Genomic DNA, 72,089 nt, shown 5'->3' on the forward strand with positions numbered 1-72,089 from the left:
TTTATCAGATGAGTCTGAAAGCGAAACTGTTCTTGTTGCCCATGGCAACCAATCGGAGCACGGCTTTCATTTTCCCAAAGCTGTTTATAAAATTAAAGCTAAGCTCTGATTGGTTTTCATGGGTAAATGGAACAGTTTTGCCTCAAACTTTTGCTAAATTTCCCCCTTTGTCTCTGCGATCATATGCTCCACAGCAGCCACATGGATATGTCTAAATGCAGTGCAATAGAAGTTTGAAGCAAGATGGCCGACCCATTATATGATGTACATGAAGAAAGATCTACAGTCTTCAATAGAAACAAAACTAGAATATTTGTGGCACTAATTAATTTTGAGGTGGGGAAGATGATTGGCATAAATTTGATACATGATCAGCCTTTTTTTCAGCTCTGATTGGTTTCCATGGGAAACTAGAACAGTTTTACCTCACACTTCTGATAAATCTCCCCCAATAAGTCTAAGCAAGGTGGAGTCAGGAGCAAAGTTACCTGTTCAATATTTTTGGATCATTTTAGGGAAAAATGGAAATACAGCAAAGTCGTATTGCAAACCCAAGGCTCTTAAAAAATAAAATGATTGCATTAATTAAAATGTAAGTCTGTTTTGACAGTCTTTAGTTTGCATCTCCATCTGCATATCTCCTATCTTAAAGGAGTTGACCACTTATCATGATAAAGTTTTGTATAAGTACGAGAGTCACCCTTATCATACTTACCCTGGTAAAGTTTGTTGGGCACTGCTGATCACATGACCCACTGGCAGCAGGACTCAGGTCCTGCTATGGTTTCCTGCTGGCAGATGGAGGATGCCGTACTGTCTGTCCATCGTCTCTGTGATGACCTCTTCCAAACCATTGGTTGGAGGGTGTGCCAAAGAACTCTTCAAACTGACAAACTTTACCTTGTCACCATGGATGGCCTTGCTAGGATTGTATACTTACCTCGGGAAAGAATTGTACAGGCGGTCCCCTACTTAGCACTCGACTTACAGACGACCCCTAGTTACAAACAGGCCTCTGGATGTTGGTAACTTATTGTACTTGAACCCTAGGATTCAATGAACAGCTATAGCAGTTATAAGAACCAGTATTAACCATAAATCTTAATTACAGAAGCCACTTATAACAACCCAACATTTTTAAAATCCAATAGTCAGAGACCAAATAAATTCTGACTCGGCTTACAATTATAAAGTATACAGTTCCAACTTGCATACAAATTCAATTTAAGAACAAACCTACAGAACCTATCTTGTATGTAACCCTGGGACTGCCTGTATTGGTCTACAACCTCTTTTTGAAAAATAAATAATTTTGGTGCATTTAACTAATCATACTGTATCTTTGTATATCCAACCATAGATTGGCCAACAGGACTCCGATATTGATCTCTTACTGAGCTTGACGCATCCTGTATGGCTAACTGTGTAAATATTATTTATGTTTTTTAAGATTTGAATAGCCGTTTTACTCCATTTCCTATAAGAAAAATTTGACATCTTGATGAAGGATTGTAAACCAACCACACTTACATGCAGGGGTGTGCCCCCTCTGGCAGGATCTGTTCTTCTTTTAGCTTCCCTTTCCCTGGTTAAAAAAAATATATGGAAACGAGCCTCAGGTTAATTTGCTTAATTTTTAAAGCCTTTTATTCTTAAAAAACAAAAGACATAAGAAGCATAAAGAAAAGTGGATCCTGCTAGAGAGGGCGCACACCAGCATGTAGGTGTGCTTCGTTTACGATCCTTCATTGTGTTGGTAGATGTCCTTCAAGAGTAACTAAGGAGATGCATGACCAAAAATAGTTTGACAACAATTCCAACGATGCCAACCAATATCCTGCTGCTGGCTTCTTCCTAGCCTAGAATTCATCCTGGTAGATCTATCAGCCCTACATGTAAAATCCTCTCCACTTTCTCCTGGTTGGGACATCCGCTAATGTCCCTTTTACAATGGCGGCGTGGGGTTGTAAATGTGGTCGCATATATATCCCCATAGACTCTTATGGTGCCCGGGCAGAGTACAGTGACCACACATGCCATCGTACTGTGCATGGGGAAAAAGATGCTCATGCTCTATCTCTCCGTGTTTACTCTATGGAGAGCCGCCCTCCTCTCAGCACGGCTAAGGGAACTGATGCCAGATTAGTTTCCCCCACTTCCCATAATGCTGGGCGCTAGCATGATAGAAACAATCCATGGTCACGTGATGTCACACAGGGGCCTGTCTTAACAAACAGCTATGATTACTCTGACTGAACGGTGTTTGTATTGAAAGCTTTGCTGTTTACTTCCAATAGATAATGAGAGCAAGCAGAGATGTAGGGAATGGATACCGAAAACTTATATTGGAAAATTGTGTAACTTGTATAACAATTTATAAATTATGTGCTGAAAGTAAGTTTCCTAATATAAGGATACCTTCTGTATGCAACAAAATCGACCAATACAAAGAAAAAAAAATGAATAAATTGCCCCCATTGTGTGCACACTTCCACGTATACATAGAGGGCAGAAGAGGAGAAGGAACATCAGAATAATGTGAAATATAAAAAAACATTCAGCCAAATCACAATTAACCCTATGAGGTAAACACGCAAGTGTGTGAATTGTTTGCTGGGCCTATGTTTCCTCCACAGGAAAGTGGACTCTTTGTAATAGACAATGGTGTTCTGGCACCAAGGTCAGGGAATACAGATGAAGGAAACACTTTTGTCTTGTGATCTATACTTTCTTTCCTGTTAGTTTATACAATAGGGTTTTTTGTTTTTTTTAAGCGTTATTGCATTCTAAATCTTTTTGTCTTTGTCCATGTAAATTGTCAGAATATTGTTATTTCGGTAAGAACTGTTTATGTAACTGCTCCTTTCTACAGGTGAAACTAGAAGTTTATACACACACTACAAAAAACACGTTTTCTCGCTATTTGACATGAAATAATAATAAACCCTTCTCATTTCAGGTCAGTTTTGATTACCAAAATTATGCCTACATACATAAAGATTCAATAATTATTCATTTTTATTCTACAGGCCGTTATGGACGTGGTGATTATGTGTGGGGATTGTGTAATGATTTTGACCTTTTTCACATATGTCACTTTATGTGCATTTGACACTGTCCCACATAGATGCCTGATGGGTAAAATAAGGTCTATTGGTTTGGCAGAAATCATTTGCAATTGGATTGAGACCTGGCTGAAGGATCGTATCCAGAGAGTTGTGGTCAATGATTCCTACTCAGAATGGTCACCAGTTATCAGTGGTGGATCCCAGGGTTCTGTGCTTGGTCCACTTTATTTTTTTGAGTAGCGTATATGAATGTCTGTAGAGAGTAAGGACAGGGCCAGCGCCAACCCTGGGCAAGTGCCACTGCCCAGAGCTGCTGGCCCAAATAAGGCTGTACATAAGAAATCTATGGGGGTGAAGTGGTCTGTATCTAATGAATCCATAGGGGGTGAGGGGGCTTTATATAAAATAACCATAATACGGCTGTTTAGGATGATAAATTACGGAATATTTTAGGGAACAAGAGACTGTTTTAGTTTCTGAATATTTTTTGAGTTCACTGCATAGGGGCCCAATGAAACCTGGAGCTGACCCTGGGTAAGGACATAACAATGCTACCTCAATGTTCCCTGAAAACTAAAATAGTGGGGACAACCATGTACAATGATTTACATGATCATTATAAAGTGTGACATGTTTCTCCTCACAGCTGCTCCATCTAATATGTACATACAAACGGGGCACCGAAAAGTGAAGAGTGTCCTGGGGACAAGAAGCTACAATTTCTAAAAATTGGCAAGTCTTGATTAGAATATATACATTTGACAGCAATGTATAGCCTGAAAGAATGGTTCATAACAAAGGCCGTGTCAATGACACCATGAGCTACAGGAACAGGCAGAACCTCGTCCCCTCCCATTATTCATTATGCCTCTTCATATTTCCTAGAAACATTAAGGGAGGGGGTCAGACAAGAACAATGATGATTGAACCTGCTCCGGAGCCAACCCTAGATGAACACGTAAAGTAACCAAGCAGATAGTCATCACAGCTACATACACTACATGGAAAAATATACATTAAATGTAATCCTGGAGGTGCCGGCCACACTCAACTGAAACAGGTTCCTAAAATTATACAATCACCCCATCTCCATAAACAAGTATTGGTAGTGCGGTAGGTAAAGTTGTTGTAATACACCCCGGCTTCAGTGCACAGGGTCGGCTTCAGGTTTCAGTAGGCCCCTGGGTGACACAGCCTCAGTTGGCCCCTTTGCAGTGAACTCACATGGTGGCATTAAAGATCATAAATTAAAACAGTCTCCTGTTCCCTAAAATATTCCCGAACTTATACCAAACTGCCTCCTCACCCTCATAGATTCCTTGTGTACAGCCTTATGTGCCCCCCCCTAATAGCTCTGGGCCCCAGCACTTGCCCAGGTATACCCAGTGCTGGCGCCGGCCCTGGGCACAGTGACACTAATGCGATTTATATTTTAGAGTCCAATAAAGAAATCCAGCCGTGAAAACAAAAATATGTTTACTGAGATAAACATTTAGTATGTTACACAATTTCTTGGAAAGATAATGAGCATTTACAGCATTAAATACAATGAACAAACAGGTGACCAGTAAGACATTGGCACCTCCTTGCATGTGCCCCATCAGTGAGGGCACAATGACATCATCCTGTCACACACTGGCCGTATAAAACTAGAGAAAACATCACACAAGATAAACATGTCGAACAGGCAGAACTTTCTCAGACCCCACAATCTTCCCACATCCATAATATAGCTTGTGCTCGCTCCATCAGAGATCGGGATTTAGGGTTAGCAGGAATATAATTTGGCCTCCTATCACTTTGCCTCTCATTAGTTGCTGGTGTGCTTGGCTTATTACAAATGGAGACATGTTGTGTTGCTTGGAGAAACCAGTCACATTTATTTAGGTGGAAGTCATATTGTAAAGGCAAAGACCCAGAGTTTGATATTACATTTTATGTGATCATTTCTACTTCAGCAAGTGGCAATGAAATCTCAATTGGATGGTTATACTGAACTGTCCCCGGTTTTGCATTGGAGTCTAAAATAAATACATTTTGGCTCAAAATTAGGTTGTTTAAAGCTTTGAAAAGATTACAGGGATTGTCTTATGGTGGTTGTTATGATGGGGGGCTAGCAAATGTTGCAGAAGGGTATTCTACACTTAGTATTTCTATGAATCTGAGCAGAACATTTAAAAGGGATCGGCCCAATTTCTATGACCCACACTGGATATTCTGAGCTATATTTATTCGGTGGTGGATTAGATGTCGCAGCTAAGAATGTGATCATGTTCCTTTCATGGTCTGATGGTCTGGTGTGGTGGCATCATTCAGAAAATCAACTTTGAAGTGAGATGTTACTTGGCTTTATGAAATCAAGGAGGCGGAGAGTTTAACACTAAAGTTAGGCTCTCCCTGCCTTAGGATACCCCCTTCACTGGCGCATAATGTCAATCACATAGAGGGATTTGATCAGAGTCAGGGAGAGCTTGACTTCAGTATTAAACTCTCCTCCTCTCCGAATTTATACAACCAGTTAACATTTCACTTCAGAGTTGATTTTCTGGATGATGCCACCAAACTGGGCCATAAAACAAAGATGATCTAGAAGCTGCTCAACTGCTTGATAACATAATGGTAGTGGTTTATTAGGCCTATTTCTGATGACTGATTCCCTTTAAAAGCATCTTTTATAATACTTATAATGGGACTTTTGTTATATGGGGAAAAACATTGAAGATTTTTGAAAACGGACCAAAAAATAAAAGACTCAAAATCATGACATGATCTTATATGTGCAAGGCTAAAAGCTGCCATCAAGTCTTCAAATTATGTGCAATGTATAGTAAATCTGTGGGTTTCCACTCACTAACAGGATAGGTAGGTGGTCAAGTCCTTATATGGATTTCTTTTCTATAATCATATCTTTTTACCTATGTGTGAGAACGGCAGCTTCATGAATGCCCTTCCTCATCTGTCTCAATGTAAGGTGATGGATGACATCACAGTGACTTGATGACATCATAGAGGCATGAGCCAAGCGATTGATGGTAGTAACCCTTTAGATTACAGCTATGGTTTTATTTGACAAATTAAGGAGTAATACCTTCAGAAATATCCCTCATTCTATCTAAGACGACAAACAAACAGGTGGCTATGGGGGATTTACACACCTATACGTTTGCATTAACATTGGCTGTATAAGAAAGTATAAGAAAATGTCATAGAAAGGACATGGAAAATAAAAAGGAGAGTGGAGCCGGGTTCGCATGAGCGTTTTCCTTTACGTTCCTTTTTTTGCATTTGTACAAATGATCCATAAATTGTCCATTTATATTACAGACATGACGTGATGCGATCTTTGGATCCTATGAAGATGATGTGTCCTGGATAAATGCATGAATTTTGGCAGTCCCTACAGAAATGAATGGGATCCGTCACCATTTCTTATAGGATATGTATCAAAATAACAAACAGCACAAGTGTGAACCCAGCATTAATAGCAGCATTACATTTCCTTTACAAAGAAATTTCATTGTGACATCACAGAGAATAGCACTGGTGGTGGGTCGGAGCTAGGGTCAAGGACCCACCGTGATTTGTAGTGCACCCATACGTGTTCAGCACGAGTCATAGACACTAGTAACGTCCGTCTTTGGGAGGGATACAATCTGGTCAAGCATTTGTCATAAGACCCCAATGCAATAAATAATGCTTTCAAGGAGCGGTGTCACAGAGACATGACAGAAGGTTATCACATCTACAAATCCCACATCCACTGGGCGGCCATATTGGAAATCCTTTTCGTTATTGAATACAATAACATTACAATAAGAAAACACATGCCCACAGCCACTCCTGGAGACCCTGTCATGTCCTCGACATCACTACCTGTAGTGCATGATCCTGGAAGGGCTGTACTAAAGTTCCCCGCAGGAGGCAGGGACCCTAAGGGTACATGCACCCTATGGTATGGAAAAAAAATCAGGAAAAATTCCTTGCCCATAGTTTGATTGTTATCCCCTATCTTATAGTTGGGGTCTGACTTCTGGGAAGCCCACCTATCATGAGAAGGGACCTCCACTGACCACATCAACAGGGGTTTCATTCTCACTAATTGAATAAAGCTGCAGGTCAAGCATATGCCCTGCCTCTCAATTTAATATTACAGCAGCATTTCTTCCCAATTTCTGATGCTCTAATAGTATTGAATGGAGCAGCTGGGTATGTGTTCAACCATAAATTAGTGAGAAAGTTACCACTGTTCTTAGGATCGATGGGAGTTCACTCACGTGATGGATTGTAGATAGGAATCAAACTTGGGACAAGTATTGTGGCGTGGGGGTGGGGGGGGGGTGTGTGTATGGGGGTGTTAGGACATTTATTTCTCATAGTCTCCTCCGTCTTGGGAATGCCTTGTTTCAGTGCTAAAATGAATTACATTAATCTGATGGCACTGGGATGAATAGGTAAGATAAGCAGCAAACTGAACTAGAACCCAGTGCCTTCTTCAGAATACTTTCTCCAAAAATATACACCAGACAGGAACAGCTTTATAACTTGTATATTTTCCACTTTGAAAAGGTCATTAAACCACTCCTGATTTTTAAAAATAGAACAATTCCAGTGCATCTGTTATCATAACTCTCTACATTGTACTGTTTCTGTTCCTTTTTGTTCATCAATAAATTAGGGCATTACCATTCAACTCGTCAAAGCAGTGTGTCCCCCACACGACGACACCATCAGCACTTGTAGGCTCAGTTCACATCTCTGTTAGGTCTTCTGTTATTGTGAGCCAGAACAAGGAGCGCTGGAAGACAGAATGCAAGTCTTTGCATTATACCTTTTTTCTGTATAGTCACTGGAAAGACTTGCACCAATTCTGTGTGTTCGACCACTCCTGGTTCTGGCTCACAATAAGGCCTCATTCACACTGCCATCATGGGGACGGCACAACAGGTTATTTTTGTGGCTGTGAGGTTGCCACACAATCTGCACGGATACCATTAATTTCCATTATTCATGGTCATGGTGTAGCAAAGCACACTGTGTCTCACCACCCCATGACAAAGCCATACGCAGAAATTTATAGAACAGGTCCTATTCCTGCGCAGATTACCAGCGCCATTGCAGCGCTCACCCTTCCCATCTTCGATGAGCTGCAAACTTTCTCCGATTTGTGACATATTTTAAGCACACATTCATGTGCACTTAGCCTAACTGAAGGAAAGGCCTGACAGAGATGTGCACTGGGCCTTGTTCTATATGTACACACCCCTAGTGACCAGATGGTAATAAGGAGGATTGGTACAATGCAAAGTTGTAAGAAAATGTTCCAAAATTGTTGTTTGATGAAGAATACAAAAAGTTACTCAATAGAATCAGGCTAGGTTCACATCTTTGCCTCTATGGGTTAGAACCCTCTATTGCAAAGACGAAAAGCTCCCACGGGGCAGAATGACAGCACCCAGGACAGCATCATGACAGACCCCATTATAGTCAAGAAGATCATTTGGTACCCATCATTTTCATGACCAGGCCCTCCACTATTTTCATTGATCTGCTCCTATAACGGAGTAGAAAAATGGAAATAAGAGCTTTGCCGTGGGGCGTTACTAGTGATGACTGAGGGATGCAGCTTAGCATTTGTGGGTGCGGGTGGTGGTATATTACGCAGTACCACCCAGGACACAGCATAAGACCCTATGCTGCATTTGTTACTAAATAGATGGGAAACAATGTCAATTGTAACAAAAAAAAAAGTCAGGACATAAAGTGGTCAGGACATAAATTGCAAACATTTTCTTTGACGACATTCTCCATCACATGGTTCCCTTTTTTCTCTATGGATGGCGCTATAAATCCTTTTGAGTCAGTTACAGAAAGAAATATCAATATCCTCTGATCATCACATAGCAGCATCTTTCCACAGATCGTTGGCAGGCATGGCATCTAGCTTAGCTGGCTGTTCTGTGTTATGGACGTGCCTTCAAGCTTAAGATAGGAATTTACAAAAGATGCATTAATATCCAAAGGCAGTGAAGTGATCGCTCCGACAGTCTGCAGGTAAAGGAGCGCTCACTCTCGCAGCTCGTACAGGTCCTCCGTCATACCCTGTGCATATTCCTGACAACAATCAAAACTGTGTTTTTGGGGCAAATGTAGTCAACTCTCAGCTGGCAAGACGCCATCTTGAAATATGACAATATCCACCGCGTGTCCTCATTTTGAAAAAAAAAACAAAACAAAACTTTGTTGATCCCGATGTGATCTCCCATCGAAACTGCGTTGGAAGACTAAACTATCAGTATGCACTTTCACACACGTTCTAACATATCCACGTCACACCATTCTATTCCAGGGAGGAAGAGTCGTCTTCATCATCATCGTCGTCATCGAATGAACAAGGGGTTTCCCCTCGAGATTCTGTGTAGTGGGATGTTCCAGAGCTGGAGTGGTGGCTGCTGTTGGTCAATGACATGTCGGTGTCAAAAAATAATCCTGGGTTCACACTGTGGGGGACAGCCATAAGAATAAAGTTACTAAACTGGAGTATTCTCTGCAACATAAAGAGTTTATATGGAACAACACAAAAATGTCTGCTTTCTTCTATAACACCTGAACCTAAATGGTGTCTAGAAGTGCAGTATTGGCAGCAAACCACAATACAACACAAGGTGTGGGACAGTGTTTCTGAAATTGTACAACTCCTTTAACAAAGGATCACAAAATTTAGATTATATCGTAAATTTACAAAGGAACTTGAACAACCATACCTGGACTGTGAATAAGTCGTAGTGCCAGCAGAATGTGCTGCAGAAGCCATCTGAGATGTGTTGAAAGGGAGTCCATGATCTGCCCAAGATGTCCCGGACGCCATGTCTAGCACACAATAAACATCAATAAGTTAGTCTTAAGTGTGCAATACCTATACAGTTTAGATTCACATAATGCTACCCCTAACCCAACATAATGGCAACTCTTAGCTAGACCCAGTCCATAAGAACCCCTGCAGCCAGAAAACAAGTCCAAATCAAAGCGGTCATCAACACCGAGAGCAGAAGAAGCTCTCTTCTAGTCTTGGTATGAATGTGGAAGTAGAGAAGACAAGACTTGGAACTGGTTGGATATTGGTGGAACTTTAATAATGCACTTATCAAGACTTCTCTGCTTGTCAGTCATATAGAGCATATATCTTGGCTTGCAGTTGGGTTCCCGATATTACATTACGTCTGACATTTCTGGCCAGGCCATTATCACCTCATTGCACAATTCTTCTCACTGTTCTCATTCATCTCATTGATGCAGTTGTTAGCATGGATGAGGACAGATTCATTCATGCCCTCATAACACTTGTGATTGAAGATCTGATTAGCAAGTCCTTGAGAATGAGGGAGTGAAGAACACTATGTCATGACCCTCAGGAATGAGGTGCGTACAATGGCAGCTACATATTTCGGTAGGTGCCAACTGGTAATTCTCATGTAGTTAGCATAGTGTAGTGAGAAACGTCTGGCCTTGGCCTTGTCTGTGCCATGTGCGGGCTGAACATCTGCTGATAACAACCACTTGGCTCCGCTTGGCTTCAATGCTGTTAGCGCATCATACAACTTCATAGGAACATAATACTTTCCACCTCCTCCCTACGCCTGGACCCATCATCATGACATGATTTTCCTACTGTGCCCCTCACTAAGCTTTCTGTTGCTGGAAAGTAAGTTCGTAAAACCAGCATCGGCACTAGCTTGATATCACCTTGCAGTCATTGCCAGCGCTTTGTGAGGTCATAAGTTTCGCTCATTGTCTGGTATCAACTCTAACAGGACATCAATTATTATGATAACTTTATGAACACATGAAGCTGCTCCCCCACCCAATGACTAGTTAAGGTAAAATTTGCATATTCCAATCTAAAATTTTAGAGCTTATAACATTTGGTTTCTATAACCCTTTCTTTCTCTAGATCTGCCTGCAGGGACAGGCTTTCTATTCTAGAGTCTGTGGGAATCCATTTGTTATCCACCAAATGCATAAGATTGTCCTAATGGATTGTACAAGATAAGTCTACAGCAGCTAATAATAATTATACTTTTAGAATACAGAATGTAGATGGATAGGATAATAACAGTGAAATCGCTGCTATCAGAGATGGTTTGTCCCGACTTGTAACGTAATGATGTATGGACACATCATGGGATGTTATACCTTATCCACATGATTTCTATTCTGAAGTGTATAGGAATCTCTGACATCAGAGGTGGTTGACCCCCTGGCTGGTCATGTGATGATATGTGGAGACATCATAGGATTGATAGCAAACCAGAAGAAATTAAAACGTCAAAATGGAGCCTTTAAGCAGGGGTGTGTGTAAGGGTATGGGTAAATAGATGTACAAAAACTAGAGCATGTGGACTAATATTTAAAGGACATCTTCCACCAGGATGAAGGATTGTATACCAAGCACCCTGACGTATTGGTAAGTGCCCCATCTGACAGGATATGCTTTTCTTTTAGCTTTCTATGCCCTTGTTTTTAAGAGAAAAAGGCTTTCAAAATTATGCAAATGAGCCAGAGGGGCCCCATGCTCCATTAATTCCTATGGACCCTGGAGCCCCTAGACCTAAGTTGCATAATTCTAAAACCAGGGCATAAGAAGCTAAAAGAAGAGCAGATGCCAGAGGGGGCACCCACCAGTATGTCAGCGTGCTTGGTTTACAATCCTTCATCCTGGTGCCAGATATCCTTTGAGTTCATGTGTAAAAGGCTTTATTCTTAAGCATTTTTTAGTTAGCCGTACCAAACATTTTTCCCATGACCTAACCATAAGAACATGTAGCGCCCGATAAGTAGACATCATAATCAAACCATTACAACACGGATGAATTTCTCTTCTATGGAGCGGGTTTTACTATAAAGGAGAGCTAACATTGAGTTACTATGTGTAGTAAGCATGCAAAGAGTGTATGGTTATATAGAGTTTATATAAATTGTGCATATTAAACTAATCCCAGTATTTGGCAATGTGTGACAACGCTCTACATTTAGTAGTACTCTGTCCAGTAAGTGTGAATGGGATTTCCCTTCAGTGGACAGACTGTTCCGAGGAATCAACAGGAAAAGCCCTTTCATTGAGCAGAGATGGCACCAAAGAGGAAATGAATAGGCCAGACCCTGTTAATATGCACGGCAAGTCTACAGCCAGCTCTGCCCATTCTACAGACAATGCCCTAGACTGAGGAACCCCCACCTCTAAGAGGCTTTGTATTCTGCAACCATACATCCAAGCCCTGTCCGAGGCCAATTAACTCTTTAACTCTTTTAGAACAGATTAGTTCTTTTATGGAGGCTGCTTTACACAGGATGCAAGTATTAAGGATTCAAATGATCACTAATAAGGACCAGAAGTGTCCAAATGTGCACAAAGATGACATTTTTTTTACAATTAAAGGGGTTGTCCACTAATCCCAAACATTAACAGGGTAAGTATAAGATCCTAACAAGCCAAGTGCTGGAGGTAGGATCCTGTGGTGTCCTGCTGACTTTCCGGTGGAGGGGGCCATGCCATCATAACCACCCCCATAACAGTAGTTGTAGGGATGTATGTATGTATCTGCATGCAGTAGTGACTGCACAATCCCCCACATCCGCCATGTGGCAGCAGGATACTGGAAGTCAAAAAAAGTTCTGAGTCCTTCTGACCAATGGCTCCCGGTAGTGAACCCAGAACTTTAACAGGGTAAGCATTATATGGGTGAGCCTATTAGGATCTTATATATACCCCATTAAAGTTTGGGATTATTAGATAAGCCATTTAAGAGGATATTCCAAGTAAAAAAATCATGTATAGCTCAGCTGTCGGAAAGGTACAGGGATTTTCACAAAGTCACACAGAAAAACATTTTGGGTAACAGGACCCACAGGATAGGGGAGAACATTAAGATCTGTGGGGGATACGACTGCTGGAACTCTCACAAATTAAAAGAAGTGACCCTTACAGTTCCCGAGAATGGCGTCTCTTTCTCACTAACTGAATGGAGTTTCAGGGAGTTTATCTGAGCACTGTAGTCTCTTGAGATTTCGATAACCCCTTTAACTGAGATGGTTATTATCCTGCCATTTAATATTTATGCAGGTGTCTAAGAAGACATGGATCACATATGCAGATTCCAACATACCCAATGCTTTGCTTTTGGGGGAGAAAACTTGCCCCTTACAAAAACAGTAGTATGTGAACGTGAGCATTGGGGTGACAGCTTTGTAATGTGTATAACATGCTTAACAACCACTAATATCATTATATTAGTGGTGGATAACAGCAAACAATGGACTACAATGAAACAAAGAAAGACTTTGAGGATTCATGTAACGCCCTGTGTGTTATAAAACAAGAATATGGAGCTTTGTTTCCGAAAGATTTCCTGTTTGGACCTAAGACTGGTTTTATGGAGTTTAGAGACATGTCACTTTAACTATTTCCTACAGTGTGAACAGTAGGGGTCTACTGGATACGGCAGTGCCTGCGATGAAGAGGCAGTATACAGGACAAGTAGTCGGTAGAGATGCAAACACTTTTTCTGGTTATCAGTTGCCATTTTTACAAACTTTTGCAATTACATAAAACTCTGAAAATAGGCGAGTAAATATTTAAAACAATTCTGACTGTACTCTGCCCCCTACCATCAGCAAATGTGTAGAAGTACAGTATATACAAAGTACACAAATTAGATACTTATATATATATATATAAGTTATATGCTTAACATTGTATCAATAATATGACTTACCTGTCACATATCCTTCCAGAGCTCTGGGTACAAAGGATTTGGCAAGTTTTAGGTTTTCTGATGTGCATTTCCCAGATTCCAGCCCAAATGACATCCCCATCCTCTTCAGAACCTCAATGTCGTCATGTATTTCAAAAGCGTTGTCAAAATTAAAAAGATACTCAAACCTGCAGAGAGCACACAACCCGGGATGAATAGTAAAATCACATAAACTGGAGAAGAGATAGGAGTTACATTGTTATTGGATAAATTGTGGCCAAGTATACAGATATACCGTTAGCTCCCCCTAGTGGTGGCTGTCAGCAGCACAAAAATAGATTAGGCTACATTCACATTAATGTCATGCCCTTCTGTTATTTATTGCTGAAGCTCAAGTTAACATGTTCACTTTCCATAATAGAAGCTACACTTCAATAAATGTAATGCTATGGTTTTCACTATACTCTTCCTTACAGAAGAGCATTAAGAAAACCTATGAATCTGAAGTGAATTGGCCCCTATAACAGCATAAGTTTTCCTTAACACCATAATAACTGCCCTATCATCTTGTTACAGCGACAACACATCAGAAGAACTTTTCAGGAGATCAAGTCTTACAGAGCATCCAGGATCAGAACTGGTCAGATATGGCCAAACCTGTGTTTAAAGGGGTTCACCAGCCACATACAAGTTAGCCCTTATCCACTAAGATGCTGATCTTTAAGTGGCTTCAAAAGGGAGGAGGTTCCTTCTGATACCTATCAGCACCATAGAGAAGGGACCACGGAGTGCTGATGATGTTACAAGGCAGCCTGGGATCCTCTGATAACCCCAGGGCTGCCTGTAGTAGAAGTCCTTTATATTAGTCTTTATACAAGTCAATTCTAGAGATATGGACAAAATTAATTGCCTGACAATAAGTGACATTATAATACACAAAACTACAACAGTAAATGTACTACACTACATGCAAGCCCTTCAACAAAGCGTAAAATAAAAGCGTGCACATTTTGTACTTGCACACCCCTAGTAACGAGGCTATAAAATTATAGTATTTATCCCCAAAAAAATAGAAAAAAGGGAAAGATGCCTGAATTTACATTAAAAAATATATTTTAAAACACATCAAGTAGCTTTACGTTGTGCAAATTAAACTACAGGACTTTACATTAAAAATAATTGCACAATTGATAAAAATGGCAAAAGTTATAGCTCCTATGAAAATAAAAACAACCCCTATGAAATGGGTGTAGTTTTATTTTTATTAAGGTTTTATGTTATATATTAGAAATACCAACGTCTAGGTTCTATGTACCCTAGATCAGTGGTGGCGAACCTATGGCACGGGTGCCAGAGGTGGCACTCCGAGCCCTTTCTGTGGGCACCTAGGCCATCACCAGAGATGACTCCAGGTATCTTCCTGCAGTCCCAGACAGCCCAGGGCTTGCTGTGCACAGAGCTATTTTAAAGTGACAGTGCTACCTGGGATTACTGGAGGAGTCGAAAGGTGTGGACAGATCTGGATTATCATTGTAGCTGTGACAGAGCAGGGAGTGTAAATCACTAATTACTTTTCTGTGCTGGCACTTTGCGATAAATAAGTGGGTCTTGGTTGTAGTTTGGGCACTCGGTCTCTAAAAGGTTTGCCATCACTGCCCTAGATGAAGGCTTAATAAAAGTTCACAAACAAGACCTCATATTGCTGTAGTGACAGAAAAATTGAAATATAAAATTTGTAACTTGTAGAAGGCATTTATGACAAAAATTAAGAAACAGCTTGATTATTAAGATGAAAAATAGGTGCGGGAGTTAAGTTCCCAGTGGGGTCTAATAGGAGTTCTGCTATAGGACGTTGTGACTTCCGTACTCACTTGTCACTAGAAATGCTGCAGTCTATGACAGTCTTCTTGCTTGTGTTGACTATGATAAATGGCAGCTTGATGGTGGAGTTTACAGCTGGAGGCGTTTGACTCATTTGTTCATTTTGTCGGTTTCTCTGAACAAGGTGCTTGAAGGCAATTTGCTGTGGGGAAAGGATAAATAGGGTAAGACATCAGATATCTAGAAGGACATGAGTACACTCTTATGTAATGCAAAGGTAAGTCCATATTGAAAAAAAAAATTGGATTTGGGATGGATATAGAAACTGGTATTAGTCTATATGGATAATGGCGGATAAACTATTCACAAGGGAATCTGGTATCTGATAAGACTCAACAAATACTTCCATTGTCATAGACCTCATTCTCTTTCTGTACGGTGGCCCTATGACCAGCGGCTCACATGATGCACGCGTACATTAACAAACATACACAGGACCTCCAGTGTTACAATATGGCAGCTAGGAAGAGGAATCTTTTTGTATTTAATGCTAAATAGGAAGCCAAAGAGCAGATGAGGAGCATACGATAGACGCATACTTCAGGAAAGTGAGTGTGCAAAGAGGAAGAAAAAACAAAGTCATTCTCTGTAGCTCAAGGGCTCTGTGCCCAGGGTAGAAGGAGGGCTGCTCCTCTAGGGGTAACAAACAAACTATTATGACATAAATGAATGTGTGCCTAGCTGCAGTCCAACATGAAACGTGACATGGGTATAGTGATCTCATTAAAAAATACTACAAATACATATTCGGGTAACACGTCGGGAAAAAGCAAAATCGGGCCCTTAGTAAAATGACCCCCATTGTGTGAAAATGAACCAAAAAGAGTCATATTTTGCCTGAGATGATACAAGTGTAGAGGCTGCAGGGGGAGCGTCACTTAAAATTGCGATTATTTCTGGGCTTGTATGTCACAAAAAGCCTTGATAAATACCCCCCAAAATTTACACATTTAATATGACACCATATGCATGTTTCTAAGCATTATAGAAATGAAGATACAACAGGGGCATCTAAAATGACATCCCCCCTGCAGCCTCCAAAATATGACCCTTCTTTGCCAATTTTCAAGACATTGGATTTTTTTTTTTTTTTTATAAGTAGAAGAATGAGATTTTACATAAAAGAAGGAATTTTAGAAAGGACATTTCATCCTCGACCTGAGGGGACTGGTAGTTTAATGAGATAAAATTAGGCCACTGGAGTCCCTTTAAAGGACATCTGCCACCAGGATGAAGGACTGTATGCAAATGAGCCTGAGGGGCTACAGGCTTCATTAACACCTATGGAGCCTGGGGCCCCTCAGGCTCACTTGCATACAGCCATTCATCCTGGTGTTAGATGCCCTTTAAGAGTATATGTCAGAATAAAGCAGATGGGGCAAGATAAAACCTTCCTATTAGCTGCAGTAGCCTCTGTCGTTTCCATCTTTTTTCTCTCTCTCTCTCTCTCTCTCTCATCCTTCTTTTTTATGTAGTGTGATACCCGTGTCAGTTACTCTTGAGGAAGAATATCACAGCGGGCAAGGTATATCATAAATTTTCTTGATTAATATTATAGACCTATATGCTCCCTCTGCGATTTATTCAACCACACAAAATGTTGGCATTTATTTCTGAGTCTGTGCATGAGATTTAGAGATCTGACCCTTATAATAATACAATACGACATTGTTAATATACCCTTCAAGACACAAAAATGTTAAAATATCATATCGTAAGATGTCCATATTATTTTATGCTAAGGAGGTAACAGGCGGTGTACCTGTAGCAGCAGTTCCTGCAGCTGTGCACTCTTCTGTTTGATGCGCTCTATCCTCCTCTGCTTTTCTATCTACAATGCCAAAAATAAACATGAAAGTAAATGACTATCTGTTCTCACAATTTTCCCAAATCATCCGCTAATTTACAGCGTACAAAGACAAGCTGGAGTCCGATCGTCCACAAGTAAAGTTGGAGGGCTTAACAGCAGCAGCCTCACTATGTCCTTCAATTGCGTAGTCCAGATGAAGTCACACATATAGATACAGCCAAAAGGCTTCGTTGGCATCTAACAATATGATAAGACACCATAAGGAAGACTAGAGAGATGGAGTTCTCAATGGGTAAACATTTTTGTTAGATATGAACTCACAGAATACATAATAGCTGCGGCTATGTAGATTCTCATCAGCACATATATTTACACCCCCGCTCATGCGGGCAGCCATGGTCTGATGAACTAGTAATGAGCTGCCGAGTCAGCTGCTCCCCACAGCTGGGTCCAGGGACCTTAGCTCTGTACATTGCCATTTACAACCAAGCATGAAATATACAGATGTTGTATAAATATTATACAACAGGCATCATTTTGCATAGAAACCAACGTAAATGAAAAAAACCATCCGTAATAAATGCAATAACCCGGTTCAGTCTGACTTGTACACTACAAGGAAGTAGCTATGCACCTAAATATAGCATTAACACAGTATCTCTTTGCATAAAAAAAAATAACACAACATATAGAAGAGGAAAAGTTACAAACAAAGAATTCAACACAGGCCACAGATACATTATAGTAATAAAATAGATAATATACACAAGTACCATAAATAAAAACAATATAGCTTTTAGTATAGTAAGTGTGCATTAACACATACGGATTCAGCCAGGGATTTAAATGCCGACAATCCTGAATGTCTTAAACATGGAAATGGTTATAGATCAAATATGCAAGAAAAACAAAAAATGTACAGGCTTCATTAAAAAAAAAAACTGCACAAAACATTAATTTACATGAGGAATAAATCTGCAGCTTGTACATATGTCTTCACTTCAAGGTACCGTATTATACAAAAAAGAAAATTGTGCTGAAAATCTGTGTAAAGGCACATTAAAGGGAACATACCTCTAAATTCTCACATTCCTGCACAGAGTTGGATGGCAAACCAATCCACTTTATCTCCTTCTTCTCCTTGGAGATAATATTCATTGCCATTAGTACATTAAGAGCATCATATACTCTCCGCCTGATGTTCTTCTGGTCATAGGCCTTAAAAAAAAAAAAAAAAAATTCAACTCATTGGGGCAGAATTATCATAAGTGTTGAAAAGTTTTCTGATACTGGATGATTAATCTGTCGTAGTATAAAATTCTATAGTCCTCCAATAGCTGGCTTATTTTATGGCATAAAATTGGGTCAGGTTGGCATCACTTTTGGTGCCCCCCCCCCCCTTCATATAACATACTCCCGTTGTAGAAGTGCCTGAAATCTGTCTTAAACCCTATATAAATGTAGTGCAGTTTTTTTGTGAAATTACGACAGAACTAAAAAAAAAACGTAAACATTATAGGGGAGATTTATTCTACGCTGATGCTATATGCATCACGCCATGTCCCCCCCTCCCCCGTTGGTTATATCAGCAGCATCCATAAAATGTTTTCCCCCAAAACTCTTCCATCAAATAAGTGACAAATGGAATGAGAAAAAAAAAAGGCGTAGAAGGAGTGTGCGTTAATAGAAATTGACATTCACCCATAAAATAAAAATAAATAAAACTGCTACAAGCGTGACATCACTTACAGAGTCGGACGGTAGCTGGCCAGCAGAGCTCGTAAACTCGGCCACCAGTTCATCGGCCACTTCATTATAGGATGTGGTGCCTTTGGTCTGAACCTTCTCACAAACCTTCATAGAGAAATGTCGCAGACCCTTCCCACTCTTCTCCCCTCTCTTGCTTCTCTTGCTGTGAAGAAAAAAAATTTATAGAGCACATTAAAAACAAAATTTTCCATTTTCAAAAAAGTTTAAAAAAAAATTCCAGGTTTTTAAAAAAAAATCTTGTTTTGCAACTGCTTTTATGGAGTTATTTTCACAAATTACAACAATAAAACATGGCTGAGCAGTTCTGAAATTAGACATCCAAAATTAGTTCCCTACTTGGTTACTAGAACTACTCAATTAGGTGTAGTGGGAATTACGGATACTTCCAGAGGTCAGGTCATGCCCATCAGCCCTCTTCATTAGGAAGCTGCCGGGTAGGGATGGAGGAGTTTCCTATTGATAGGGAAGAAGGATGATGGGCACAACCTAACCTCTAGAAGCATCCGTAATTTTTTTTCCCTCACGTTTCTGTACAAAACCTTTCCCACGTTAGACTGTACAGGACCAAAACGGGGAGGGAGGTAGGGGGAAAACAACTTTTTTTTAAAAAAAAATATTAAATAAGTTTTAAATCTTGGCCACAATAATTCTTTATACCAAAAAATGCATAATTTTTTAGATTGGCAAGATACATAAAGGAGTCTTGATGAATTATTTCTTGGAAGCTTTTTTTAAATGATTCCATCAAACGTAGACTACAAGATTAGCTAAAAATACTAGAATCCTATCTGGAAACATTCTCGGGAATCCTCAAGAAGTTTGTCAAATTTAAAAAGTTTATCCGAAAAATTTAAAAAGTAGATCCTATAAACTTATAACATTTTGTATAACTGTGGAAATAGAATATGTATAAAAAGTATAAATAAAAGGAAAAAACCCCAGATATTGCAATTTATCTCAGGGATCTCGTTTCTTTGTTCTAGTGTCCCCCAACCAATTCAGAAAACAGAGACCCAGAGAGAAATATGGCAGATGATAGAGATGCTTCCTGACAAGTGGTTGTCATAGTGGCCAGCTACTCTCTAAAAAAATCCACAGGGATTAGTTCCAGATTCCAGGAAGTGAATAGAAGTAGAAGAGTCAGGACGTGCCAGAGTGCAACTGACCTAAACTGTCCTACATTAACTTCTTTTACAGCAGCTATCTTGTTCCAGAACGTGCCATATGTATGTAGGATACCCTGCAAACTACTACAATTCAAAAGATAGCAAAAAGATAGTTTCCTTCAGGTTAAATAGTCCCCCACTCCAAACTTAAGTTTTTTTAGTTTTTGACCTTACCTCTCTGAGAAGTCTGACTCTATGAACTCACGAGTACGTTTCCGATCCCTGCAGGAAGACAAAAAAAAAATTCTAAGATATAAATACTAACTTATGTAAAGAAGGCAAGACTTCTAATAAGAACACAAATGTTGCTTTTGTCCATGTGCTATCCGTTGATTAAACAGTGAGCAGACAGACATTAATTTCAATAGGATCAAACCAATAATGAATTATAATATATGCGGTTTAGGCCAAAGCCAAGGGCCCAAGCCTTCTAGGGGGCCAATGGCCATCCAAACCACCCACAACCATGTACACAAGAGCCATTTCAAAACTTTAGAATGTCCTCTAAAGGTCCAAAAACAACAGATTGAAAGCAGGCAGAAGAGATGTATCCTCCATTCCCTAAGAAGATGATTCTAGTACCACATGTAGGAAGTGATATCAGACTTGTAGGGGCTATAATATTCATACAACCCAGGGCCCATGGCAACCTTAATCCGCCCCTATACACAAACATGTTTCACAGGGTCAACTGCCTGAACAGCAAAGCTCACAGCAGGTCCTTTGTGTTTGTGGTACGGGAAATATTCACGATGGTCTTCAGTGTGTGAGTAGACCTCACAGATCCAGTACAAAATACGACCAATTGGTCTGTTTGCCGCCCCCAACGGTATAACGGTTAAATTTATCACATGGCGATTTCACATAAATATACATTTTGTCATACTATGTTGTCAATGCCGCATGCAGGAAAAAAGTTCTGACAGTCTCCCATTAATTTATGTGAGAAAAGGATTTCCTGCTGGAAAATCTGTGATAAAATCTGCCATGTGAACGGCCCCTGAATGAGATCTCTACATGCTCACTTCTAATGCTTTTTTTTGTATCTTTAGTTTTCTCGCTCTTCTTTCCTGTTTTACTTGCATTCCAAAAATAAAAAAAATGGGGCACATTGCATGTGTGTAGAAAGCATCTCTTCTATTTGACTTTGCATGTGGATAAAATACTGAATAAATGTCCCTTGCATAGAAAACAAGAGTTTACAGGAACCAGAAGGAGATACTACAGATGGTAGAAAAATAGTTCATTATGAAAAAAGACCAAAACAATTAAGGAAATCTGAATACTCAAAGGAAATCTACCTTCAAAATACAGAATGAAAAACCATGGGCCCCCAAACGGTCATGCACTCAAGGATCCAGACACTAAGAAGGTGGTAATCTTCTTATATCTGTTATCCATGGGCTCCTTCCTTCCAAAAGCAACTGTTAATTCACAGTGGAAAAATGTTCCTGCACAGTGTAACAGCCTGTGAAGCTCTGAAGCACATAGAGGCTCTGGTAATGCCCTGGGAACACATCAGACTATCATAATTTTAAAAGTTGATTTTAGAAGGAAGTAGGCCATGGATGACAAACATAGGAAGATCACGACAGTCACTGTGCCAGGATCTATGAGCAAGTGTCCCTGGTTTATCACTATGAAATGTAGATTTCATTTAAACCAACCATGAGATTTTCAATTGCATTAAATCACATAGCAGACACACAGAGGTCATACACAACAATTACCCAGGAATCCAGCTGGTGGCATCTGTGATGTGACTCTGAGTGACCATGGCTGACGTGGCCGCGGTGAACTGTCTCCCTATGAGAAGATCTGCTCCCGCGCTCAGTCTCTGGGGAGTGCTTATAATCTAGAATAACAAAAGTGACATTGTCAATACGGCATACAAGTACGAGCACAGTCATCCGGTTTATTTTGTCTAATGTGAACTAGTACGGTAAGTCTTGAGGACAGCCTCAATTTTTATCTATTTTTATTACCAAGACATTTTTTATTGAAAAATAAAACTCAGAATGCCAAACAATGAGTGCAGCTTAATACAGTAGTAAATAGCGCCCAAGTAAGTGCAGTACAATGAAACAGGTCTCAGCATTTTCACCTAGAAATCTCAGGATATTTAAGTAGAGACTGAAATTGGTCAGGAACTTTTACACTAGGCAAGCCTAGTCATCTAGGTAATCAGGAAAAATACATGTACAGCAGTTAAAGGGGATGATAAGGGATAACAATGTGATCAGTGTGGGTCTGACTGCTAGAATCCCCCAACCAAGACAAGAACTAACTGAATGAAACAGCAGGTTGAGCATGTGTCCTGCCGCTCCATTCAAAACTATGGGAGTGTGAGAAACAAAGCCCTCTGTATCTACGGCCTTCACATCCGCTGTTTGTAGGAGTGCAGGAGACATTTCTGTGCCGAATTGAGCGGCATTCAATTAGTGAGGATGGGACTCAAGTTATTGCGATAGGTGGGGGACCCTCACCGATCAGATTTTGCTATACCCTGTCCTGTGAATAGGAAATAACAATAATACTTGGTACAACTCCTTTAAAAACGACCGGTTCAGGAACATCATCTGTTGGGGATACAGAGCCAGAGCGCAGGATTTTATGGGTCTATAAACACAGGACCTACTAAGTGGAATTCAAACTAGGTGGATTGGTGTATGCTGGGAAGGTCACTGGAAGTAGGAGGACCATAACCAAAGAGACAGCAAATACTCACAAAACACATTAGGAAAGCAGACATGACCTCAAAAAGCACAAATATAAAAAAATAAAAAAAATTTACGGCTGCTTTGGTTACGGTCAGGACATATAGTCAATATTAACTCCTTAAGCAGATGTATTGCAGGTTGATCCTCGTTTTACCTTACTTTGTAAAAAAAACTACAGCCATAAATGGGTTAATAGTTAAAAGCCAGAAGCCCACAGCAGGTGTATAGAATAAAGACTAATGATGGTCACATGGGAGATCCAGAAACGGTCCCAATCCCTGGCAGTGCAGCCAGAGGCCCCCCAGAACACACGTCACTGCTGCTCTTGGCTGACCCCGGTTCCACCTCTCCGCTTTGATCTCCACCGGAAGCTAAGCTGGGACCCCAGGCTGCGACCCTGCACTGGATGCTTTACTGCAGGTCTCAGAGACCCACAGAGAAAGACAGCCGCACTGTGACAATCATTCACACATCTTCTCCGGCTGCAAAAACATTTAAAGCTGTAGCCTTAAACCTTTCTATTATGGCTCTAGGTAGATTCTATTATGAAAGGAGAAATCTCCACAAATGATCCAGGGTTGGTCTTCTGGCTACAGCAGGGGAACATCTATAGATTCTGAGACATCAAATAATGTGGCATCATTTGATGCTGCTATAGACTCGATACTTTTGTGTAATTCTGAAATACCGGCAGTCCCCGGGTTACATACAAGATAGGGTCCGGAGGTTTGTTCTTAAGTTGAATTTGTATGTAAGTCGAAACTGTATATTTTTAATTGAAGTTCTAGACATTTTTTTTTCTTTTGCCCCAGTGACAATTGGAGTTTCAAAATTTTTGCTGTAATTGGACCATTAATTATCAATAAAGCTTCATTACAGACACCTTACAGCTGATCATTGCAGTCTGGGACTATAGTACAGCATCCAGAGAGCTTCACCAAAGGTCACAGTGGGCAGAGGGGTCCGTCTGTATCTATGGGCTGTCTGTAAGTCGGGGATCGCCTGTATCGAGTTTCAGCATAAAAATCAATTCCTGTTTATGTTAATAATTAGAATTCAGTCAACCAAGCCAAAAGTTTTGAAGAATAGGTCACATGACATGCCCTTACTTCAGAATAAGTGGAATGGGTACGCATTTAAAGTTTCCAGTGTAAATGCTCCCATTCAGACCTAAATATCTCTGTGGTAACAGATTACAAATAAACCATGTGTAGCCTGGTCCTGTGGTCGCGGTCACCCATCTTTCTTCTTACACGGAAAAGACATCCATAGACCCCAATAATCCCCATTTAAAAGGTTTTAGGTAAGACATAAACAGTGAAGAACCAGCGTTAAAATATGGTCTAATTCTTGACACTGCCAATATGTTGTTTAGAGGCAGTGCCATGGTTAGTCAGGCCTTGTTTTGTGTACACTGCACGGCACCTACTGCCATTCCATTAAAACTATCATTTGTATTTCTATTTTTAATGAATATTTTAAAAAATTCATTATTTTAACCAGCAAAGATGGTGGCTACCCGCTTAGCAAATTGGAATAACGCTGTGCTTATCTTTGGGACTGCTGCTTTAACTCCACTCTGAAGGGGTGTGCGTGTTAATACATGGGAACAAATCATTCCCAATCAGGTCCCTAATACTGTTAAAGAAAATACTGCCACAGCCGTCTGGTTCTGTGAAAACCAATTAAGCTGTTTGCTTATCGTGCAATAGTTGCCAAAATACTGCGGGTTATGTTACCTTGTGTCTCTCCTGCTCAGCGGGTTTGTTAGAGGAATTATTTTTACATGTGCAGTCAGACATTCCGAGCGCTTTCTTACAAACAGAAATTTCATTTTAGTTTTCCAACACTTTCCATCAACTCCACTTAACCCATTCTGTCCTTGTGGTGTCCAGATGGACACAAGAGCTGTAAGGCGTCACTATGGCCCTGCACTGTAAGGCTACATGGGCAAAAGGTGCGCATCCATGTTTGCGGCTTGTGTGTCGTCATCAACTCTTCAACCTGTTGTAAATTTTATAGCTTCAACAGAAGGCTCGCACATAGATCCATGGAAACCACGGCCGTATGCACGAACCCCTTGAAAAAAAAACGCGTTCATGGGATAGCCATTCAATAACTAGCACATGTACACTAGCAAATATTAGAGTGCATGAATCCCAACACTGTTGGGAAGGTCAATGTTCGACTGAAATGACCAATGGTATCTAGTACAATATTTTTGGAGTATAATAAAATGAGTAAATCCTGTCAGGACTCCTAGGAGGAACATTGGGAATCCCGATTACCCCGACCATCAGTCTCAATCATTGTGTGTGGGCGGGGCAATCGGGACCATAAACCTCAAGCACTGTGTGTGGGCGTGGTAATCGGGACCATAAACCTCAAGCACTGTGTGTGGGCGTGGTAATCGGGACCATAAACCTCAAGCACTGTGTGTGGGCGTGGTAATCAGGACTCCAAACTGTCTTTCCATGGAGTCCTGGCAGAATTAACTCATTATCATTCACTCACGTGAAATAATATCCATTTTTCAGCGAGTGAAATTCATTGATTAGTGATCTTTGATCACTTTTACAGGCCAGCCAACAAAAGAAATAAGGCCACGTATCACTAATAGGAAAGGTTATAGACTAGGTGTTAGAGGGGTGTTCCCATTTCAGCAAACAAATATTATTGGTTATAGAGAGTAATCAGAGCTGTGTGATATAACGAGCCGTGCACCTGTGTGACCATGGTCAGATTTCTGTCAACTTGAAGTAAACATTGAATCTTTCTATAGAAGGACAGCAAGCAGAGATCTTGAAAAACGGTAAGGAATTGATACAGAAAGTATATTGGAAAATTGTATAGCTTTTCATTATAGAATCAATAACATTTAATTTTTATTTTTAATTTATTAAATGGGAATACCCCTTTAATCCCCTTAGCAAGATTAAAAAACCCATACAAGCATTGCAATTCTATAAGCCTACATATTGCATTACAAAATCAAAGTCACTGGATTCTAATGCGGAATGTTGGCACTCGGAGGACATTTCTGGGCTTCCTGGCTCCTGGGATTTGTTCAGTGTTGGTCTTAGATAAATGATCAGGTTATAACTGTAGAATCAGCAAAATATCTGGGACATACTGTCCACAAATAGCAAAATATATGGTACAGACAAATGCAGTCTCCTGTGACAAGAGGAGCATTAGAGGATAATTACTGAGGAGCGAGGCCTTGTTGTTTCACGTTGCACAGGATGGAGTCTTACTAAAAAAAGATGCTGCTTAGATGAGAGTTGTTTGTGTTATTCCTCGTCCTCCCTCCGTGGCCTCTCTCCTCAGTTTTCCACTAATGTGGACATCTTCATTCATTTTTTTTTTTTTTTTTTACAAAAGTTCAAACAAAAAGAAAAAAAACTTTTGTATGTGTCATGACTTTTCTCCACAATTTCCATTACCTTAACCAGTTCATTATTTTTAGGATTGTCTATATAATATTTCAGAGGTTTGGATTCCACTCGGGGCTTCATCAGTATTAAAGTTTCTGACTGTAGGCATAAAAGAGACTCAACTTCTCCATTAATTTCTCTCCCATTTCTAATTATTTCAGTCGGAAGATAGAGACAAGATGAAAATTCCCGCAGCAGCAGAACAAAACATTGAGGGAACATACTGAAATTGAACATGCCCAATCCTAGGCAAAGTGGTTCACCGATGAGGATACAATCATGGACCAGAGTGGAAGCCATGTGCGATTTGTACATGCACCATGCTGGCCAATTTTATGATACAATGTCACTATGTGGCCACAGCCTCCTGAGGAGCAGCAGGATATTAGCTGTGAGGCTACATACCCACATGTATGTTTGTGGTCTATTTGTTGTATCAATGACTAGAGAAACTCCAAGCGGATTCCATTCCTGCCCCTACTTGCGGCTCGGGCAGTCTCTTTTCCCGTCATAGGTGTGCGAGTGGTCCTCACACTCCAATGACACAAGGACCACAAACAATGAACCACATTTTTTCTAGGCTGGTGCTGCTATTTTGTCAGTAGATCCAAGTGATTTATACCAATGAATGCCACTATCTGCCATCAAGAAAATGATGGATATTTTTTGGTTTTTGATATTTTAATCGCTCTTCATCAGCACTGAACAACTAATAAAACTGCCCCACAAAAAAACACTATGGATATCTGGCCTGTTACAGCCCTTTCTATGTCATTTGGTAGCTTGTTAAGGCATAATACCAGAAACCTCAAAGGAAACAGTCAGTTTTCTATACCCATAAAATCCACTAGCCATCAACTGACACGGGACTGGGTAGAGAAAGGTACAAAGATTTACACAGCAAAATAGTGATAACACATGAATCAAAGAAATTTTAAAGAATTGTTAGTACATATAAGATTATAGAAAGTGATGAACTTGCAGCATCTCCTGGTGTCCAAACAGATGCGGACGCGGTCCACTGCCAGCCGCAAATCAACTAATAAACTTCAGTCCCTTTCCCACCGGGGTCCGTTATCATTGGAACTTACACTCATTTTAATGTCTTTGAGACGACTTTTATTATCTGCTACTTTGAAATACCGTTACTTGGACCTGATAATGGGAAAGGTGCTTTCCCGAAAATGTGTTGTCCACCATCTCTACTTTAATAAAAACCCGTCAATTTGATGCACAAATGAACAGCACATCTGTCATACCTGGCTTTTTACCCTACCAATCCCATACAGGCCTGGATAAGACATGGATGTGTGCTAGAAACATGATGCTTTTGTAAGGCTCCGATAGTTTCTGATGATGGCAGATTATGTTTAGCAAAGATAAGGATGGGCCACTGCTGCTACATTGCTGGGGAGATCCCCCTTAAAAGGAAATCTACCACCAGGATCTAGGATTGTAAACCAAGCATGTAAACTTACATGCTGGTGTGCGCCCCCTCTGGTGGGATTTGCTCTTAAATTTAGATTGTTATGCCCTTGTTTAATAAAAAAAAAAATACAAAATTATGCAAATGAGTCTGATGGGCTTCAGGCTCAATTAACATCTACATAGCCTGGAGCCCCTCATGCTCATTTGCATAATTTGCAAAAAAGCCTTTTTTTTTACAGTTTTAAAGTTTTTTTGGAAAAACAAAGTAGCTAAAAGAAGAGCAGATCCTGAGATCCAGAGGGAGGCACACACCAGTATGTCTGTGTGCTTAGTTTACAATCCTTCATCCTGGTGGTAGATGTACTCCTGTAGGGAGGCTACCTGCCCCTGTGCTGCAGAGATTTAGAAGAGTAGAAAGTAATTGCCAACAAAGATTACACAGCTCTAGAAGTAAATGCCTAGGTGTAGCCCTCACCCTTCCTTACCCAAGATTCAGTATCCCTCCTCCCGCCCGGTGAAAATTGCTTTTCTACATATCTTTAACTGGTGAACAGAATCTGAAATAATATGGATATTTTTTAATCCATATAATGCAGCAAGTGTCTGGCCAATGCTCTTTAAGTTAACAGAATTTTGATTAAAGCGACTCATAGTTATCGCTGCACATTGGCAGGAGCAGATACAAGCTATACTGCATCCTTATACCGATATGTGAATTGCCTTCCTATATGAAATTGCCCTACTTTATGCGTATCAAGGACAAAAAAAAAAGGAAACTTAATGAGGCGTAGTCAGGCCAGGGAAACCATCTATGTATAGCACTGTGTTATATGCTGACACTATGTACATAATAGGAAGAGCGTGAAGTAGGAGGGAAGGGCGCGCCATTTATTGGTAAATACAGAGATAGTTTATACATCATTCTTTTCATTGTGGAGATAATGTTCTAGTGACTACATAAAAAAAAACGTAATACAGGCGGTCCCCTACTTAAGAACACTCGACTTACATACGACCCCAAGTTACAAACGGACCTCTGGATATTGGTAATTTATTGTACTTTAGTCCTAGGCTACAATGATCAGCTGTAACAGTTATCACAGGCGTCTGTAATGAAGATTTAGTGTTAATGACAACCTCTTATGACAACCCAACATTTTTAAAATCCAATTGTAACAGAGACCAAAAAAAGTTCTGTCTGGGATTACAATGATAAAATATACAGTTCCGACTTACATACAAATTCAACTTAGAAACAAACCTACAGACCCTATCTTGTATGTAACCCGGGGACTGCCTGTACAGGAATTATAAAAGGTACAAGCAGCAGGAGCCAAATACAGAAGATGTGGAACGACTGTGACACCTAGTGGCTACCATCAGCAATGCAAATATAAAATGCAGGACAATGTTTGTGGGGGTTGGGGTCTTTTTTTTTTTTTTTTTTTAAACACCTTACAATGTGGTTTTCTGGTATTAAGATTTTGATGACTGATCCTTGGGATGGGATGAAACGAATTTTTTTTTCTCAATCTGAGAAATATATTAATATATATACGTGGGTTGTTCATATATAATTAATATTTTACACGATAAGTTGGCGACGGAAAAAAAAGAATGGCTTGATGGGTGCCGCGATTGCTCACGATGGACAAGTGGATGCGGCTGTTAACTTCGAAGCAGTGTTTGGAGCAATTTAGGAGAGATCCGAAGAAGTTTTTGCATTCAGTTGTCATGGTTGAAACCTGGATTCATCATTACACACCAGAAACTAAGGAACAATCAAAACAATGGATTTCTCCCGGTGAATCTGCTCCAAAGAAGGAGAAGACGGTCCCATCAGCCGGAATGGTCATGGTGACGATATTTTGGGATCCGAACGGTGTCATCCTCATGGATTTTTTTTAGAAAAAGGTAGAACGATCACTGGATAATACTACAATGAGTTATTGGACCGCTCCGATAAAAAATTTAAGGAGACACGGCCACATTTGGCGAAAAAGAAGGTGCAGTTTCAAATTGCGTTATGAATTGCTGCCGCACCCCCCGTATTTACCCGATCTGGCTCACTGCGACTTTTTCTTGTTCCCTAACATGAAGAAATTATAGATAGACCTGACAAGCAGTTAATATACCTCCTACAAAAGCCAAGTAGTAGAAATAGCATAAAAAGTGGAGCCAAAACACGTCCACTAGAGGGAGACATTTTATAGAAATCTACCACCAAAATCCATCATGATAAACCTGGGACACTTACTCATAGATCCAGGCACCGTGACTGTGGTAATCTTCTTATATTTGTCGTCCATGGCCTCCTTCCTTCTAATATCAACTATTAAGATTATGCTAATGATTCAGGAAGTGCTCACTGCACAAGTACTGAGGGAGCATGGGGTGGGCGAGACAGTGTAACAGCCTGTAAAGCCAGGTCATAGGGAGGCTAATGACCTTCAGAGCCATTCTGACTTATTAAAATGATGCTAAAAGTTGATTTTAGAAGGTAGGAGGCCATGGATAACAAATATAAGAAGATTATGATGGTCACAGTGCCTGGATCTATGAGTAAGCATCCTTGGTTTACTTACTCAACATCATTACTTTTGATGGTGGATTTTCTTTAATACCCTAAACCAGGGGCCCCCAAACTGCGGCCCGCGGGCCATATGCAGCCTGTGGACCGTTTCTATCCGGCCCCCATCGCATCCGACCAGAGTCGGCCCGGCAGGCCGCCACCTTCGGCAGTCGGGCAGGAGCCTCCATCCGGACAGGAAGCTCCTGCCCGTCACTGTATAGTGCTCGATGTGGCCGGAAACGTATGCTCTAGCACTATTATTGCAGGTGGAGCAATGTGGCCGGAAGACAACCCTGGTGCATATCGCTCCTTGAACCTAATTAATGGCAGGGGGGCAGCATAGGAAATAATTAATGGAGGGGGAGGGGGGGGGGCAGCATAGGAAATAATTAATGGTGGTGGGAAACATAGGAAATAATTATGAGGGGCAGTTTAGTAATTAATGAGGGGAGGGGCAGCATATTAAATAATTAATGGAAAGTGGTCCCAGTTCATTTAAAAATTAATTGACCCAATGAATTAATTCATTGGGCCAATATATAAAATAGTTCACAAGAGGGTGTAGTATATTAAATAATTGAGGGGCAGCCCAGTGTATTATGGATGCACAGCTATTTATTTTTAAAACTTTAGTCCGGGCCTCCAACGGTCTGAGAGGGACCGTGAACGGCCCCCTATGTAAAAAGTTTGGGGACCCCTGCCCTACACCTTGGGAGAGTACATTGCATGCAATTATTTTCTGCAACCACTAGAGGGAGACATTCCTCACAAAACATTCACAGACCACATTTGTGCAGATTAATAGTAGTTTATAAATTTACATGTTGTCTTATGACAAGTAATATGGACAATGATTAAAATATGGTAAAATTAAGGAGTATTTGTTGCTTCATAGTAGCCCAAACATTAAAAAAATTAAACATTAGTGTAAACTCCTAAACCCGGATTAAACTACTTCCATACTTGTATTGCATATCCATGCACTGCTGTACGTGGACTGCATTCATTCTGACAGTGGAGGGTACAATCCATTTTACTCTGTAGGAATGTACATATGAAGATTACAATAGGGACATTTATTATCTGTTATATAGCCCTGACAGGCCAGTACAGGTATCTTCATTCATTCCCCATATCTCCTACGCTCCCAGAGACACAACCACAACACATCTGTATCACTATGTTGCTCTATTAGCAGCAAACAACAGAGAATACAAAGAGACGTTACAAGTTCCTGTTATATAAGACACCTGCCATTAACAGCTGCCATAAACTGACATCCTCTGTGCTGCTAACCAAAGTCCCACGTGAATATAGAGCTATACCCTGCAACCTCGGGATATTGAGTGAATTTAATATGAGTGAATTTATGTCATCAAACATCCGAACAAAAAAAAAAAAAAAAAAAAGATTAAAAAACTTTTTTATAGCAATTGACAACTTTTTCATTCTTCGCTGCATTTGCTCTGTGTATTTGATCAAAAACAACACTAACGCATTATACAGAGTTCAGCCATAATATAACAAACTGCAAACTTTTCCTCTCTAGGTTTGGCCTCTATAGATAGGAGTTGACTCCGTGTGAACTTGAGCTTATCTGTAGCCTGGAAGCCACAAAGTGACACATCAGCTAACCAGAGGCCGCTGTAAAGATGCCGTTCTCAGCTGCTGATGTACTATTTGTGTATACAACTGTATGGTTACCAGGATGAGCAGTATAACCTCTACATATAAGCATTTCTTTATAGGCGGAGTAGAGGAAAAGACATTGGTTATTTGCAGGCTCGCTATATGCAATACTTTGTATCTCTGCATTAGTAAATATTAGTACAGAACAAGATATAACAATTCCGTGGACCATTCTCTTAGAACTCTGCATTTCCGTGGGGTGCCCACACACAAACATATACAGATGGCACTGACTGCACAGTCTCAAGGGACTAAAGGATTCAGCTCGATGTTACCAATTGAGGAGGTCACTTAATTCGTAAGCTTTCAGGAAGAATAACGGAAGAATAGGACAAGGCAGAAAAGATTTCATGATGAGTGCAAGTAGTTAGTAAAACTGACACGTTGGGAGAGGAGGCAGATCCTCTTTACAACAAGTAGATGGTTCAAAAAGCTACTGCGAGGAGAATGAGCCTCAAAATACAACAAAACAACCATGTAGGGTACACTCGTAGTAATGACTTGTTCCCACCAGCGTTCAGACCTCCGCTATTAATTCCCTTTACTAGAACAATCGTAACGGAAGTCTCACTGTTCCGTTAAGAAGTCTATTGATTTCAATGGATTTTTAACGACCGCCGTTAGTGTCTATTTGCACCACTTATAGGAGCGGAAAATTGGGTCTCAAATAATAGAAACACTAATGGAAGTGGTGCAAAAAGGAATGCATTAAAATCAATAGACAACAGATCAAATCATCAAATGGTGCAAAAAAAAAAATTTTTTTGTGTGACTGGATTTTGATGGTGGATGAAGGGGTAGTCTACATTTCTACTTAAAATTTTCCAATTTTGGGGCACATTTACTTAAGGCACAGTCTGAAAAAAGTGTGTCGCAAAACCTATCTTCATTGGGAAAATGGCTTGCACATGGCTTGCGACCCTTTCATTCTACAGAATTCAGGGGACGTGCCGTCAGACGATCCGACTGATTCGGACTGAGCGCGGGGATTTAACTTTCACATTGTGTCGCAAGCCCTAGCCCTAACATGCACTACTAAAAAGATGGTGAACTCTGTCGCACCTGAGCAGGGAAGCAACACAATCATGATATCAGGAGCACGATTTAGTGAATCGCGGCACAGTTCATTTCAATTCTGTAAACTCTGGTGAGTAAATATGCCTCATTCTGTGCTTTTTAATCATCTTAACAGATCAGTTACACTTGCGTTATTATCGTTTTAGTGACGGAGAATTCTAATGTAGGTCTGAACGCAGGTGTGAACTGAGCCTTACATTGTATCCAGGTTGCACCCATGTAAGAGTGTTCAGACCTGAAGCGTATCATAAGAAACCTTCCAACCTACTATGGTATCCACCATAAACATATAAGTGGGAGGGTGTAGAATACCATGGCAAAGCTGATGGAAAATAAATAGAGTGTTTCTAGCCTCCTGATATATCTGGTTGTCGCTTGCCGGACAATTCTACGCAAGGTCCTGCTTGGCAAAGAATTGCACTATAACCTGTATCTACAAAGACGTAAGCTACAACTGGTGCGCATGAGTTCTACCGCCTCCACTTCACAGACATTTGGTGTGGAGATTACGTAAGGGGAAAAAATAATTGTGATTCCTGGCCAGATTGTGATTCCTTGGTGTGCAAGCCCTTATAAATCTCCACCATAGAAATATATAATTATAACCCGCTCAGTAGAGAACAGAAGACGGAAGGGAAGAAAATTGAACTAGAAAAACCAGAAACTGGAAACACGTATCACAGCCAGAAGAAACAACATTACTGTACCATCCCTTTTGGCCATGACAACCCCCATTGGTTACTGTATCCACAACGAAAGGCAGGATAAGACCAAGTCATTCCACTGCAGATAAAATCCTGGCGCCTGTTATGTATTATACTCAATTAAATCAGGTCTCTTCTTAAAAGTCCCTGAGCACTATTTACAGAAAACTTATCTGGGTGTGAGTGAGTCAGATGGGTGGAGCCTGTAGATTATCAGTGAGGTGTGTGATTTATCAAAGGGAAGTCACATAATAGAGGAACCAGATATCAACATCTAGAAGGAATGGAATACCCTAATAAATATTGTGAAAAGCGGCATTCTAGGGATATCAGGACGGTGGGGTTCAGCACTCAGCACTGCAACAGATCAGCAAATAATAATCCAGGCATGGGATGGGAATTATACTGTTCCGTTCTCTGTATAGTGGTCAGATCAGATTACTGCAGACCGAGTTCAGCCACCACACTGTGAATGGAGCAGTCTGCTTTCGGTTATATTCTCTGCTAAAAGGAAATCTACAGTTGGATAACAACTTTTTAAGTACAGGCGGTCCCCTACTTCGCCTCGACCTACTTCGAAGACTTGATTTACATACGACCCCTAGTTACAAAACGGACCTCTGGATGTTGGTAATGTACTGTACTTTAGTCTTAGGCTACAATAAACAGCTATAACAGTTATCAAAGGTGTCTGCAATTAAGCTTTATTGTTAATCCTGGTTCTTATGACAATCCAAAATCCAATTGTCACAGACACCAAAAAATATTTGGCTGGGATTACAAGTATACAGTTCCGACATGCATACAAATTCAATTTAAGAACAAACCTACAGAACCTATCCTGTACGTAACCCCGGGACTGCCTGTAGTACCTAATGCCTATTGCTGCAGCAGCTGCATCCCGTTTTTGGCTTAAACTTGGATGCAGCTGCTGCCTAGATAAACATTAGAGAGGACCTGTCACCCATAAATTGGGCACTAGGAGTTGCTTACCAAAGTAAGAAGCTCCTAGTGCTTAAACAAACACTGCAGTGTTAGAGTGATAGCGTTACCGGAAACCTCCAGTAACGCTATCTAACACTGCGTCAGAGTACAATGTAAACGCCGAACCGCTCGCAAAGCGGTCCAACGTATTCATGAGGGGCGGTCCGAGGGGCTGCCTTTTCTCCCTGCCCGCCCCGCTCGTTCCATAGGCCAGTGGTGACTGCCGTGCGTCATGCCCCTCATGAATACAATGGACCGCTTGGCGAACGGTCCGGCGTTCACGTTGGACTCCACCGCAGTGTTAGATAGAGTGATACCGGAAACCTCCGGTAACGCTAACACTGCAGAGTTTTTTTAAGCACTAGGAGGTGCTTACTTTAGTGGGCGACAGCTCCACTTTAATACCTTAATAGGCAAATTTCACCCAGAGGCCACTGGGGGCATAGGGTAGCCTGAAAAAGTTGCATAGGCGTAGCCTACTCCACGCTCCCAGAAACCACTTCATACCCGTCTCCCCGCTCTTGCACAAAAGCGAAGCACTGCAATTCTGGCAAGACTCCTTCGATTGCGGTGTGCCACCAGCCAAACACCCTGAGTTACTGTGCAAATGCAGAGGGAGGGAGGGGCGTCTATGGTAAAGGAGAAGGAGCTACTGCACTTGCGCATAGCTTGGTTAGTGCCAGGGAGGCACAATTAGTTTAAAAAGAAGAGTGGAGAGGCAGTGGGAGGTGGGTATGATGCGGCTACTGTCAGCGTGGAGTAGCCTTAGCCCCTGGAGCGGTCTCGGATTTAGAATATTAAGGTATTAAAAGTAGCGGAGGACAAAAGGTTTTTCCTTAAGCAGAAATACTTTGTTCAGGGTGAGGCGGTGGGCCACTTGTTGGCAAACATAATCAATACCCAAAAGGGTCGTACACATATATCAGAGGTACGAGCGCCGGACAACTCCATAGCTACAGGGGATAAGGAAATTATGGGCGTCTTCCATAATATGTATAAAGACTTCTATAAATCCCAGCTCAGATGTAGTACGGCAGAAGTAGAGAGATATTTAGAGGAAATACAATTGCCTAGATCAACACAGGAGCAAGCGGAATGCATGGACTCACTGCTAACAGTGGCGGCCCTAGTATCCCTCCCTAATGATAAGGCCCCGGGGATAGACGGCTTACCAGGGGAGTTTTTTAAAAAGCATCAGGAAGTATTGCTGCCCAGGTTACTGAAAGCACTGGAAGATTCGAAGGTACAAGGCACTCTTCCTCCGTCAATGAGAGAGGCGATTGTGGTGTTGGTGCCTAAACCAGAAAAGGACTTACAGAGCCCGGACTCCTACCGTCCGATTTCATTACTTCCAGTGGATGTTAAGGTGTTCGCCAAAGTATTGGCTAATCGTCTTACCTCCCTTATACACTCAGATCAGTCCGGATTCATGCTAGATAGGTCCACCTCGGTCAACATTAGGCGGCTGTACCTGAATATGGGGCGGTGGGAGGAGGGAGGGTGGAGAGGGTTGTTTCAGTTAATTCACACTGTTGGTAGCTGTATGTGGCAACTAGTAATGTATACTATTGCAATACCTTGTGACGATCTGAGGTGTAAGATGATGCTGTATAAATATTGTATTAATCTCCTTATACAGTGATTCATACTGTTTAAAATGTAATATATGTACAACCGTTTGTGTTCAAAATCAAATAAAAATTTATCTGATTTAAAAAAAAAAAAAAAAAAAAAAAAAAAAGAATATTAAGGTATTGAAGTCTATTTAGGCAGCAGCTGCATCCAATAACGGGATGCAGCTGCTGGAGCAGCAATAGGCATGGGGAGCTACTTAAAAAAAGTGGTTTTCCCATGGTAGATTTCCTTTAAGAAGAGAAAGAGTGGTGCTAACCTGGAGGCCACTTTGTCAAAGCCCATCAACCACAAGGATAACATCGCCCAGAGTTTTCATAGTAGGCGATTTAAAATGTTTTAACAATAATTAGGTAATTTGCTAGCTCATAACCCAAACACTGAAATCCCAATGGATTTCACAATGGATGACATTGACCAACATTTATCCAAAAAAACTCAACACATTTGTTGAGGTTATTATAACAGCATAATGCAATTTGGACCCATGACTTTTCCCCATGTATAAGACCCACAATTGACAGTCAATTTTTTAATCAGTGCAATTTGTGCCAAAATCAAACTGCTACTGTCATAGCTAAAAAGACCACTAAGCGCATAATGACGTTCAGTTACCAACATATCAAGCGTCGAATCGTGGAATTCCGATCTATGAAAAATGTACGATTGATCGGTGTTTGGTCAGATTTCAGTCCTAGTGCTATCCAACCACCGGTCAGCGTATTCTTCGTATCATCCTAGTTGTGTCATATTTTTACATCCAATTTTCATGGCTCTGAGCTACTTCCTTGAAACAAATGCATAAAAACTTACCTCTCTAGGATGAAAATCAAGTGACTTCCATTTTTTTTTATCACACACCCAATGACTTAAGTTTTATGCACGAATTTAGATCAAAGTAGTAAATGATGCAGGATCGGATCATCAGACTATGAAAAACATCTAATATACGCAGAGCTCAATGAGTTCTGTCCAAGACCTGACCAATGTAGACTCGGACTGTACTCATAAGACAAAATCGTTCCTGGCGAAGGGACCCTGGTCTCTTCTAATAGAAGACCCCTAAAGGGTTAAACATGATGCTGTCTATTATGCGAGACTCCTCCTCCTGCTCCTGCAATAGACATAACCAAATTTATAAGTTTCTTTACTTCACAAAAGTTAAAACTCCAATGAGAACTGTAGCACAAAAGGTAGTAATAATTTTGCAACTCCTGCAAAGCCAAAGGTTATAGACTACTGTGATTACTTGAACACTAGTAAAGTTACAGTAACAAGTCACATAAAAGCTGCAACAGATAATTTAAGTGCCAAAAGCTGCACCTAACTGTACACGTGATTCCTAGGAACCACATGTGATCCCATTATTCCTTTCTAACAAAAGCATAGTGATGTTTTACCGTGCAGCTGATAAACGCAAAAAGTTGTGCAATTATTACTCTTTTTTTGAGAAAAGAAAACTTAACACCTCTCTGCAGTGCAGGACTTGTAATGTTGTTAGTAAAGTATCTCTATACATAATAGAACAAGTACATACTGTATACTTATATACTAACAGACCCAAGTATTACGTGCCAGGGAATAATTTCAGCTTCTTTGCTGCAGTTCAATGCTTTTGGACAACGAGGCAACATCCTCACTTACAGAAAAGGAAGTAAAAAGGGCAAAAATAGCTTCCTCCGCTGCAGAGTCAGATGCAAAGCCTTTGTGGTTCCATAGACATACACGCCTTTGATGCTTTCCACCAAGTAACAGAAACATTTATATCTTTTCCCTAAGTTCTTTAATTAAACAATAGAGAGTCACATGTAAATCAACTACGACTCAAATGCAGTGACCCCTGGGTGTTCCCATAGCCATAAGCAGGGTAGATGAGACATTGTAACGCAAAACAGCTCTGTAGCTTCAATGTTTACAGTAAGCAGATTGGGTTCACATATGCATTGCCAGTGTCTGGAGGCTGCAGCTAAAGGGGGCCGCTCAGTGTGTGGCTTATTAGCCAAATACAATGTAGTAACTTATTCATATCCAGTGTGTACAGATCAATGAATCTATAGCAGAAGGTACACTAGTTATGTACAGAATATGATATGCGGAAGAAAATAGAGTTTATAATCCCCACGATCTTCAATCTGCCAGTGATATTAGATTAATCTGTACCTTAATTTGAAACTCTCATGCACAACTCCAGGACTTCTCTCGAGCTCCACCAATTCTCTGGAATGCCCTTCCCCGGACTATCAAACTAAAACCCCCCCTCCAAAGTTTCAAACATGCTCGTATTACCCATCTCTGTAGGGAAAGCCTATAACACTCGCTAACTGAATGAAATGTCAACTCTCTTTTTACAAATCCATCCTATGTCCTCCTCCCGTCTGTTATCCAGCAAACACCAGATACCAAGCTTCAGGCTTCTCTGTAGTCATTTTCACCTTGGACCTTGTATATAACATGGCGGCTGATGGCTGGGTCAAACAGCAAAATTTTTATTTATTACATTATTTTATTCCATTCCCTTATAAAGAATGGCTGGACCATTATACAAGCTTTACCTCTTGTGTCACCCCTCATCTTCATAGACTGTAAGCTCTTGTGTCACGCCCTTCATCCTCATAGTCTGTAAGCTCTTGTGTCACCCCCACATCCTCATAGACTGTAAGCTCCTGTGTCACCCCCTCATCCTCATAGACTGTAAGCTCTTGTCAGCCCCTTACTGCTGTTGTTCCATATGACTGTTTGTACGCTGTAATGTAGTATTTTATTTGTATATGTCCCCTATGATTTGTAAAGCGCTATGGAATATGATGGCGCTATATAAAGGTTATTATTTATAATCTTCTTGACCCCCTAAAAAGACATGGACTTGAGATAAAGGCTGGCGGCATATGATTGTGGTCAGTCAAGTATGGACCGGACGCTGGTCAGATTTAATGAACCAACCACAATGCAGGACTCCAAGCATCATAATGATATATGAAACATGGAGTCTCTGCTTCCCCACTAAATAGCAGTGCTATAATGTAATCCTGATTACAGCTGGGAAGAAGGGACTCCGTGTATCATATATCACCATCTATCCTCTGCTCTGTGGTCGGTCAATGAAATCCACCCTATCCCAATTCAGTCTGTGCTGGCTGAACACAGTCATGTGCCGCTGGCCTTAGGGCTCCTACAGTCATCACAGAATTTACAAAACTTTAACCAGTCAAAATTGCCTGGTTTCTGTAGTTTCTCTAGGTACACTTTTACTGGGGCATTAGGCGAGCAAACCTATGCATTGCAAGGATTACATTTCGCACCAGTATCTGCAACAATAAAGTAATTGATATGCTGCGAAATCCAGAAAAAGCATACAATTTTTTATTTTTTTTTGGCACAAAACCAGCAGAAATTTCACCATATCCAGAGAATTTAATTGTGTAATTAAAAAGTCAATAATAGATTCAAAGGATATCAACAGATTGTTACTGGAGTTTACAACTTTTTAGTTATGTCTGTGATAAAAGGACATCTACCACCAGGATGAAAGATTGTAAACCAAGCACACTGATCTACTGATGTGTGTCCTCTATGGGAGGATCCGCTCTTTGGAAGCTTTGTATGTCCATGTTTTAAAAAAAAGAAAAAGCTTAAAAATTATGCAAATCAAATGGAGCCCTGAGCCCCTCAGGCTCGCTTACATCATTTTAAGAGCCTTTTTTTCTGTAAAAACCAGGTCATAAGAAACTAAAAGAAGAGCAGATCCTGGCAGAGGGGGCACACACCAGTATGTCAATGTGCTTGGTTTACAATCCTTCATCCTGGTGGTAGATGTCCTTTAAGAGACTACAAGGAGCAGCCTTAACACCTCAGCACCCCAATCCAACAAGGGATTTATATAATAAATCTTTATTTACATAACACGAAAACATAGCGGATCAATGTGTACATATCCATACAATATAAAGACGTTGCAGGGTAATAACAGGGCCGAATTTAAAAAAAAAAAAAAAAAACAGAATGAGGGATCTGCTTTGTGGTAGATCTGATGTAAGTGGGGGTCATTCAACCGCCTAAACCGGCATTTACATATCAGTGTGTGGTATGCAAATCTATAGGCTGAGCTGTAGAACATAGGCTTTATCATGATACATCTATTAGAATATATGGCAGTCTATGATATAATTCACATAAGTGTCACATGTGAAGAGATTACATCATGTAGGTCCGTGTTTCCCTTAAATATTATAACTTCAGAAAGTCAATTGTTATGATCATTTCCGCTATTCAGGGAACTCATTCTCACTTCCACAATTTTCTTTCATGTAATAATTAAAAAAAAATACAAAATATAAAATCCCTTATAATGTCAGTTTGTCAATAAAAATACAATACTTTGCCAAATGTAAATGAATACAACCCCATATTTTCCAGTCTAGGTGTGTCTACTGGAAACAGCCCGGTCATCTCCATAGACAAACACTATTAGTATGAGTTGTACTGAAAAATTTGGGCAACACATAGATTTGCCCTGTTGAACACAATAGGACTAATGTACTACTTTTCCCAAGTAAAAACGCAAAAAAACTGAGGATGTTTGATTTGGTGTATTTAATAATCTGAATGGTTCCCATTCAGACAGTCCCCAGGTTATGTACAAGATAGGTTTTGATTTATTCTTAAAGAAGAGCAGCCTGGTTGGACTGTCCCGTTCCAGATCTACCGCATCTCCGTCAGCTCCATAAAAATGAATGGGAAAGTCTGACCATGTGTGACCGGCTGATTCGGTCATCCCGGGGAGCGACGAGGGGTCCGACTGGGGTACACTGTGTGAGACCTCCACCAATCAGCAAGTTAGGCCCTATCCTGTGAATAGGGCCTAACTTCTTTTATGGGAAAACCCCTTTAAGTTGAAATTGTATGCAAGTCGAAATAGGTATATTTTATAATTGTAAATCCAGAACTCCAGTCACTGGGACAGTTTTCAAAGTTTTGCTCTGTCATGGGAACAATAATTATCAATAAAGCTTCATTACAGACACCTTACAGCTGATCATTGCAGCCTGGGACTAAAGTAACATCCAGAGAGCTTCACAAAGGGCAGAGGGGTCCGTCTGTAAGTCGGTTGTCCTGTATTCACTTATTGGAATACCTAAAAATCCAGTCAGGTTTTTATTGACCAGTCTACACTTTTGTCCCAGCACCCGGTGTCTTGCATAGTTTGAATGCACGATACCAGGTGCTGGTTACCGATCGCATGCATGTCACTGAAAACGCATATATGATCGGACCAGGTGCTTGCATAGCGTTTGTAAACACAACTCAAGCGCCACATGTTACTGCACCCGCAAACTGTAAGTCTATTGAGCGATAATGTGCTACTTACCATTTGGAGCTCAGCATTCACGTTTAATAGATCTGAAGAAATCTCTTTGGTGATTTTTACAAGCAATTGAAGAACGCCGTTAACTGGTCATCAAGCCCTGAAAGAGAGTAGATCAGAGGCTCAATATTCCAGGTGAAAACTTCCACAAAAACTGGGAAGACTGGATGGAGTAAATCATGCACTTAGTGGTTATATAACCTTATGTTTGCTCCATGGGGCTGAGGCATATGAACGACCTCCAGATGCTAATAGTAATAGTCACCTACCATGTACAGGGAGCTTTGTGTGTTATGCGTGGGTTACACCAGAGTCTAAACTTCAGTTTCACAATGATCAGCTTTCCTGCCTAATGACTTTCATTTTCAACATGGCTATACTACTGGAGAATGGCCTGGACTATGTGATCACTCGAATGTCAATTATTACAAGACTAAAGAATCATATACAATATTACGCCAACAGAGAACACAGATAACAGATGTAGATTTTGTCTCCCTGATGTTTATATACAGATCTGCACCTGGATCGGTGGTGGATACTTATAAAATATGGGTCAAAGATGAACTGGGGCAACTATTCTTGGTGGAGAAAAAAAAGTCATGTTGTATCAGGTGCCATATTTTGGACCTATGCTCTGTAATACATCTAGTTAATTGAGGTGGTACTATATAGTTCAGAGTATAGAGCTATAGGAACTCCATAAACAAGACACTTCAATGGACAGAAACTTTGCAGAAACAAGTGAATTTTATTTTTCCATTTAGTTTCTTATCATCCATACACCCTGGTAATCTGTTCGTCAACCTTAAATCTTTGAATCACTGAATTCCATCCTTCTAGAAATACAGACAGACGCTGACCAAGATGTCAGATTATAAAAACCCTAAACACTGCACAGTACTGCATTAGGATGGTACCATGTGGTTGCTTTTCAAGTACCTCCTTTGCCTCAGCGTTGACCAAATCAGACATTTTTTCACTTGATACCTAGTCTGAAGTAGGTGGAACACATTCAGGAGTTTAGGACAGGGATTATAACCGGTAATTCCCGTGAAAAATATTAAGCTAATGCTTCTCAGTCAGGGCGTAACCGGGCCCAAGAGGCTTAGGGGCCCATAAGATGTCACTTTCCCATTTGAAAAGACTAGTCCTACAAACTATACATGATGGTCGGGGCCTGGCACGGACTTTGCACTGGGGCCCATCCGGTTTAAGTTACACCACTGGTTCTAATCACATTTCTGTGTAAAGATTAACCCATTTTAAACCGTGCACCATCAGAACTGTAATACAACCATTTGGGTCTGAATTAGTTAACTATTTAAGTTATCTCCCCATCCACAAGATAGGAGATATACGATTGATAGAGTCCAGCAGCTGGGTCCCCAACTGATCACGGGAACAGGCCTCCAGCAACCTGCAGAACAGGGATCCCGTTCTCACTACATGATGGTCCGGCTGGTCAAGTACAGCTTCTGGTATCTCCGGGACTCCCATTGACTGTCTATGGGAATGCTGGAGTTGGCCAAGTGCTCTGCCCAGCTATTTCTGACATCCTGAAGATTCTGAATGTAGTGGCGGGAAGCAAGAGAGAGAAAGAGGTATTTTTCTCTGCTAAATTCAACAATGTATTCTAATTTATTTGCCTTTAAACACTGAAAAAAAAAAACACTTGTTTTTACGACAAATGACTGGTTGGGTTTGGGCTCAGCTATGACGGGCCAGGGGGTGTCTCCCTGGTAGTCATGCCTAGTCACTAGGGGGGGGGGGGGGGTCAAACCTGAGCCGGTAATTTCTAAAAGGGAACCTCTCATCAGGTTTTGACTTTTCATCCTGATGACAGGTTTCAGTAGCATTTTTTACACTGACCTCCAAGACAAACACAAGACTTGCTTGTAGGTTGACGTAGGCAGAAGGGAGGGGGGAGGAGGAAGAGCTGTGAGGTACATCCTAAGAAACTTAATGACTAGGAAGATTCGCTTGGATGCCAACATGACCTGGAGAGCTTTGCTGGGGGCAGCCAGGTATACTTCTAATCTACTTTTTCCTGTGAATGGAACTAGCAATGGTTATAGAAAAATCAAGTTGGGAGTCATTGTTAAAAATTCTATGGGAAACTGTCAGTAGGTTGAAATGTCCAAACCTGACAACAGGTTCCCTTTAAACTGGAAGGAGATGGGTGAGGTACATTCATCCTTCCTATGACAGTCACATTTATGCACGATTTAACAACATCCTGCATTCCACTTCATATTAAAATATTTCAGCAGTTGATCTCACTTGTTAACATGCACATTTTTTAAAATCTGACAAGGGGTCAAAAACACCTTGGGGCCAACGATGTCAATCATAGTCTGAAAATATGCTTCTGAGGCTTGGGGGGGGCAGACTGAACACCTGAATGCTAGAGTGCTATTTATAGTGGTATAGCGCACACATAAGGCGGTATATACCTCACCGGTAATAGGCTGTGACTAAACAACTTGCTATGTTTGGCCAAATTTATTACTGACACCAAACAGCTGTACTTGTAATCTCTCCAAAATTATGTAACTTATTACATGTCTCTCTTTTAGATCCCTTCTTAGTTGTAGCTTAGAAACGCCTAAAGATAATGCACATTTTTTTTATATTCAACCCCTTCACAACTGTAAGGTGGCCTGCAATATACATCCTAACTGCACATGCCCCATGTAGATTGCATGTGTATAGACATCATGACAGTGGTTAACTTCAAACAGATATATCTTCTGAACCGTGGCACCAGGAGAAGCAGTTCTGGTGTCATATTAAAGAGAAGAATCCTGGTTTCAATGTATTTTCCCCCGAATTTTGTCAATATATAACCTTTGCCATGTAGTGATATACCCCTATCACCTCTATACTGCCTCACCAGTAAAGAGTAATTTGGAGAAGTAGAATGACATATGTGTTTTTTTTATTCAAATTAATAGAATCAATGAAATTTTGCTAAATAATCTATTTACTGATATTTAACATAATTTTTTTGTACTCTTGTACTCTTTATTGTCCATGAAATCTGAACTATTATTCATGTTTACTTGTTTCTGGCACATTTACTACAATACATGTCTGTGTGTTATACTGGTTCCCCTATAAACAATGCTTCTTGCATAGGTTATGGATTTGTGAAATAGTATAACAGCGCATGCCAGGGGTAGTATTACAGCTCATAATAGGCCGCTATAGTTTCTCTGTATGCCCTAGGATTTTTATTAGATCAGGTCCATCATCTCCACTTGGAGCGTTGCTTCTAGGGTAGGATCGATGTATATGAAGTCTTATGTAGACTCTGGAGTAAAAATATGCTTTGAGTGTTTATGAACCTCAAGACTGATCATGCTGCATTTTTCTTTCTCTGTGTAGGCGCGTACATAATAGACCAGAAATACCTACTGGTATGTACAGACACAATCTTAGTAAGAGTATAGTAGCTACCAATGTGCACCCTGTACTTCTTTGTATGGGGTGCTCCTGATTCATCCTCCACAGGCAATGGCTACAGAAGGACTGGGCATGTTACATTTCAATTCCCTATCTTTGTGGTCTCTAAAATAATAAGCAGCCAGGTGTCTTGAAGTGGCTTACTGCATGCCATAAATTTACAAAGCATGAACAATCAGCTGGACCGAGCATGCACTTGTATGTGGAAGCAATAAGGAATAGCTGCCGGGTGAAGAAGCTTTCGCTGGAGTGACCGGCAGCAGTACAGTTCCCCAGTCGAAGGACTGTGTCCTGTGTTAAGTCACATATTTTCTAGTAGAGGTATGTGGACTACTATAAAAAGTGGACGAATTATGGGAAATGTAGTCCTTCACATGGTAACTGAACTAAAAGCTAATTCTGGCAGCAGTGAAAACAAAGCTAATAGACTTAGATGGCAGGAAGTTATGTTTTATGTAGAAACTTTTTTCATGTTTTTTTCTAACCTTGGAAAACCCCACATGCAAATTCTTTATTGTATATTCAGCAGAGTAGAAGTGAGAAGCTTAATACTTATAAACAGTTGTCTATGCCAGTCCAACACATACAATACAATGTTATTTTGTGAATGTCCTGGATGTTCACGTCACCTGGTCATTAGCAGGCTCCTGTCACTTTTAAGGCAGTCGTTGTCACTTTTTGGCTATTTGGGGTCTGTATGCTAAATATACCTTCCTTCCAGAGTTATCCAGAAGGAGATAGCTTTTATTTTCTTATGCCTGAACTCTTAAGAGAAGGTAAAGTAAGGAACACTAGGCCTTCTAAGAAGGGAGTTGGGGTTCCTTGAGTCCACTATTTAAAGTTATTTTGGGAGCCTAGGAACTAGATCAAACTATCCACCCAATTACGTTGTGTTCTGCAATATCTATGCGGTCCAGTATTAGGTTAGAGCCAGGGCCACACTTTTTCTAAGGGTCATGTAGTTTTATTTAACTTTCTCTGTCTCAGCAATGACTGGGTACAGGGGATCTACACTTTAATGTACTAAACACCTGATCAGCTTGTCAATTGCAAAAATGCTTGGCCCTGGGCATATGTTTAGAAAATGGGGTTATATGGAGAGCTACTAATATATATATTTTTTTTTTTAATTCCTAAACACACACACATACAGGCAGTCCCCGGGTTACATACAAGATAGGGTGCAGAGGTTTGTTCTTAAGTTGAATTTGTATGTAAGTCGAAACTGTATATTTTATAATTGAAGTTCTAGACAATTTTTTTTCTTTTGTCTCAGTGACAATTGGAGTTTCAAAATTTTTGCTGTAATTAGACCAAGGATTATCAATAAAGCTTCATTACAGACACCTTACAGCTGATCATTGCAGTCTGGGACTATAGTAACATCCAGAGAGATTCCCCAGAGGTCACAGTGGGCAGAGGGGTCCGTCTGTAACTATGGGTTGTCTGTAAGTCGGGTGTCCTTAAGTAGGGGACCGCCTGTATCTGGTTCCTCTCTGGAGGCTTTCTTCAGTTTAAGAACCTACCAAGAGCATTAGAGGACGGAGATATTTTTGAAATCTTATTACACAAATTAATGCAAATAACCTTTTTTGCAAGTGGAATCCTGTTGTGAACCCGTCTCTGCACATCATCTTTTTCTCAATTACATCATTTTACATATCAATAATTGAAGTTGTATGATGTGCTTGTCTATAGACACACCTAAACCCCATTTCCTGACCTGCTGCAGTTCCTGTACAACATGCAAACCAATGACGGTCCTAGAGGCTGTGTAGTCATTCATTTTGTTGGCAGGTCATGATGGCTTTCCAGTCAGGCAGTAGACCAGACAGTCTCTAGCATAAAGCTTATATACGCCATCATATTATGATTGGTAGGCACCGATTCCCAGAACGATAGGGGCCCAAATTCTGATACAGCCCTATGGCCCCATTAATATTTTCCTGGACAGTGTCACTTCTGGCCATGCTGGATACTGCAGCTAATCCATTTCCTTTTAAGGGTGATGTCACACGTTCAGTTTTTCAGATGCAGTTTTTGATGCCCAAACCAGGAATGGAGTAAAAGTAGGAGGAGGAGCAGTACCTTTCAATTATTTGTGTCAACCATTATGATCCACACCTGCTTTTGGCTTCAAAAACTGCATCTGAAAAACTGAACGTGTGCCATCGCCCTTAAACAGATGTAGTGCAGTTCCCCTGCACAGTGGGTGGCCAGGACATCCCTAGGCAAGGAAAGACTAAAGGGTATGCAGTGTTAAAGCAGCGCCTGTTTATTCTCAGGATCAACAAGAGTCTTTACAGGTCAACCCCCCACAATTATCTGGAGTCCTAATAAGTCCCAAAATCCACCAAAGGTAACAAAATGCATCTCTGTATAAAGTCCTAAGTATAAAAATATATTAAATGTATTAAAAACCACTATGGGAGGCAAATTTTAGTGCTAGGCAAGACAGATCCCTAATATGACCTTATACTTAACCCCAAAAGAAGATGCTGCAAGTAAACACATATTCATGTCACACGTAACCGAGCTGCATTATCTGTCACAGCTTATAGAGATATTGTTATCAGTCATATTACACCAGACTGCAGCTAAACCTAAAGCCAAGGAGTTATTCTAGAGAAATACATTACAAATTCATTTCTGCTACATCTGTAAGTGTAGCAAAAAAAAAAAAAAAAAAACACATTCCATCCATATTGCAATTCCGTATGCAGCCCCTAGGTGGAGTGGTCACAAGTGGGCAGTGCCACCACACAAGATGCCATGCAGCTCAGGTATTAGAGCAATGGGGGCAATTGTGCCACTACCTGATAGGACAGAAGACATGTGGAATAAGCAGCGAGTGGAGAGTGCTCTTACCAACTTCCTGATTCTGCACCAAAAAAAAAGGGTCACCTGATGCTCCGACTTCAGAAACAGGAACCTGATGCTCTGATTTATCCAGATTGACACCATTATACACCAGTAGCATGGGACGGTTTCAGATATCTCTCCATTCTATTCACAAATGGGTTATGTGACACCGTACCAGTTTATATTTCAGCATGTCAGGAGCCTGCAGAGATGTAAACCAGTCTCGTTCTCCTGTATCAAAGGGCTTCTCTCCCATACACACACACAAAAAAACTTTAGCATTGTTATACATTCATACAATCTGACCACAGGCACTTATCCGCTAAGAAAGATCCTTCATTTTTGTTAGGGAATTGCATTTCCAGCATTTTACCTAGAATACTGTTATTATAGGATTTTCTCTTGTACAACCAGTGGGACAGATTGGTTCGGCAGCATTATGCCTAATCTGAGAGAAACCATGTTACTTCAGTAGAAAGCACAGAATTCGGCCATATGTGATTTTCAGAATTGGGATATTATGACCAATCCTATATATAGATTATTGGAAACTACTTTACGCTGCCTATTTTTGATCCACATCAAATAATTGACCTGCTAATTCTCATTGTGGATCACGGTGCAGAATTCAGCCTTTGCTGCTGCAAAATCACGACATTATACACATCAGAAACGTCAGGATTGTAGCTGGTTTCTCACGCTTTACCGTTGGATTAAATCCACAACCATTTGACAACATTCAGACGTACTGGAAGGAATTTTTGCAACATGTTTGCCCTATGTGAATGTACCCTGAAAAACCCTGGGGAGAATCTGATTATCGCAATACAGAATCACCTATATCTGTACATTGTCCATAGTCTAATGATCCAAACTGGTAGGATTTGGGTCAAATGACCAGTGGTTCATTGAAATTTATTTTCTTTAATACAGTTCTAGTACTGCCTCAGTATTCGGTCTTTGGCCAGGTACTGCCTAACGTGTCCAGACTAACCTGTATATTAGTTTGTACCCCCGGAATGAAAACATTGCACGAGACGGGAACCCTTGCATCGTACAGAAATAGGATGCCAGGACTCCATTTCTGTCAACCAAACTGCAGCGTCTGTACTGTAAAATTTCTAAACTGCTCTATATTAACACTGGCATATAGGGAGTCCTGGCATCATATTTCTATGTGATGCAAGGATTCTTGTCTTCTTGTCGTGTTATGTTTTCATTCTGTGGGATTGGACCAAATCCGTTTCCATGTGCTGAACATGTTTATGTGAAGCCCGGCTAAATCTGATAAAAAAATTAAAGATATCTGTGAAGATACGGTTATAAACAGTCATCCCAAGAAAGATCATCTGTCCTCTGTTCAGGGTTTTTTAATCAACATTTAATTCCCTGCACTTTTACTAAACGCTCAGGAAACGCAATGTTAACTTAATGTGTGAACAGGGGTGGAGCCTTTCAATTACGTTTCAAAACGCCATACGTGAAGATGGCCTTAATCTGTATTGGCTTCCCTTATCTCTGGGGCTTGGGGTGCTTTATACACAGGAGCAGGAAATACCCTCAATCATCTGAATGTAGGGGGTGAATTTGCAGCTTGCAATGACACACAGATCTTCTGTCAAGAGTATTATGATGGCTGCATTTACACGTTGCGTTTAGAAACGCAATGTGAATGTATGGTAGTGGGGCTCATTTCGGTTGAAACCCATGCGATCGATAAGTAGCACCATATGTAAACAATGCAAAACACGTGGTTCTAATTACTGCTACATGTGAATGCAGCCTAAGAATAATGAAGAAAAGTTATGGAACATAATAGAAAATTATTCACTTCAGACCTTTAACATAAAGCTACAGTAAATAACTGTGTGGGACTAAGCAAAAGAAAACTGTAGCTGTTCCATTTCTCATTTTGCAGATACAGTATAATACCATCCCCAGGATAGAGACTCACACATCTGATGAGGGGCTAATCTTTACCTAGTCGAAGTACAATGTCATACTATACAGACGCCAACATGTGACAGTAATTAAACATTTTCACTGCAGCCAATTACATGAGCACATTACACCCACACTCATGTTCCCTGCACTAAAGTGATCCCAACCCACCACCATTACAGCCTCCCCCAATCAGTGGCGTCCAGCGTAGTGTGTGGCAGTGATATAAGTGGGTCTGATCCTGAAGACCGGTGGAATGTCCCCTCCTCCCCGGCAGCAGACAATACTGTCCTCCTTATTAGCATACAGCTGACACTTTGCCTCTTTTCACAGTGACTGCCCCACTGAGCTGCATGTGGTCCCCAGAGACTGTCTGACCCAGGAAGCAGGCTGCAGGGAACAAATGGGGACCTTAACCCCCCCCCCCCCAACCCCCACACACACTCCTGATTAACCCATTTACTGCCAGCATGCTCCTCACATAGAAAGGGTTAACCTACATATTAATATTTATAAGAGATTTAAGGTGTGTTTGTTAAATAATCCACAATCCAAAAACAATGCAATAGATACATAAACACCAAGGTACATAAATTATAGATACCTAGGTAGGTAGGTAAATAGATATGTATCAAAAAAAAGAAAATGCAGAGTATTAACCCAATTAAGGGAGGGTGCTAGGCCATATGGTTCCTGGTCCAAACCATTCATATCTAAGTCCACAGAAGGGGCAGTACTCCAAAAATAAAATGAAAAATTGGCTACATTTATTCTATTGCTGGATGCAATGTTAAGATGCTTGAAGAAAGTTTAACACCAAAAGGTTGCATCCGGCCATGGTATAAACTACAATTCACCAATTTTTCATTTTATTATTGAAGAGCTGCCTCTTCTGTGGACTAGATAGATAGATGCCCAGGTAAATAAGTGATAGATACATAGGTAGATAGATGACTGGTCGATGGACACATATATAGATAGATACCAAAATTAAAAGTAAAAAATAGGCTGAACACCACAATATAAAAAAAAAAAGAGTGGGTACTTTATTTCCCCAAGTGCTACGTTTCGGATCCTCTTCAAAATATTTTCTCAAGGTAGGTAGATAAATTATAGATACATAAGTAGAAAGATGACTGGTTGATAGATAGATACTTATGTAGATACAGGCAGTCCCCGGGTTACATACAAGATAGGGTCTGGAGGTTTGTTCTTAAGTTGAATTTGTATGTAAGTCGAAACTGTATATTATATGATGGAAGTTCTAGAAAAAAAAATTTCTTTTGCCCCAGTGACAATTGGAGTTTCAAAATTTTTGGTGTAATTGGACCAAGAATTATCAATAAAGCTTCATTACAGACACCTTACAGCTGATCATTGCAGTCTGGGACTATAGTAAAGCATCCAGAGAGCTTCAGCAGAGGTCACAGTGGGCAGAGGGGTCCGTCTGTAACTATGGGTTGTCTGTAAGTCGGGTGTCCTTAAGTAGGGGACCGCCTGTATATAGGAAGATAGACTTGCTGGATATAAGATTGATGTGACGTCTGTGCTATAGTATATGTTACTGATTCATAAAGAATAATAATACAATGTAAAACACATTATTTACATGCAACCAACCCCTAATAATGTATCATAAACATAATATGACAACGACGGTGTACTGGTACATATCTAATATAATAGATTTGGAACATTGTAATCTCACAAGACACCAGGCTGGATACAGAAAGTAATTCACTAGGGAAAGTTGAAAGTAACAAAAAGGTATTAATAGGATATAGAGTGTAACATTTTCCATGATCACATCTCCCACAACATGACCTACCCCCTTGCATGCATGCTACCCCTAGAGGCCATGCTGTCATAGAGGTAGGTGCAGGGCTATGGCAGGGTCATGTAGATACTACTACACACCACAGTGATACTTGTAGAAGTTTTATAAATGAGAGTGCAGGGGCAGACCACCTCAGATTGTGCAGCCTTATCCATTACACATGTCTAGGGAACTTCCACATCTCATACCCCCCATTAATACAAGTTACAAGCAATGTCAGGAGCCCCCCAACATGCCCAGAGATAATGGCTTCCTGCACAGTCATCTTTACATAGAACCCAATGCAACTCCCCCACAATACAGAAGAGGGCAAATACACTCAGAATGCAATGGAAAAAGAGTGAATACATGAAATATTTAGCAAATAAAGCAGAAGATCACCCTCCCCCCCTTCTCCAGAGCATGCTGCAGGAAATTAGTGCATTGTGCTGCCTCCCAGGCTGAGAAGGAGCACAGGCTGGGGAGCCTGGCTGGAGTGAGGTGCAGGGGACCCCTTATTTGGACACTTACCTGCACACAGGACACGGCTGGCTCACTATTCTCAGCTCACTACTACAGCCACTCTTTGTTACCATACCCTGCAAACTTGAAAATGAGGCAGGCGTGAGCAATGGAGCGCCGAGCGCATCTAACGCAGCAGTCACAGAGCAGGGCTGGCAGCTGCAATACATTCCAGTCAGAGCACAGAGAGAAGCTGTGGAGGAGGTTTCACTCCCAGGCTCAGCTTATGTCTGGTCCCTCTGCTCGTACAGCTTGGGATAGGACTTCATTTCTGTCATGGAGAAAAGTTTAAGCATCACATGTTGGCATAATACATTATCATCACTATAACAAGCCCAAAAGGCATAAAGATGCTCAATTACACTGAAATAAAGATTTACAAATTGTATTTAAAAAAAAGCTAAACAAAAATGACAAGATATTGAATTATTACCACTAAAAACATGTGACAACTAAGATGGCTGCCTTTACAATCTTTGTTAATAGATCAATACATCACAAGTGTTTATCTTTCACAACCGACCACAAGAAGCCATGAGATATCATTAAAATATTGGGGGTTGTTTATCTTTTCCTTCCGTTGGTGTTTTTGCACCTTTTTGCTGCTGAAGGACCTGGCATAGAACTGCCCTGCAGCACGCCAGATGTATCAGGAGGTCAGAGTCTCTCCATATATATATCCTCCTATGATTGATCCCAGAAAAACCCGGGAGATTTTTTCACTGACTATGACATTCTTTAAATTTTAGCGGATCAGTGATGATATGGTGCATCAATCACTTAAAAGGAGCCATGAGATATCATTAAAATATTGGAGGTCATTTATCTTTTCCTTCCGTTGGTGTTTTTGCGCCTTTTTGCTGCGTAATGGCATTTTTCCGCCGCTTTTTTGGAATGTGACGCCTCAATTCGCCATGTGTTGTTGCACATGTGTTGCACATGTGTTGTTGCACCCTATTTGTCATTACATTCCACCTCTTTCCAGATGTTTGCGCCCAATTTATTATACTATTACACCTATATGGGTGCAAATAATTACCCAATAACACGCCAGTCCTGATCATGCCTAGGAAAGGCAATAGTATGATTTGCGCAACAAATTGCACCTTTTTAAAAAATTTGCACCTAATAAGGCGGAAAAAAACCCCTGCATTTGACAAATAGCCAAAACGATAAAGACAAATGAGGTGCAAAAAATAGACTCACAACATGCGCAACAAGAGCACAGAGAAGGGGGAAATAAGATAAATGACCTTCATTGAAGATATTAATTTCATAATAAGACTTTCAGAGTAAAATTATCTACACCTGTTTCCCACTTTTAATGTCCTATAAAAAATGTAAAAAAAAAATAATAAAAAGCATCACGGTATATCAATAATGCATACTTTTGAATGTAATTGTGAACTTGTATTTCATGATGGCGTGAAAATTGTAAAACTTTATAAAACCATTATTAAAATATATATATTCTGCCTGAAAAGGATTGTGCCAAATCTCGGGCGGTTAAAACGTACATTTTCTTCCAATTTTTACATCCCATCTGCATAAGTCCGGCATCCATTTTTCACGGATACTCAAAGGGTGAGATTTATCAGAACTTGTAGGTCAGTATTCTGGTGCAAAGAAAAAAAAATAGCTGTGATTCCTGGTGCACGGCCAGGAATTGCAACTTTTTTCTACCTTACGCCAAGGAGCAGGGGCATTTAAGACTGCCATTGGCCCTGGGCTGTATAAATATTATATAGTGTGGAATTCACTTCCTATATATGGTACTAGAACCAAGATTCCTGGGGAATGGAGGATGCATCCCTTATGTTTGCATTAAATCTGCAGTTTCAGGACCTTTGGAGGACCTAAGCTGCCTCCCAAATTACCTATGGTATATTATAATCTCCTACAGCCAAGGGGTGTAAAGAAGTTGCATTACTGGCATTACTGCCCCATGTCTGCACTAGCTGTAGTGCTGTTCCTGTAGCAGAACCTGGAAGGACCTGGCATAGAACTGCCCTGCAGCACACCAGATGTATCAGAAGGTCAGAGTCTCTCCATATATATATCCGGCAAGGTTAGAAGAGAGGGGTTTACAAATCCCTCCTATGTTTGATCCCAGAAAAAAACGGGAGATATTTTCACTGACTATGACATTCTTTAATTTTTAACGGATCAGTGATGATACAGTGCATCGATCATTTAAAAAGTATTGCATTTAGTGCAACCGTGGGCCATTCTTTCAAAAACCAGATGGCACATTTTTGCACATGGCGGTCGTGTGCATCCAGTCTAATTCTGACTCTGTGTAGTGTACAGAGGGGCCAGATTCAGGATTTCTGGCACTCCCCAAAAGTGTAAAAAAGTTTTTTGGTGCACCTATAAACACTTCTGTCGGACTTTGCATGATAAATGTGGCGCAAGGTCCGACTGTGCACCAGAACGGCCATTTCAATTTGAAATTTTTGTCACAAATTAGAATTTTCAATTTGAAATTTGTGTCACGGGCATTTGTGTTACTGTGCAAGCAGTAAAAGAACTTGCAAAGTCAGACAGAAAACTGGCGCAAGCACCTTAGTAAATGTGGGATTATTGGACTTCCAGATACATGCATGTACACAAATGCTTTTTTGCATTGGAAGCATGGAGACCTCAGTTTTTGTTATCTTTGGGTCCTGGCAGTTGCACCCCAAGCAGTCAGACACATAGGGGCACATTTATTAAGGGCCGTGCACCAGTTTTCTGGTGGATTTTTCAGTGGATTTAAGAAGTGTCAGCACCACAATTGTGTCGCACGTGACTATCTTTCTGGCGCAGCTGCACTAGGCATCATGGGACACAATTCAGGGGGCGTTCCAGTGCTCAGTTGGACCGTGCGCCAGATATATCATGCAAAGTCCGGTAGAAGTGTGTTGCAAGCCCTATGTTAAAGGTGCACCAGAAAAGTTGGTGCACTCTGTCAGGGTAGTGCATGGAGCACCAGATTCATGAAGAACGTGAGCCAGAAAACCCAAATTTGGTGCACCCTGAACTCTACACAGTCACATTGTATTTACTGTACAGGCACTACTTTTAGTAAATGTGCCCCAATGTTTGAGCTGCGCATCTGGCAGTACCTTGTGATACAAAGTCCACAGCATGCATACTTAGTCCTGCTGAATGGAGATCCTTTGTGCCAACTGGTCAACTATTTTCACATAGTTTCAGCATTGTCAGTAAGGAGCCATGAAATAGAGAATTTTAGAAATACAGTCAGTGGCTTGGATGAGCTAGTGAGCAGTTTATGGTTTCCACAAGTTAGACTGGTTTTCCTTCACAAACCTGAACAAGCCCCAGTCCTAGGGAATTTTAAGTCAAGGTAAGGCAGTTGTTTCTAAATTCAGCTCCAGTTGGAACTGCTATGATGTTGCCCATAGATTGCACAACAGAATCTAGGCCACACACAGAAGCAACAGCAGCATAACAGACATCATATTCATTAGTAATAAGCCATGTTACTGTGCATCCAGTGAAAAAGTAAAACACTTAATAGAAGCAGCAGCTATGTGAACCTTTCTCTGCAGCTGCTCCATATCCTCCTCCTCTTTCCTTCTCTCTAGGATTCTAGACACTGGGGGCCACATTTATCAAAACTAGTGCAGTTTAAAGAGGACCTGTCACCCTGAAGAAGTGCACTAGGAGCTGCTTACTAAAGTAACCAGCTCCAAGTGCTAAAACAAACGCACTAGTGTTATACTGCTAGCGTTATCAGAAACCTCAGATAATGCTAACTAACACCGCTGCGATATACAGTACTAATACCGGACCACTCTCAAACCATAAATGCAAACTATAGAATTATTTCCATACTGATTTTTTGATAACACATAAAATGAATTTTTTACAAAATCCCCGAACTCTTTGTATTGTATAACTGTCAGATATCTGGACCAAAAAATTGTAAAGGATCTGAAATGTGTCACCAAAAATTAACAGTATGTAGTAGACCCTTAATAACAGCTATTCTTTGCAGTCTGCTTATGACCCCATTCATTCCCCTTTTTTGGTAGGTTGGTGTCCCTTAGCGAGCCCACCGAGTGACACATGTCTTGTTGGGACTACTTTGTCATTCTACTATCAATTTGGGACCTGGAATAGGTCAGCTCTTTAACAGGGTCTGCTATTTCACAGGGACAGGTTCCTGTTGGGGTGGCAGCTGTTAAGGGCTGAAACCCCAAGTTGAGGCATTTAGGGTATAATAGGTTTCACACCGATTAGGGAGTAATAGGGAGAGTCTCCCCGGTCCCAGGGGGTGAATGCCTTCATTGAACCATACCCAGCATCATAGCCTCACTTTTATACACATACATCTCATGGTGGTATTGTCTACTCGTCACTATCAGTCCAAAGGGACGTCTTATGAGGATTAAGGGCAGGTAATCATTTTTTTTTAGGTAATCCCCCTCCTTTATCTACGGTCCTGTACAACCTTCACGATTTTAATAGACATGAGTAATCAGGTTATTAAGACTTCCGACTTATTTTTGACTGTGGTGGTGGTTGTTGCCATTTACCATATTACCTAATGGTATTTTTCATCAAGATTATGATAATATTTTCTTTTTAAAATTTATATATATTAAAAGCTCATTTTTATACACTTTTCCAAGTTTTGGACTTTCATATCTTAAAGAGTGTTGGTAAAATAGGTTGGGGAATCACATTATCCACCTATCTTGCTGTACTATTTATGGAGTAGAGGCGACTCAGTGGTTAGCACTATAGCCTTGTAGTGCTGGGTCCGGGGTTAAAGTCCCATCCAGGTCAACATCTGCAAAGAGTTTGTACGTTCTCTCTGTGTTTGCTTGGGTTTCCTCTGGGTCCTCCGGTTTCCTCCCACACTCCACATACTGGCAGGTTGATTAGATTGTGAGCCCCATTGGGACAGGGACTGATTTGGCAAGATCTGTGTAACTCTGCGTTATCTGTGTGCGCTATATAAATAAAAAGGAAAAGCAAAAGTAAAAAAAGAAGAAAAGTGATGAGGGAAGTTGCAGCAGCACCTGTTCTGCTGTTAGAGAGAGGAGGGAAAGTCATGTTCCAGCAATTACTGTCAGCAGAATAAATCTTCACTAACATAGAGTGTATGATAAGTGTGTTCTGGACAATCATGACACATCTTTACCAGTGGCGTAACTAGAAGCTGATGGGCCTCAGTGCAAAGTCTGTGCCAGGCCCCCGACTTTACTGTATGGTTTATAGTAATAGTCTTCTCATATCGGAAAGTGACACCATAAGGGCCCTCTAAACCTCTTGGGCCCTGGTGCAACCGCAACCTTTGCACCCTCTAAAGTTATACCCTGATCTTTACCCCAGGGTTTATTAAGTATTGGACAACTTTGAATCTAACCTGACGGATATGTATTTTCTGTTAAAAAGGTACCAAATAGCATTTACCAAAAAACTAGAATTGTGGTTAGATCCTCCTGAAAGCATCAGAAGCTCTTCTGAAAATCTGAATGCCATTGACCAGCAGGCCCACGTCTATTTGATCTAGACTTTGTTATGTTAATGTACAATGGAATACTTATCACAATGATAACAATGAAATACTTATAGGTCTGATTGTACAAAAGAATCCTGACCTATAAATCACTGTGTTTCTTGTTGCACATGCTTGGGTAGCTGCATTTCCTTTCATTGCAGTGAGATATGCACAAATGGATTAGTTATTCAGTGTTGTTTTACTGGGTACACGCATTCCTCTTCACTGGTTACGCCAAACTCCCCTGGAAGTAAAGTAGTTAAGGTGTTCTCACCCCTCCCTGCCTGGCGTTATCTACATACATGCAGAGACACATATGCAGAGTCATCTGCTATCTAGCCTCATTCACATGCCTATAACTTCACAAACAAAGCTGCAAGATTTGTGCAAGGGATTTTACATGAACCGCACCTCCACTGCAAACTTTATGGGAGGTAGAATTTTTTTTCAATTCCAAATTAAAATATCTATTCAAATATTCAAGGTCAGTCTATGCAAATCTCGAGAGCCAGATATTGTACAAAATCAACTAAATTCCTTGCATTACTTTGTTGTGGGTTCATATCTAACCAGGGATATCATAAACATAGTATACAGTATATGTGTTCCAACAAGTTACAGACATACAAGTGTAAGGGTGGGTCCACACGTTCAGTTTTTCAGATGCAGTTTTTGATGCCCAAACCAGGAGTGGAGTGAAAATAGGGGAGAAGTAACTCTTCTTAATGATGAGTCCTAACCCATTGTAATCCTCACCTACTTTTGGCGTCAAAAACAGAATCTGAAAAACTGAACTTCCTCAAGGAGACCTACCATCAAAATCAAGCATGGATAATTCATAAATTCAGGCACTGTGACTGTAGTAATGTTCTTATATTTGTTATCCATGGTCTCCTTCCTTCTAAAATCTAAAATGATGCCAATGAGCCAGAAAGTCCCCCGCCCCCTGCTCCTGCTTGGCAATCCCCCTCCCTCTGCCTCTTACTGCAGGAAGTTCCATTACACAGTGGGAGGGGAAAGTGCCCCTTCCACATTGTAACAGCCTGTGAAGCTTATTAACATAATTTTAAATGTTCATATTGTAATTTCTGGACTGTTACGTGGTAGCACCCTTTGAATTTGTATATGTAATCCTGTTAAGAATAGAATGTTATAGATCAATGAGAGTTGAGTAGATTGTACATATTGTGAGACACTGAAGGGGTTAACTGTGGATGGGCGGTATATTTCCCCTAGGTTTTCCTATTATGCAAGGCCTGAGTGCTGAGGTTGTGTTGTCCAGCACCTTGGACACAGGTGGTGGGAGCAGCCTAATCAGTCTGCATAAAGTGGCTGAGCAGAGCAGAGAGTGTGGTCTCTCTGAAAGGAGGCTGGAGAGCACACAGCCCTGACCTCTGTGCCTGGAGCAGCGACTTATTTTATGTACTAGTGGTGAGTTAGAGAAACTCTGTTTAGTTAGCACCCTGACGGGTAGGATTTTGTTTGTTTAATGCCTGAATGTAAAGGCTGTTTTATTTTGCTGCTGCAATAAACGCAGGCGAGACCTGTTTTGGACTGTACCTTGGTGTCACTGTCTTGAACTGCATCACAGCACCCCGCTACCACGGTCTCTACTGGGCCAAATCTCCCACAATATGGACACATTTACTAAGAATGGTCCAAACTGCACTAAGTGTGGCTTGCCTGTGTATGAATCTGGCGCTCCTCGAACTGGCCCGACAGAGTGCACTACTTTTTTTCTGGTCTATCTTTAACATGGAGCGTGTGGCCCACTTCTGTCGAACTCGCATGTTAAATGTGGCGTACAGTCCGACTGAGCACCGGAATGCCCCCTAAAATGTGCCTCATGAAGACCAGTGCAGCTGCACCACAAAAGGGTCGCGTGCGACATATTTGTTGTGCGGACACTTCTTAAATACCTGTGCAAGCAGTTTGCACTAGAAAGAACATGCAAAGTCCAACAGAAAACTGGCGCAGAGCCCTTTGTAAATGTGCCCCATAGTGTCCTATCTTCAAGTAGCATGTTATAGAGCAGGAGGAGCTGAGCGATTGTCGGCTTGCAAACGACACAAATAGGGGGGGGGGGGGCGTCAGACAACCCGACGGATTCGTACTACGCACAGGATTCAACATTTCAAATTGTGTCACAAGACACGCACTTGCATGCACCGGGAAGAAGATGGTGAACTCTGGCGGACCTCGGCGGGGAAGTGACGGATGATGCAGGAACTCGGGCGCACGAGCTACGTGAATCATGCCGGACTTCGTCTTCGTCAGGCGGTCTGGATCGGGGATCGCCCCATTGTGTCACAGTGAAAGATATTAAACCCTACTATGGTATCTAAAAAGTACTATAGTATAGATATAGTACTAACAACCACATAACAGCTATAATGTATACCATGATATCATAGTTTAGGAATAATAACAACAATTTTTATCAAACCTCATCCCTATTTTAGTCTTAATTCTCCTCTGGATCCACACTCTCTCTATAGGAGCGTAATGGCTGGATTATTGGTGGTCACTTATCACTACAGGAGCTTCCATGGTGGTCATCACTGAGCCTTTCCACAAATACTAAAAAAATATATATATAAAAATAAAACTAAATATAATTTTAAATATTTTGAGAGAAGGGAAATATCCAAGGACTTTTTTTCCGATAAAGTTACGTAATCTACTAAAATCTATGTATAGTTGTATTCTGGGCCACCATTCCATGGTCATTAGATCATTATATTTCATCACATTCATGGCCTTTAGCTCATGACCACTATAACAAAACATGGAAGTTAGCCTGAAGATAGATTGAAGCCGTTTCTGCCTCTCTCTGGAACATCTGCAGAAGACAATCGGTTAATTCTCCATCCCAGGAGGCCATGGAACAGGTGGCATGTGGCTTTTCACAGCCTTATGTCACATGTGTACCATCTAATATGTATGCAGCGCCGAGCTTATAGGGGTTTAACCCATTGTGTCTCTGGAATTAAAATGAGGACAGTCGTAGGATTGAATCATTGTTTTTGAACTTCTCAAGTTGCTTTTGAGAAACCGATAAGTTTCCTACAGGACGTAGACTTAGGTGACTTAGTAGTCAGGGTGGCATGCAAGAATTTTGTCATGTGCCACAGGAATGTCATAAAACGTGATTGCAGGGGGTGTAAAATGTTTTGGAAGTATTTAATGGCTAATGGTAATTGTGCTGCTTCCAGGAGGAGGATCTTCTTTGCAGTGAGTGTTGTGAAGAGGGGAGAGCGTGCACTAAAAGGAGCAGCGGGGGGCATGTCTGAAACTGGTCCGAGAGGTAAAATAGGGTTACAAGAACTGCCTGTTCACAAGGCCTCAGCGTAGGGGAAAGTGGCTGTAAGAGAGATGGAAAAGAAAATTATTGTGTGCAGGAAACTTCGAATTTTCAGCCAAGTTTTATAGTAGTAAAAGGTTAATTTGGCAGTGCTTTCCATACACACAGACTGGATATTGCAATCTAAGGTTAAAAGACCCAAAAAACATAATTTTATCTCTGCTCAGGCCTCGTTCACATTGTAAAACCTGGACATATATGAAGTGCACTGATACAAGGACTTAAAGGGGTATTCTAGTCTGGGCATTCAAATATAATGAATCTGCCATATATACAGTATTTTTCGGACTATAAGGCGCACCGGAGTATAAGGCGCACCTGATTATAAGGATAAATGACCAGCAGGTGGCAGGCCTGTGCACAGTTCAAGACAGCTATTGTCTGTAAGTATGGTTCATATATAAAGCGCACTGGACTATAAGGCGCACCTTTGATTTCTGAGAAAATCTAAGGATTTTTTTGTGCGCCTTATAGTCCAAAAAATACGGTATACATTTCTTCAATGAGATGTTATTAAATGCTATTAAAAATGTTTTACCTGTGTGAAGATAATTTCTCATAAATGTAGTCATATGGTCCCTTAGAAACAATATAATGACTTTGGATACGACCACCTCTGCTAGAGTGATTGCACAAAGAAACAAAATGTTTTTGTATATGAAATGTCCGGGAGTTACTACATGTTGCACAGCCGTCCTGTGGTAATGATTGCTGAATCCAGGAAGTCAGGCAGGACTCAATAGCGCATGTCTGGCCACTGCTGCCAGAGTGTGGGGTGGTCGTATCTGAGGAAGCTATCTGGTTTCTAGAGGGTAATATTTATGAGAAATTATCTTCACACAGGAACATTTTTTAAAAAAAAACATCCAACTGAAGAAATGTTTACATATGGCAAATAAATTAAATTAAATGTGAAAGCCCAGATGGGAATACCCCTTTAAATATATCATATACAAAATTCATATAAAACACCTGCTGATTTTGTAATTGTTAGTAGAATTTTGTGAACTGACCTTTTTTTTTAAGAGTTGTTAAAAATTTTATTAAAGGATATGCAGCAAACTTCATGAATATGTAATTAGCAATAACAGTGCAGCTTTTATATACTGTACAGTAGACAACACCACTATTATTTCCGTAGTTTTACATAAATGAGGCCCTAAGCACTCATCCTAATTAACCACACGGCTTGAAGGTGTATTCCAAGAGGTTTTTATTTTATTCTTGTTTTATTCTTGTTCCTTTACAAGAAATTGTCAATTATCAGAATATCTGAGTCTGAAACCTGGTGATTATTAAAAATATACAGGCCTGCACACCCCTTTAATGATAAGCCCTGCTCAGGAGAACATATGAGCTGTGCAGGTTCCCTAATATCTACCCTTAGTTCAATGCTTATAAAGTGCTTGTACCATCATGGCAATCCCCTAAGTTCTGCCTTCACAGAACGTTGCAAAAGTTGGCTGTGAAAAAGGGATACTTTCATTTTCTCACAGCCATTTTAAATCTTGCATGGTCTGGCATTTGTTTTTCCCGGATCCACATAAACTTGAAAGGTGTTGTTTTGCATGTGTGAATTGTAGCTTAGGATTTTGCTTTGTTTTGTTTTAACCACATGCAGTTCCTCTGCAGCCCAGCCTTGTCCAGCAAGGTTTACTAGAGTGATGGACAGCCAGTCCGCTCAACTTTTGGGGGCAGCATCCAGGAACTCCTTTATATACCTACCCAGTCCCATTACACCCTGTTGGTTCTACTAGTCTCCTCATACCTGTTCTTTGTTATCTTACTTGCTATCCTGTGTATTCGACCTCTGCTACGTTTACTCAATCTTTAGTGATCTGATTCTGAGCCTTTGCCGCCATCTTGGTGTTGATCCGATTCTGTCTGACTTTGCTTATTTTTCTGTATCTGTATTGTTTGTCCCTCTGTGTCCTTGTGTGATCACTGGTCTGCCTTTGACATCCTGTTACCTGTCCGCTCTACCATCCAGCAGCTGCAAAATGAAGTAAGAGTGAGAAGTGCAGAGTGAGTTTGCCCAGTCTGACAGCTTGCGCCAAGTCTGGTTGCGCTGTGTGCTGGACAGGTAGCTGACCCCAAGATCCTTAGATCAGGAATATATTATAAGACCTTTCCTAATTTTCCCAAATTCTTAACAAAAAATATTCAGCACCTACTGCATTAAACTAACTGTATCAATTTATTATATATTCTTGGAGACCCCCAACTCCACCACAATGGTCACCAACTCCATGACTCCAACTCCACAGCCCTGGGGAAAAATAGGTATAGCTATTGTCCATTTGTATTAAAAGACCCTCAAGTGGCCAAAATTGTGTCTTGACAATGTTCCAGAAGTGAATTACATCATCCTAAATTATCTGGAGAGAGTAGCCAAGTTCTATGTAGATAAACCTCTTTTACTATAAATATGGGTCTTGCGCTGCATATTATGCATTTTCCATGGGAATTGATCTGACTGGATTTAGTGATATGAATGGAGGCCCTTTTTCTCCAAAAAGCAAAAAGCAGCAATATTACAGTTCTGCGATGCTGTTTTGTGGGGAATGTGGTAAAATTAAAAACTGATTACAGTAGTTGTGTGAGCACAGCCCATTATCACTACAGGACACGTAACCAGCCCAGCAGGAATCATTGTAGTGGTGGGGGATTTACCCAGTAAAGAAAAAATATTTTACCAAATTCTGTAGTTTAATTTTTTGAGAAGCCCCTGAAAAGCCATCCATACATTACCAATCCAATTTTGCTAACAATCATATCTTGCATAACATTTTTCTTTCACCAGATTTCCTACTATTACTAATAAAATAAATACATTTGGGACATCCTGTTTAACTCCACCCATACATTACCAAACATATCTTTATTTGTGCAGAACAAAGTATAATTAATGAGAAAACAGACTTTCATCCTACATACAATAAATTGTAAGAGCCCATTTGCTGTACCCAATTCTGGTAAGTAATCAGACCCTCTTACAGGACATCTACCAGCAGGATGTAAGATGGTATGCAAATGAGCCTGAGGGGCTCCAGGCTCCATTAACACCTATGGAGCCTGGAGCCCCTTAGGCTTGTTTGCACATAGTCCTTCATCCTGGTGGTAGACCCTTTAACCAAACCCCACCATGTTCCTCCCATTTGCTTTGATTGACAGTTCCAGAGACATGGGGTGGATTTAGTTATCATTAGTCTAATCATTAAAGGGACGTAAATTGGAAAAAAAGCATTAGAATGTTGTTGCATCTAGAAAATAATCTGAGAAAATTTGCAACAAATGGAACAGAGATAATGACTATTTATGGCTAGTGCATTATTAACACAAAGCATTTCCGTTATTACAATGGAGTTTCCAACCTGTAGAAGAACCTAATTATCAAGGGTTTCTCAACAGATGGCCATGCATAATGCAATAACTTGTCAATCGTTGCATCAAGTGGTGATATCCTATCATGCGCAGCAGACGGTACAGATCATAGTACTTTCTGATATGTTGCTACAAGAAAATTTGCATTACGCATTCGTTTTAGGATACTGATAAAGTTAGATGAATGTGTCCTTCCACGTGACAAAGAGAAAAGCATCATGCCATGCCTTAGTGTATGCAGTGTATATTGTACGTGTGTGTATGTAAAATATGTACAGGCAGCTTTCCCCGCCAGATAGGACATGCAGCCAGGAGAAGAGTCTCTATGCATTCTGTTGACATGAGATCACAAAGGGCGCAGTTTTCAAACAAAGAACTTGCAGCTAAATAGACCATACATAAAAAGACATATGTCTATTGTTAGGGAAAGGGGCAGTTTCATTCATGTGGCGTGGTGCCTGTAGGGGAGAGGCAGTCCCAACAAAGACGCTCTTGTGAGAACAAGCCATGCAATGTAGGATCATCCACAATTATGATGGGAGAATTCATGGACTTGATGTTTATAGTTAAATATGTATCAAACTCATAGCAAAGACTAGTGGTCATACATCATATAGATCCCCTGTCATACATCATATAGATCCCCTGTCATACATCATATAGATCACCTGTCATACATGAAATAGATCCCCTGCCATACCTCATATAGATCCCATGTCATACATCATATAGATCCTCTGTCATACATCATAAAGATATCATGTCATACATCATATAGATCCCCTGTCATACATCATATAGATCCCCTGTCATACATCACATAGATCACCTGTCATACATGAAATAGATCCCCTACCATACCTCATATAGATCCCATGTCATACATCATATAGATCCCCTGTCATACATCATATAGATCACCTGTTATACATGGAATAGATCCCCTGCCATACCTCATTTAGATCCCATGTCATACATCATATAGATCCCCTGTCATACATCATAAAGATCTCATGTCATACATCATATAGATCCCATGTCATACGTCATATAGATCCCCTGTCATACATCATATAGATCCCATGTCATACATCATATAGATCCCATGTCATACATAATATAGATCCCCTGTCATACATCATATATATCTCCTCTCTTACATCATATAGATCCCCTGTCATACATCATATAGATCTCCTCTCTTACATCATAAAGATCACCTGTCATACATCATATAGATCTCCTCTCTTACATCATATAGATCCCCTGTCATACATCATATAGATCTCCTCTCTTACATCATATAGATCCCCTGTCATACATCATATAGATCACCTGTCATACATCATATAGATCTCCTCTCTTACATCATATAGATCACCTGTCATACATCATATAGATCACCTGTCATACATCATATAGATCTCCTCTCTTACATCATATAGATCTCCTCCCATACATCATATAGATCTCCTCTCTTACATCATATAGATCCCATGTCATACATCATATAGACCCCCTGTCATACATCATATAGATCACCTGTCATACATCATATATATCTCCTCTCTTACATCATATAGATCCCCTGTCATACATCATATAGATCTCCTCTCTTACATCATATAGATCACCTGTCATACATCATATAGATCTCCTCTCTTACATCATATAGATCCCCTGTCATACATCATATAGATCTCCTCTCTTACATCATATAGATCCCCTGTCATACATCATATAGATCACCTGTCATACATCATATAGATCTCCTCTCTTACATCATATAGATCACCTGTCATACATCATATAGATCTCCTCTCTTACATCATATAGATCTCCTCTCTTACATCATATAGATCACCTGTTATACATGAAATAGATCCCCTGTCATACATCATATATATCTCCTCTCTTACATCATATAGATCCCCTGTCATACATCATATAGATCTCCTCTCTTACATCATATAGATCACCTGTTATACATGAAATAGATCCCCTGTCATACATCATATATATCTCCTCTCTTACATCATATAGATCCCCTGTCATACATCATATAGATCTCCTCTCTTACATCATATATATCACCTGTCATACATCATATATATCTCCTCTCTTACATCACATAGATCCCCTGTCATACATCATATAGATCTCCTCTCATACATCATATAGATCTCCTCTCTTACATCATATAGATCACCTGTCATACATTATATAGATCTCCTCTCTTACATCATATAGATCCCATGTCATACATCATATAGATCCCCTGTCATACATCATATATATCTCCTCTCTTACATCATATAGATCCCCTGTCATACATCATATAGATCTCCTCTCTTACATCATATATATCACCTGTCATACATCATATAGATCTCCTCTCTTACATCATATAGATCACCTGTTATACATGAAATAGATCCCCTGTCATACATCATATATATCTCCTCTCTTACATCATATAGATCCCCTGTCATACATCATATAGATCTCCTCTCTTACATCATATATATCACCTGTCATACATCATATATATCTCCTCTCTTACATCACATAGATCCCCTGTCATACATCATATAGATCTCCTCTCATACATCATATAGATCTCCTCTCTTACATCATATAGATCATCTGTCATACATTATATAGATCTCCTCTCTTACATCATATAGATCCCCTGTCATACATCATATAGATCTCCTCTCTTACATCATATAGATCCCCTGTCATACATCATATAGATCTCCTCTCTTACATCATATAGATCCCCTGTCATACATCATATAGATCTCCTCTCTTACATCATATAGATCCCCTGTCATACATCATATAGATCACCTGTCATACATCAAATAGATCCCCTGTCATACATCATATAGATCTCCTCTCTTACATCATATAGATCCCCCGTCATACAACATATAGACCCCCTGTCATACATCATAAAGATCTCATGTCATACATCATATAGATCCCCTGTCATACATCATAAAGATCCCCTGTCATACATCATATAGATCCCCTGCCATACCTCATTTAGATCCCATGTCATACATCATATAGATCCCCTGTCATACATCATAAAGATCTCATGTCATACATCATATAGATCCCATGTCATACGTCATATAGATCCCCTGTCATACATCATATAGATCCCATGTCATACATCATATAGATCCCATGTCATACATAATATAGATCCCCTGTCATACATCATATATATCTCCTCTCTTACATCATATAGATCCCCTGTCATACATCATATAGATCTCCTCTCTTACATCATATAGATCACCTGTCATACATCATATAGATCTCCTCTCTTACATCATATAGATCCCCTGTCATACATCATATAGATCTCCTCTCTTACATCATATAGATCCCCTGTCATACATCATATAGATCTCCTCTCTTACATCATATAGATCCCCCGTCATACAACATATAGACCCCCTGTCATACATCATAAAGATCTCATGTCATACATCATATAGATCCCCTGTCATACATCATAAAGATCCCCTGTCATACATCATATAGATCCCCTGCCATACCTCATTTAGATCCCATGTCATACATCATATAGATCCCCTGTCATACATCATAAAGATCTCATGTCATACATCATATAGATCCCATGTCATACGTCATATAGATCCCCTGTCATACATCATATAGATCCCATGTCATACATCATATAGATCCCATGTCATACATAATATAGATCCCCTGTCATACATCATATATATCTCCTCTCTTACATCATATAGATCCCCTGTCATACATCATATAGATCTCCTCTCTTACATCATATAGATCACCTGTCATACATCATATAGATCTCCTCTCTTACATCATATAGATCCCCTGTCATACATCATATAGATCTCCTCTCTTACATCATATAGATCCCCTGTCATACATCATATAGATCACCTGTCATACATCATATAGATCTCCTCTCTTACATCATATAGATCACCTGTCATACATCATATAGATCTCCTCTCTTACATCATATAGATCTCCTCCCATACATCATATAGATCTCCTCTCTTACATCATATAGATCCCATGTCATACATCATATAGACCCCCTGTCATACATCATATAGATCACCTGTCATACATCATATATATCTCCTCTCTTACATCATATAGATCCCCTGTCATACATCATATAGATCTCCTCTCTTACATCATATAGATCACCTGTCATACATCATATAGATCTCCTCTCTTACATCATATAGATCCCCTGTCATACATCATATAGATCTCCTCTCTTACATCATATAGATCCCCTGTCATACATCATATAGATCACCTGTCATACATCATATAGATCTCCTCTCTTACATCATATAGATCACCTGTCATACATCATATAGATCTCCTCTCTTACATCATATAGATCTCCTCTCTTACATCATATAGATCACCTGTTATACATGAAATAGATCCCCTGTCATACATCATATAGATCCCATGTCATTCATCATATAGATCTCCTCTCTTACATCATATAGATCCCCTGTCATACATCATATAGATCACGTGTCATACATCATATAGATCTCCTCTCATAGATCATATAAATCTCCTCTCTTGCATCATATAGATCTCCTCTCTCGCATCATATAGATCTCCTCTCTTACATCATATAGATTTCGTATAGATCTCCTCTCTTACATCATATAGATCTCCTCTCTTACATCATATAGATCCCCTGTCATACATCGTATAGATCCCATGTCATACATCAAATAGATCCCCTGTCATACATCATATAGATCTCCTCTCTTACATCATATAGATCTCCTCTCTCGCATCATATAGATCTCCTCCCTTACATCATATAGATCTCCTCTCTTACATCATATAGTTCTCGTCTCTTACATCGTATAGATCTCATGTCATACATCATATAGATCCCATGTCATGCATAATATAGATCTCCTCTCTTACATCATATAGATCCCCTGTCATACATCATATAGATCTCCTCTCTTACATCATATATATCACCTGTCATACATCATATAGATCTCCTCTCTTACATCATATAGATCACCTGTTATACATGAAATAGATCCCCTGTCATACATCATATATATCTCCTCTCTTACATCATATAGATCCCCTGTCATACATCATATAGATCTCCTCTCTTACATCATATATATCACCTGTCATACATCATATATATCTCCTCTCTTACATCACATAGATCCCCTGTCATACATCATATAGATCTCCTCTCATACATCATATAGATCTCCTCTCTTACATCATATAGATCACCTGTCATACATTATATAGATCTCCTCTCTTACATCATATAGATCCCATGTCATACATCATATAGATCCCCTGTCATACATCATATATATCTCCTCTCTTACATCATATAGATCACCTGTTATACATGAAATAGATCCCCTGTCATACATCATATATATCTCCTCTCTTACATCATATAGATCCCCTGTCATACATCATATAGATCTCCTCTCTTACATCATATATATCACCTGTCATACATCATATAGATCTCCTCTCTTACATCATATAGATCACCTGTTATACATGAAATAGATCCCCTGTCATACATCATATATATCTCCTCTCTTACATCATATAGATCCCCTGTCATACATCATATAGATCTCCTCTCTTACATCATATATATCACCTGTCATACATCATATATATCTCCTCTCTTACATCACATAGATCCCCTGTCATACATCATATAGATCTCCTCTCATACATCATATAGATCTCCTCTCTTACATCATATAGATCATCTGTCATACATTATATAGATCTCCTCTCTTACATCATATAGATCCCCTGTCATACATCATATAGATCTCCTCTCTTACATCATATAGATCCCCTGTCATACATCATATAGATCTCCTCTCTTACATCATATAGATCCCCTGTCATACATCATATAGATCTCCTCTCTTACATCATATAGATCCCCTGTCATACATCATATAGATCTCCTCTCTTACATCATATAGATCCCCTGTCATACATCATATAGATCACCTGTCATACATCAAATAGATCCCCTGTCATACATCATATAGATCTCCTCTCTTACATCATATAGATCCCCCGTCATACAACATATAGACCCCCTGTCATACATCATAAAGATCTCATGTCATACATCATATAGATCCCCTGTCATACATCATAAAGATCCCCTGTCATACATCATATAGATCTCCTCTCTTACATCATATAGATCCCATGTCATACATCGTATAGATCTCCTCTCATACATCATATAGATCTCCTCTATTACATCATATAGATCCCCTGTCATACATCATATAGATCCCCTGTCATACATCATATAGATCTCCTCTCTTACATCATATAGATTCCCTGTCATACATCATATAGATCTCCTCTCTTACATCATATCGATCCCCTGTCATACATCATATAGATCTCCTCTCTTACATCATATAGATTCCCTGTCATACATCATATAGATCTCCTCTCTTACATCATATAGATCCCCTGTCATACATCATATAGATCTCCTCTCTTACATCATATAGATCCCCTGTCATACATCATATAGATCACCTGTCATACATCATATAGATCTCCTCTCTTACATCATATAGATCACCTGTCATACATCATATAGATCTCCTCTCTTACATCATATAGATCTCCTCTCTTACATCATATAGATCACCTGTTATACATGAAATAGATCCCCTGTCATACATCATATAGATCCCATGTCATTCATCATATAGATCTCCTCTCTTACATCATATAGATCCCCTGTCATACATCATATAGATCACGTGTCATACATCATATAGATCTCCTCTCATAGATCATATAAATCTCCTCTCTTGCATCATATAGATCTCCTCTCTCGCATCATATAGATCTCCTCTCTTACATCATATAGATTTCGTATAGATCTCCTCTCTTACATCATATAGATCTCCTCTCTTACATCATATAGATCCCCTGTCATACATCGTATAGATCCCATGTCATACATCAAATAGATCCCCTGTCATACATCATATAGATCTCCTCTCTCGCATCATATAGATCTCCTCCCTTACATCATATAGATCTCCTCTCTTACATCATAT

At 40.2% G+C, this 72,089-nt stretch overlaps 1 protein-coding gene across 2 annotated transcripts; it reads right to left on the bottom strand.

Moving 5' to 3' along the window:
* Positions 1-7,421: 7,421 nt before the first annotated feature.
* On the bottom strand, positions 7,422-52,862 carry TFDP2 (transcription factor Dp-2). 2 transcript variants are annotated; one of them, XM_072143394.1, is made up of 11 exons: positions 52,667-52,862; positions 42,052-42,148; positions 22,174-22,298; positions 20,618-20,665; positions 19,257-19,419; positions 18,582-18,725; positions 17,460-17,528; positions 15,688-15,839; positions 13,838-14,004; positions 9,830-9,935; positions 7,422-9,565 (listed from the first exon to the last, which is right to left on the bottom strand). In XM_072143394.1, the coding sequence occupies exons 2-11, from the start codon at positions 42,052-42,054 to the stop codon at positions 9,406-9,408; spliced, it is 1,137 nt and encodes a 378-aa protein (XP_071999495.1). In that variant the 5' UTR covers positions 42,055-42,148; positions 52,667-52,862; the 3' UTR covers positions 7,422-9,405. The 2 variants fall into 2 exon arrangements, with proteins under 2 accessions (XP_071999495.1, XP_071999497.1); XM_072143396.1 differs by lacking the exon at positions 42,052-42,148.
* Between the last annotated feature and the right edge of the window lie 19,227 nt (positions 52,863-72,089).

This window comes from Engystomops pustulosus, chromosome 3 (assembly GCF_040894005.1).
Source record: "Engystomops pustulosus chromosome 3, aEngPut4.maternal, whole genome shotgun sequence".
NCBI lineage: Eukaryota > Metazoa > Chordata > Amphibia > Anura > Leptodactylidae > Engystomops > Engystomops pustulosus.

Coding starts and splice junctions, on each gene's coding strand:
- TFDP2 (XM_072143394.1), bottom strand. Junction 15,840..17,459: donor TGCAGGAACTGCTGCTACAG/GTACACCGCCTG, acceptor CTTTCCCCACAG/CAAATTGCCTTCAAGCACCT. Junction 14,005..15,687: donor TGCAGCATTTCTAGTGACAA/GTGAGTACGGAA, acceptor TGCTCTCTGCAG/GTTTGAGTATCTTTTTAATT.